Source organism: Sinohyriopsis cumingii, chromosome 12, assembly GCF_028554795.1.
Source record: "Sinohyriopsis cumingii isolate HCF-2022 chromosome 12, ASM2855479v2, whole genome shotgun sequence".
NCBI classification, from domain to species: domain Eukaryota; kingdom Metazoa; phylum Mollusca; class Bivalvia; order Unionida; family Unionidae; genus Sinohyriopsis; species Sinohyriopsis cumingii.
The window spans coordinates 64681562-64742509 of record NC_142972.1 but is presented as its reverse complement, the minus strand read 5'-3'; the positions used below and the strand labels follow the sequence as shown (position 1 = coordinate 64742509).

The following is a 60948-nucleotide window of genomic DNA, read 5'->3' as shown; positions in this document are numbered from 1 at the left end:
ATAAAACGTACGTGTGTTCCATTTTTTTTCTTTATTATAAAATATTTCACATGGTGCAAATGAGCCTGGCATTAAGCCCGAACCAGCCAACGCTTGGGAAATAGACTATTATGCATGTACATGTATGTACATACTGACATTTAGATGTCGAAACCAAGCTACAATGAACCGTCCTATGAAAGGCAAGCTCAGATGCGCTCACTTGTGACGTCATCGGTATGTTGTAACGTCAGCTATATATGCTTTATTGTAACGTTCTAAGACCTGTGCTCAATCACTGCAAGCAAAGAATTACTGGCTATTTCCTCTTACTCATTAGTTAAACCATCTCATTCAGCACTAAAACCATTGCAGAGAAAAGATCACAGAAAATGCAGTCTAAATCTGGGTTTATGCAGAAAGCGCTATGGTTTTCTCCAGGTGGCACTTCACCACCAAATTAACTGTTGTGGATGTCGGGGATATTATCCCACGCTAAGCAGGTAACTAAAGTGATGAAATGACTGGCAGTTTATTATCCGAAATCAATATTACCATCATTAGAACATTTTGCATACAATTCGAAAAATCGAGATTTTAACGGGCAGCATGGAAATGTTACTTTTAGTTCTCCCTCTCCCTCTCTCTCTCTCTCTCTCTCTCTCTCTCTCTCTCTCGTATGATCTTGCAAATTAAAATAACCAGTCACAGTAAAGTCTAAAAATCATAAAAAAATCTCCCATTCCATGATGGGTTAGGGAACTCGGATAACGGTTACAACTGACTGTAAGAGTTTTAGGTCAAAACTATGTAGATATACCAATTCTGGTTCTTTATCCTGAGAGAACTTGAAATAAATATGTGATTATGCTTTATAGTCCCTTTTCAAATAGAAACATCATTTGTAATCCGACTCTCGAACTAGTTTTGTTGCATTTTATCATTGCCAGTGTCATTATCTCGGTAAAATATCGCAAGCTTATATTTTGCAAACAAAATGTTCCATTCATTCGTGCAATAAATTTTAATTCCTTCTACGCGGTTGGCAGGTACACTTTTCAGAGGCGTTCGTATGTTTGCTGTTCTTATCGGCTGGACACGCCAATGAAAACCCAAGTTCACTGGTATCAATGCCTATGCTACTGTATCAACATCAAGCTCGATTAGTCACAACAATCGGCTGTGCAAATCTGACTTCTCTCGCTGAACATCGGCCTAGCGCACTCTGCGTTTAGGGTTTGGAATTTTAAGATCCAGTGGGAGGAACGACTTACAAATGAGTAAGTAAATGATGATCCTATACGTTTTCCTTACCAAATAACATCTTAAGGTATTGTATGCTAAGTGGGTGCGTTTTCTTTATTTATTTTTATTTGTACAAATTCAGTTTTAATACACTGATGTCGCGTGACATATTTCAAAATTGCATGTAATACTTTTTCATGTATAACTATGCTAAGATGTAAATATTTTTATCAGTCGTGTTTGTTTCAAAAACTTTTAAATTCTGAAGCTATGTTTTTTTTTTAAAATACCGTTATTCGGAGAAACTGTCAGCGTATAGATAGCACGGTATTAACGAGACAAGAAACAATTTTTTGTACTTAAGAAATTCTGAGTATATATTTTAAACCCTATTTTCTCCCCTTTTTTAGAAAGTAAGCTGATGTTGATAGTTTCTCTTTTTGGAGTTATAATTTGCATCCTAAATAATTGATTCCTTTAAAAATATTACACCAAAAAATATCACGAATCAAATAACTACATCATTTGTATTACGTTACAGTATATTATTAAAATAGTCCATCTCTTCAGAGTAAATATATTTTCATCTATCTAAATGGTATTTCACACTATCAATAAATTACCAATACTAGTACTAAGTAGTTTATAGAAAACAACAACAAAACAAAACGTAGTATATTGTGTGAGCACAATAGAATATGCTCTATTGACTCAACTCAGTGCTATTTTATGGTAATGAGCATACACAACATTCCTAAGTAATATATTCGTGACTGTTTATTTTGTATGATACAAATATTACTTAAATTCATACACTATCGATAAATCGGTGCTAGCTAATATCCTAAATCTGTAATGCAACAGTTGAAGAGAAATATGTGTAAAATGACGAAAAGAAATCATTACAAATGAATATAATGTATAATTTACGACACGGTACGTGCAAAGTGCGATATGAAACTTTAATGCATTTATCGTGTGCTACTAACGTGTTTTCTATATATGGCATAGCACAGAAAGGTATAACATTACAGGGCAATAGCGATGCTGTGTTTAGCCATATGCATGAACAAACAGCTGGCTCGAAATTACCTCCAATCAAATATAGGACTGTTATTAGCAGGAATTGTAATTTATTGTCTGACAGAAACAATTTCAAGTATGAAATTTGTAGGAGGCAACTGCCATCATCCTAAGCCTCCGGTGGTTTGTATGAGAGTATATCGAACAATACGTTATTTAGAAGAATGCCAACAGGAGAGGCATCGCAATTTTCCCTCTGTTATCTTTCCCTTGCCCATAGTAACTAATAAATATTAAAGATATAATCACTGCAAAATTAAAGCGTTTCTATGGCAAACAAACAATTTGCATATAGGAAGAACCACTGTTAACGACTTTGCCAAGATTATAAAAGACAGCACTGCAAAGTAACCATCAAATCCGAAAAATCAGAGACAACCATCCACCCTACATGTGAAATTACATAAAGCGACTTAAATGAATATCGTGTTATTAGGCATGTGGGTAGAAAGGACTGTAGACAGATACGTGTGTATGGGTTACTCACAGTCGTACACACATTCATACATACATACATACATACAGCACCGGCCTTAGCAACGCGGGACCGATTTGGATCATTTTGGAGGGGTCTCCTGGATTTACGCACGGAGCCCCCAGTGAGCATGGATTTGCAAACAAACTTTGAAACAAGTTTTATATGATATTGAACTTAAATCTTTTTTTCCATTTGCTTTAAGATTACTTTATCTCAATAGATATAATTTTTAAAAATTGCTAACGCGCAAGACCCCCGGTTAGTGTGGGCCAAATCGGTCCAGTAGGACTAAGGCCGACCCTACATACATACATGCAGCACCGGCCTTAGCAAACGCAGGACTGATTTGGATCATTTTGGAGGACCCTCCTGGATTTACACGCGGAGCCCCCTGTGAGCACGCACACACACACACACACACACACACACACACACACACATTAACATAAAAATCCCGGGCATGTCTTTACGGATCTGTATCAGATTGACATGCATACGGGGGTGGGGGCGATGACCACGTAGATATGTATCATAGTTTCAGCTATGTAAAGCCTTTGCTATATCTGACGAAACTGCCAAAGTGTTGTCCATACAGAAGACGTCGGTGACCGTTCAACATTTTGGTACTCCGAGATAAATTAAAGCTCAGTTACCCTTAATTAATGACATTTCGTATATGACTCTTATTAATGATAGATATGTCATAATGAAGTCATCGTGATTACGTAGCACCTCTAGCGTTGTTAATGTTGACCGCGAAACGGTAACTATATGTAAGGGTGGGTGTGGATTTATGGTATACTATAAACATTGTGTTATTGTGAACGACTAATAGAAAGATCAAGGTAATCAAATGATTCAGGTATGAATGACGTCTTCATCTGTTCATTATCAGCCAAATTCAAGAAAATACATGAATAATGGCTTTGTTGTTTTCGGTAGTTTTGGTTGGACAGTTGCATTTAGTTTAATGATTATTTGTTTGCTCACAATTTACAAACATCAACTATACTGCAAACAGTTTCCATGCCATTTCCATTTTCCATGCCAGCGATATCAAATCAAAATTAGTCTTAGAACCATACAAGCATCCTAGCGTCACCTAAACTGATCAGATCTCTGTTGTTTTATATTTTGGTTTTCATTTTTTTCTTCTTGCTATTTGAAAAAAAAAAGGATTTCTATTCACGATGTTGGCACTCTAATGAAGCATCATTAATTATTGATGAAATTATGATACTTTGTTATTTGCATAATTTACCATGTTCTAATGGTATGAAGCCAGAATTAACACTTCCGTATTTACACCAAAAGAGTGAAAATAGCTTGTCACTAGCACTTTTGGATTATATGTCATGGCTAAAATAGAAAGCAACGAAACTTTACATTCTGACAGTAATTTAACAGTTATGTTTAGGGATGTGGTTGATGGAAGTGAAATAAGGAGACTACAATCACTCCACTTATTTCATTCAAAATACCCTTCGATTTTATCTTTGTAAATCATTAATGAAGATGGACTTAGCTTCTCTCCCCCCCCCCCCCACCAATCCTTTGTTACCAACACCACCACCCATCCAAAGTCACATTCGGAACTTTTCAAGCGTTGAGATCTTTTGTTTTTAAATTGAGAATGTGCCATTATTGTTTTTAATTTTTGTAAGAGAAAAGCATCGCCTATTGCAAATTTGAAGCACAATATAGATATGTCTATAAGTGTCACTGGGAAAGACACTTAGATCCCATTTCATCGGCATGCTGTAGTCAATACTATGTTCAAAGTGCCGATAAAACCAACAAAGCACATCAACATACTTCTATTGTTCGGTCAATATATTGATCCAAAAGTTCGGAAACGTCAATGAAACAACCTAGTTTTGAATCAACTTTATCTCAGATACGCATGACGAGAATAACTGATGCATTGTCTCGCAAATTATTGATAAAGTAATATTTCGACGCTAGTTTGATATTATATTTCAATACTAATTTCATCAATATTTCATGCATCTTTTTATTGACATATATTGTAATTATTTTAGTAATGTCGATATCTATTTGCAAACGATATTTCAATTCTGATGAGAGAACGAGTTAAATCCTCATATTAGATTCTTTGAGATGGCTCGGGAGTATTGCATTTTCTAACATATTTATAAACCATTATCATATTAACTGCTTGGCTATTATTATTATAACTGTTGTTATTATTATTGTTATTATTTGTATTTATTATTATTATTATTGTTATTATTATTATTATTATTTAGTAGTAGTAGCAGTAGTAGTAGTAGTATCACCATTATAATCGCGATACCCTCCGTTAGTTCATCCGTCTGCCCGTTACTATATTTACTGAATTTGAGAACGTTTCATAGTTATATCTCCTTTGTGGTAACCATCTGCGAGTAGGGTGTCATCTTTGGATCCAACTACTAGGTTCAATGGGAAGAGGTCAACGGTGAAATTAAACAAAATGACACTTGTAACGACAATTTTGTGATGGCTGTCGTGGTGGCTTGGAAAATGATGTAAAAGTTTTGGAAAATTACGATGGCAAGTGATAACAGTTGGTGTGTATATTTTGAATTTCGTTTTTATTTTTTGTAAGACCAACAATCGACTTTCTTATCATTACAAGTATTCCTACAGCGGACGACAAATTGCGTGTTTGATCTTTGCTTAGTATTAGTTGCAGCCGAACACAGCCAATGGGCATGCGAGAGCTCTGAGTAAGCCGACAGCTCCCCTGTAGGATATTTGCATATAATTTTGGAAATATTTAATTTTCTCTAAAATAAAAATATAATCATCTCTGCACAGAGAAATATTCTCCACGTAACCATTTATTCTTTGGGCGTTGCAAAACATTTAGCTTTCGGATAGGTCCTTTTATATGTCGTTTCGAAAAGTATGCACACGTTAACAATAATGGGTATTGATTCACGATCATATAGCTCGTATAAGACGCTTTCACCTTTGCTTCATAACTGACTAAATGGTCATCAATAACATAGTCCTTGTCCATTTTTACAATGACTCTTCCGGTTTCTTTCCGCAGCGTTCCATGGAACCTCGAGCCAAGTCAACATCGTTTTCCTCACGCCTGGTTAACCAGAAATGACGTTCTTGAGATTTGATCCCAAATGACATTTGATGAGGATAACATTCATCAATAATATCGACATATAAATAGTTTGCTTATTGAAGGGAGACATTAGATACATTCTCAAGCGGGACAGTTTGCTATACAGCGATAAATAAAATATTTAAAGGAATCGGCCATGCTTGCAACTGGTAGGAGAAGACCCCGGCATCTGGAGAAAACACTCTTTGTAAACCACAAGGAGGATCTTCTGCTGCAAGAACGTCTTGAGGCGCTGAATCTCAAGTCCAAGTTTAGAATCATGCAGTTGGAAAAAGAGAGAATCACTCTTCGAAACGAATTTAATATGAAAAGAAAGCATAATAGGTCATTAACGTCAGCACAGTATTGGCCGATGACAGCAGAAGAAATTGATGAAGCGATTGATGACATTTCGGATCTTCCGAGACCATTTCAAAGGCGACTGTCATGTTTTCCAGCATCAACACGGATGCAGTCCATCACAGCTCTTTTACCTGAAAGGAAGACGTCAGCACCTGCTGTTTCTATATCCAGGAAGACGTCGGTTGCCACATCTCCTGAAGATGACCCACAGACAAAAGAAGGAAAGAAAATTGAGAGAAAAATTTCGTTTGTTGTTGATAACAATGATAAACGTGAAGCAAATGGCAAAACGTTATCAAGACAAACCTCACTTGTGGAGGAAAACGCTAATAACACAAAAAATCAGAAAACCCGCGAATCAAATGGGCAAGATGGTGGGCTAACCTCCCGCGAGGTTGTAGGATCGCACGGTGCTTATTTGCTAGATGAATATCGGAGGATGTCAAGGGTGGTGCCATCCATTCTACTCTCCCTGTCGCCGAAGGATGACAAGGAAGAGTTGCTAGAACATACAGAGCCCTCTAAAACAGATACTCTGCCAGTTCAGGATGATTCGGAACCGGATCTTTCCCGCGTTTCAAACCTGGTTAGATCAGTGAAAAGAATACGTCATCAAATAGCTATAAATAAACGCTCGGAGAACACGAGGCCTAAAACTTCTCTTCAACAAATGTTCAAAGACTTACTTAAAGAGGAGACATTTGATGAGCATACGGATGGGGCGTGCGTATTGATCAAACGAATGATGGACAGGAAAAGGAGACAGTCCGTTTCGTATCAGAATGAGTATCAGAACATGCAAAACCGCAGGATGATGAACGAACTTCAAACAAATGGTAGCCGACGACAAACTCTGTCTGGGTCAGCATCTGGACTGGCAACGAGACGCACATCCGTAGCGTCTTCTGTCCAAGCATTGCCAGGTTTAGCGAGACGTGGATGTGCGGCGGCAGGATTACGTCGCTCCTCGATATTTAGGAGAGGTGGAGATCAAGATTTAACAAGTCTTTCTTTTGGAGAGGACATTACAAACAGTGAACGTCTTGCTAGAGAGATGGAAAACTATGAACTGCTTCAGGAAAAGGTTAATACCTTTCTGGTACCTAAACCTATTCCAGCATTTGAATAATTATTAGCTGTAGCCATTTTCCAGTATTGCTTGTAGTCTCAGGAAATAATTCTGTAATATTTTCTTTAAAAAAAGAAATTATACTGTAAATTAATTGCACTGAGAACCTTAAATGGAAAAGATTTTCAGGAAACATATAGTGGTTCATGATATGTTATGGATGTTTGAACCAGCAAATTTCTCTAAAGAAAGAACCAAATACACCCATATGTGCTTATCATGAGGCACAATTATCGTTTCATAAAAATGTTTTAAAAGAACGCGGTATGTGAACCAACACCGGCAAATGGTTGTTTGTAATGTTTACTTACTGTATTCAAGCACTATGAAGATGACATTGTGTTGCATTTATGACATCAAATGGATAGAATTAAGATACAAAATATGTAGTACCTTTCAAATCCACCACATTAGGCAAACAGTTAAAAACACGTACGTGCAACCCACTTGTTTGATTTTATATTAAGACAAGAACTGTTTGTCTCTTTCTAGTTCTGCAAACAAGGATACAATTTTCTTGATTACGAACAATCGACTTTCCACTGGATAGACTTGCCGCATGCAGCTGTCATTGTTTTGCTTGTTTGTTTGTTTGTTTGACTGATTTTTGACAATGATATCACATAAACATACTTCTTTACGAACATATCCCCCACCCCCTCCTCAAAGTAGAAAAGTGCAAATATAGATGCAATGTTATATGTCATAACTCTGTTGGCCGATTTTTAAAATTTGTCTACTATATTTCATAAATAAATCTTTTTGTTTAGCAGCATCATTATTTTTTAAAGCTGAAACTCAGGATGTAGCCCGACAGATTGACAAATCATGAACAATATCCCCGACTGCTAGAAATACAATTTCCCCAGATGAATCTTCAAAAATGTGCATGCCAGCTGTGTAGTTGTTATTTTTCCAACTGTGTTTTATTTATTAAATTGTAATTTGGTAAATTTAATGGTACTAACACATCATTTGGGGGAATAATTTCCTCATTCATAAATCTCGTACAAGATGTTTGATTGTGTTTGTAGGGGATTAGATCCGACATTGTATAGATTGTTCACATGTTAACGACCTGGATGCATACAAATAATTAACAATTATCCGACCGCATTCAGTACCTTAAGCATCTGTTTCAAAATTTGAACACCCAACCTAACTAACTTCGCCTCTTAACATCGTCTCATTAGTCATGATGTTGAATTGGAGCAAAATCTATTACAGGATGGTTGTTATTAAGTAATGTTTAACAGACGGAAACAAGAATAAGACACGATAAAAGATGTTAAGTTTTATGCGGTTGATCCAGATCTCATGTTATCAACGTCGGAATATATTGTTTCATACAATTTGTTCTTGGTAGTAAGAGGTCTATCGGGGATGCATTAGTTAAATCAGAACACAAATGTATAATAAAAAAAGAGAAATAAGTAGCACTCCATATTGTCTACGAAAATTAGTCCTACTAGTAAATGACATTGAATCCAAGTTAGGTCCCAATAATAGCTGCCAAAAGGTCTGCCACTTCCCCGGAAAATACCAATGGTATCTATAAGAAGATCGCTCATAATGAGAATCAAACTGAACTTTGTGATATTATTTCAATCAGCGCAGATACATTTATCAATGCTAAACTTTCACCCACCAATTAGAAAACTAGAAATAATGTCAACTTCTATTAAGTGATTACTCAACTCACCAGGTCAATATAGTACCGTTCTGTGTTGAGTAATATGGTACGTGTCACTGATACGAAAATTCCGCGTTGAAAACGAGATCTTGAACACTTTTGTGATTATTTTTATAACCCCGTTTGTTTTAATACATAATTGTTATGATTTTATTTTTCAAAACGCAGTTTAAACCAAAGTGTACGACTAAAAAACAGAAAAATCATGAATTCAATTCAATAGATATTTATTACTGAAAGTTACTTAAAACTTAATTTTCTTCTGATTGATCAACAATATATGTGTACATTTTGCAATATTTACAAATAGTTCATTTACGTATTGTGACTGAAAAGGTAATAACACGACCATGTGATCATAATTGGATGTACAATGATATTAAAATATAATTTGGCAACAGTTACCAAGAAGAATAAATGACAGCATTCGTTGCGCTCAGTAGACATTTAAGAATCACCGGTGTAATTGCCATGCATCGAGCAAAATTTGGTCATCTTAACAAATAGTCTATAAACCTCAAGATGGTAAATAAGGTTCAAAACTGCAATGGAATGAAGCAATGAAATTTTCCCAAGCAGGAAAAATGTTCACAATACCCAATCATAAAACAAAAACATCTTTTATTCTATTTTCGACAAATTCCCTTTTTAATACATATTACTCGGAGCAGTCAACGATAGCTCTAATGTTTTACCCCTCCCCGCTCTTTTCCGAATAGTGGCACACAGAAGGACGGCAGTACGTCGATTTGATAAATCCCATACTGTTTCAGGAGGACGTATGTATTTTATCACAGCAGTTTCAAATATTGTCTGCTGGTGATATTGCATTGTCAGCTATTATTGAGGCTCCAGCATTGGATGCTCGTGTCGTTAAGGTAGACCTTGAAAAGTGTTAGAATGGCGAAATCAATGGCTTATCAATGGTAGTCCTAACAAAAACAAATTCAGTGATCGCATCACGAAAATCTCATTATGTATGCCATATTCCACATATAACGCACACTAGTCATTACTCATGTATATTCTAACAAACATTTTGGGTTAAATATTGATAACATTCTCTCTTGTCACACATTTCAAGAAATAATTGCAACAGTGGCGGACATGATCGATGTACTAAGAAGTTTTAAATTGATACTCGACAGAAAATCATTAGATGCTCTATAGTTCTCTTTCGTCTGATCACTTTTGGAACATAATTGGGACAATTTTAAACCATTTGGAAAAAAATTAGTTCAAAATACACAAGCTTGATTTCTTAGGATAGTATGCGGCGCCAGAGAGTCTACGTGATATATACATATCTTGGAAGAACCTAATTGGGAGAATCTATACGATAGGTGGCATCAACGAAAGAAAACAAAAGAAGAGGCATACAATATATATATATATATATATATATATATATATATATATATATATATATATATATATATATATATATATATATATACTTCAGATAATAATTAGGCAGTTTTTGTTACAAACGACGTAAAATAGACGGAAGTTTGAGCAAATTGAGCAAAAAGATGAAAATATTTGATGATAATGATCTCAGATAAATGAACAAGGACATAAAACGGAACGTGAAATTGGAGCAAATAAAAGACGGCGAATAAAAATGAGAAAAAGGTGTTTTGGGGACAATGTCTATATCCAACTGTCTTTTACTTTTGGTGTCGACCGTCATTACAAACTGCAGCTACAAAACAAAGTGACGCAAAAGAGGAACAACAAAGTAACTTCAAACTAAATGTACAACCCAGCAAACAACTAGTACATCTCTTAAATATTGTAGATTTTATATATATTGACTGTTGAAATACTAGCAGAGTAAATAGCATTTACCACCCGTCATTAGACGAAGTTCTAACAGATTCACGCGGCGAGCAGCTGCAAAGACAAACGAGACTGAAAATTAAATTTAATTCAAACTTGCCCTTGGCTTTATTTTCTTTCAAAATCGGAACTTATCGGACGCTTAGTAAAATAATTATAACTGTTAATTTTTAGCACTTATTCGTACGCATGCCACGAAAGTACATGATAGTTTAAATAATGTTCCGTACAACAAGCCGTAGGTTTCGCATTGAAACTAGTAGTGATAACACTGGATATATCTGAAAGAAAATGTGAATTATGTGCCTCAGAAGATGTAGGTGATTACTTTTACTATATCGTTCAATGTCAATAATGGTAGTACATGGGCAAACAAGTCCACACCGTAATTAGTTTCAAATGCATGGCATTATACTTCACTCCGAAACTCATTTGAACAAAGGAAGAACTCACACTTCAAGCAAAGAAGTCCCTACATGCATTGATTATTGTAAAAATTAATTTAGACTTTTGTTTTAAAGAAGCTTGAAGTTATTTGATACTCTTATCACTTCCATATGAACTTATGCAGCTGAAATGGGGGGGGGGGGAGTACGAAGTCATTTACAGATGACAAGATACATAATAGGTTAATAGGTTTTGTTCTACATTTCTGAAACTTCAGAGATAAACATACTCATCTTAACACTGGGGAAAACAGGAAGAATACTTTTGTATTTTACTCATCATTGTGAACTTTATAAGCAATTGATTAGATTTATTAGAATGGATGATAATCGATATCTTATGCTTTGACGATAAAAATGGACGTGTCAGGTAAAGTCAAATAGGTTATGAATATAGATTTGGATATATTTGGCATGCACATGATTTAGGGGGTGAATAATGTCTTCTTACTCAGCTTAAAGACAACGCCATAAAGACAGTTTAATTCTATAGTAAATTTCCTGATAACTTTTTATTTACCTTAAATGACGATTGATTTGCATACCCATCGATTAAATGCATTAGACACACTCGGATGATCAGCCGATAATTTAGCTGTAGAGAAAGATCGACATAATGGCATGCCTCCTAAACAATGTCAATCTACCGTTTGTACTCGCTTATAAACCTTGTTAAACTGTAAGCAACAAAGATCTGGATGTGCCGTAGCATAATAGGCCTGCACGTAGGGGTCTATGTTATTTGTTCTACTGATTACTCCTAACAAACTGCACAGACCCAGATCCGCCGTCGCATTATGCGACGGCAGTTCTGGGTCTGTGCAGTTTGCAGTTGGACTCGACTTATAAGGGACTATAGACGGTAGAGCCAAATAGGAGATGAATATCATTTGGTTTTACGGTGAAATTGTATACAAATCTTATAATCAAATTCACACCAGGGAGTTTAACAATAAACATCCATGCGAGGAAGTCTGTTATTCCTTTATGAAGTCTAAGAATCCAGTTATAATAACAACATGTCTTTTCACATGCATTACATTGGAGAGCAAAAAAAAAAGGATGTTTTGTTATCTTATTCACATAATTAAATGAGCAATATTTGTCACGATATATTTCTTCCACCCATATGTACTGCTATAGCTATCTGATGCATCCTATTTCATTTTACTATTTATGGCATCAAGGTTGCTTGGATTTTATTTTTTTAAATAACGTTTTCATTTCACTTTATATTAATTTGATAACAATATAGCGCTCTACTTTACTGCGGTACTCTTTTGTTCCTGTATGAATATGGGATTATGACATACAGTACTAATACGAAATTGCCATTGTCATTCAGTGTTAGTATTTTGCTGAAATAGAAACACAATATAAAAGTTATGACTCTCTCAAAAGTGTTGATACATACAAATATACTGAGTTCCTAAATAACACAAATGCTTACTTACTGAATTGATTGGATAAATATATAAAACCGATATTTAAATCATCATAATTTCCGATGTAAACTGAAAAGTTACTACTAATTTTTATGATAAATTTTACCATGTCTATCCAAAAATATTTTCAGAATATATTTCGTTTTATCACTTTCTTTTTACCACTTCTACCTCTATTGTGGGAACTGAGCAAGAAACAGATTTATATTCAGATCTGACAAAAATGTATGTATGTATGTATGTATGTATGTATGTATGTATGTATGTATGTATGTATGTATGTATGTCTCTGTGTGTGTGTGTGTGTGTGTGTGTGTGCGTGCGTGCGTGCGTGCATGCATGCATGCTTGTATGTATGCATACATGCATGCTTGTATGTATGCATACATACATTTCTTCTAGGTGCCCCGGGGTTGCCGACTGGACTAAAGAGCTCGACTTTATCAATCACTGCCATCCCACCTCTGTTCATGTGGGTTCGAGTCTCTGGCTTGGCCAATTGTGGGTATGTGAGAAAGCTTGTCAGTAGTTCCACTGAGTCGGTGGTTCTTACCGGTGTTTTTCCGGGTTCTTCCTCCGCCCGTTATTCAGGCCGCTATTTATAGCCTATCGTGTGCTGACAAAATGGCGTTAAACCAACAGCTAGATATTTATTTTAACTAATGCCATTACTGATATTGCAATACACTATTTAATTCTGTGTCGAATGTTTTCGGGATAAAAATGGTGTGTTAAATAAAATACATCTAGCTTTGATCATTATTTCTGTGATTGTTATGTTTCTGTTACCTGTCAGTAACAAGTTTCATTTCCATCTGCAGGTTAACGATGAAAGAATTTGTTCTCTGTAGTTTTCTTTGCGTATAATATTGCTAATGTACAAAAACAAGTGCAATTATGTCATAAGTTGTGTAGATAATGCATATTGATTTGTGGAACCTGTAAAGTAAAGTCGTTTAAGTACATTCTATTATTACCAAATTGTCAACCTTTTTTTAGACTGAAGCATAAATTTATACGAATCTGTATTTTATCCTGCGTCAAATCAATTTGGACGTAAATTTCTTTTAAATTAATACTCAGGTCGTTTCATGATATGTCTGTTTAAATTCTAACTATTCATCCTATTTAATTATTATTATTTTCGTATGCCGTATCAAATGGTGTAGTAATTTGTTTCACATGCTGTGTTACCAGTGTATCAAGTATCGATGTGTTCGTATTGATTTATTTAAGTAAACATATTTCATTTTTGTGCATGCACCATTACGTCACTATTGTACAAGCTCATGTTGATATGGCACGCAAACGAGATCACGTTATGATTTTGACTAGTATACGAGCTTTTTTAAAACATCAGTTTCTGTGAATTTCGATAAAGTTCGCAAGTCGTGATTTTAACTCACATATAATATGCTACCGTATCTTCGTACCATGACGAAGCATGCAAGGCGAGATCGTGCTATAATTGTAATGTATGTATTACATCATTATGTGCACCTTGACGTAGAACGTAAGTCGAAATGATGGTCTATTAATGTTTTAAGCTTAGATTTAGCCACCTAACACCCGAAAAAAAATGTTAGAACCACCGACATTTTCGATCTATATTACTCTCCTTTACATCTAGTGAACATGGTCTTACTTCATAACCCAAGCACGTTATATAAATAATATATATATATATATATATATATATATATATATATATATATATATATATATATATATATATATATATATATATATATATATATATATATATATTGGTAACAAGTGGATGATGATTTATCATTATTGGACAAGTAGGATTTCAAATAGCACGGTAGCTTGCGTTTCACCAAGGTAGTATAGAGAGAAATATAATTTCAGTTTTTGAAAATGGATCACTATGTTTGTTTATTTACTCATGGGCGTTTGCTATAGTCTACGCCCATCAATTTAATCACTACGATCAATTGCATCAAAAAACATAACAAGTTTCGTCATCATACTAACATAGAGTAAAGGTCTATCTAGAGTTAAACTTTGTAATGAGCCGAGTCAAATGTTCATGAAGCATGTTGCTTTTGTCTGAATATTTCAATAATCAAATTTAATACTAATCAAGGTGGCCATGTAGTTGCTAGTTTTGTATTCAGTAGTTACATATCAGTTCTTTTATTTGAGGTATACTGACAAAGATCTTACCGACCCGCGAAACTCGCGTGCAATATGGGTCTTCTTGTATAATGGTCTTTTCTGGCAGGTCTGTGAGTAAACCTTTTCTGACTACACTCGTTCAGAATAGCGTTTCAATCACGAGCAACAATTCATGTGATTGACGATAAATATTTCTCAGACACAAAGGAGAGAGAGAGAGAGAGAGAGAGAGAGAGAGAGAGAGAGAGAGGAGTGAAAGAAGAATAGTCGCATTTAAATTTAATTGCTCTTAAGTAGGAGCTGAATTGTGCATAAAATTCATAAATGATCAATCCAAACAGCAAACGCAGAGCGTAGCGATGTGACTGAAAAATTGTTAAAGCTGCGGTAAAAGTCCAAATAACACACACACTCACTATAAACTGCCACGTTGCAGACATCGTAGCGATATGACTGAAACATTGTTAAAGCTACGTTAAAAATCCAAATCACAACAACACACTGGTTCAGTGATATAGAAAGTGTGTGTGATTTTGATTTTTAACGTAGCATTAACAATTTTTACGATGTCTACAGTGTGGAAGTTTATAGTGATGTCTAGCACTGGGGCATCATGCCGCAGACATGTAGCATGATGTCCCACCCATTCACATTATCCTGACACCAGGCCGACCAGTCCTAGCACTAACCTCTTAATGCTGAGCGCCAAGCGAGGCAGCTGTTAGTACCATTTTTATAAGTCTTTGGTATGACTCGGCCGAGGATCGAACCCACGACCTCCCGCACCCGAGGCAGACGCTCTAACCACTAGGCTACCGAAGCGGTCTAGAAAATGTGATGTTAAAATAAAAAACGAGGTCATGGAATTAGGGCACAATGCTTTCATTAAATGTTGTACGCTACAACGTTCTGTGATATTTCTCAAGCTCTTGACTCCTTTTTATTTTCTTTCATATCAACCTCATGGAAAAAACTGACCTAGGTGTAACATCATATTATCAGATTTAGTGTAGTTTTACATTACAGAAACGCAAGTAGGTTATTTAGTGCCAAGACAACTGGAGTGAAGTTCTTTACCCAATGACACACCATGCAATTAGCACAGACTGATCTACCGGTAACATTCGAGCCCTGACTGTTTCAGTCATGACTTAAGCACACTAACCACTGTGCTGCCAAAGCATCAAGACACAAGACAAAAATGTTTAAGCATAGAAAGAATGTGTCACTAGTATTAATAGTTCCACCTTATGTATCATTGCCTGTAGTGTGGCATGTGTGACTGCAATGTTTCATGTTACACAGCACACATTTGCTTGGGGAGGATAAACCGGTAGGTTCCCATAAAATGGATTAAAATACAGAAAATAAAAGTAAATTTAATAATTTTAATGTGTGTGTGTGTGTGTGTGATTTGGATTTTTAAAGTAGCTTTAGCAAATTTCAGTCATATCGCTAATGTGTCTGCAGTGTGGCAGTTTATAGTGATGTCCAGTACTAGGGCTTCATGCTGCAGACATGTAGCATTATGTCCCACCCAGTCACATTATCCTGACACCTCTTAATGCTGAGCACCTAGTGAGGCAGCTGTTAGTACCATTTTAGTAAATCTTTGGTACGACTTGGCCGGGAATTGAACCTGAAACCTACTGCATCCACCAGGCCACTGGAATGGACGTCAATTTTAATACCTTAGAAATTAAAGATTAAATTTATCTCAGGTTCTAAAGCTAATCTGTACATACATTAAAGGTCAAAAATTTTACAAACATTTTCCAATTATTAAACATTTTCCAATGCAAATATATCAAACAGTGGGACATGAGATCCTATCTTTTCGTTAAAATTTACTTAAAAATGAGGTCCGTCTTTTTCTCAAACAATATCATGTATTGCATTCATTCATGGTATATAAAAAAATGTGTGCCCAACAAAGACCAACAAGAATGCTTTTTAACCATATGCTAAAATGATAATTTAGCAACATACCCTTATTAGTGTGATCCTATTATTTTTTTATAAATGTTTTCTTGAAAAGAATTTATTAAAATGGACTGATATATATCATTACTCTTTCCAATTAATTCTACACTTTTGATGGAGATAAGTCTACTGTCAGAAAGGTGCATAACTCTTCTGAAAACATTATGTTTTAAAAAAAAAAAGTAGAAAAGCCAAGTCTGAGTAAGTCAGGGAAATTTTCAGCAAGGGGTAACAAAAGATCTTGTACTGCTATTGTTAAAATGGAAAATATGCATCTGAAAAGTTTAGAAGTGCAGTCTGATGAAAAGAACATTACTTTGAACAAACATTTTCATAAATAATGCTTCAGCCTTAATGTTCTCCACTTCAGTTTCAGTAATTGCAATCCCTAACACCATATAGGGTAATGCCATCTTGCTTCAGCCTTAATGTTCTCCAGTTCAGTTTCAGTGATTGCAATCCCTAGCACCATATAGGGTAATGACATCTTGCTTCAGCCTTAATGTTATCCAGTTCAGTTTCAGTGATTGCAATCCCTAACACCATATAAGGTAATGCCATCTTGCTTCAGTCTTAATGTTCTCCAGTTCAGTTTCAGTGATTGCAATCCCTAACACCATATAGGGTAATGCCATCTTGCTTCAGCCTTAATGTTCTCCAGTTCAGTTTCAGTGATTGCAATGGCGCTCACCAGATAATATGTACTTTTGAGAGAGTGACGTATGTAAGGTGAAGTAGTTCACATTTAAAACATGCACAGTGGAGAGAATGTTTGCATACCTCTATGCTACATTAATGTAAGGTGGATGATATTTCTTTTGGATATTGTACTTTTGGAAATTTTACATGATTTAAGCACACTGCTAACTAAAATGACTGCTCCCTTGTGTTAAAAAATCAGTCTGAATTAGTCTAAAGTACACTATACATAGCAGCTATTAAAATAGGGAAAATGAATTTTGCCAGACTAGACAATACCAGCTTCTGAAAGTGCAATAAATGAATTACCAAATATATCAAATGTAAAAAAAGTTATCGGCTCTTTTTTATACAATTTACCTCTGAAGTTCAGGAAGTGAAAATGACCAAGCAGAGCTAGCACTTTTTTGAAAGGTGCACATTTGAAGTAAGGCCAAGCTGTATACTCTATAACCCATAGTACACCTATCAATCATACACCAAAATAAAAGGAATTAAAGGTTCTTTGCATTATACCTAAGATATACAAGGTCTTTTTTAAATAGCCAGTATAACCAGTGAGGAAAGCCGGGGACATTCTTTTTCTTTAAAATCCTAACCCTATGCAAAATGTGAAACTGTATAGCGCCACCTTAAAGAAAATAAAAAAATGTTTGCAATTATTTTTTTTTATTTTCATGTAATTATGTATGATGTTCTGAATAAAATGGTACATTCATATTGATGTTAAGCATGAAAATAAGCTAATTAAGATCATTTTTCTCTTGCTTACATAATTTCCATGAGGTATGTTTGTGTAAGTAGTGACCTTAATTATGGGGGAAATCAGATGACTTAGAATATAGGAATAGAGTCAACTTAAATTTAAAACTGTTGCAATAAGTGACAGAAATATATGGTGAAAATGTTTCTTTTCATTTATTTGCAATGAAATAAAAAAATAAATGAAGAGAAAGTGAATTCGCTTCTTCCATATTAAACAATAGGCAAATATTTTACACTTTGACCTTTGACCTTTATGAAGCTGATGAGTTACCTCCCTTTTCTAATTGTAAAATTCATTCTTGATATCTCAGAAATAATTCTGGCTAGTTTCATGTTCCTGTCATTCAGCATAACATTGGTTGCTATGTTTACAAAATGTAATGTGCATTCTTAAAATAGCTCACTTTTATCATGGGGGTGGGGGTAGGCTGGACTTGTTAGAGACTCTGACACTTATAAATACTGTTCTGTGTGGAAAAAGGCAGGAGAATTATTCATAAGGATTGTTTTGATGCTTGCGACTTAAATGTTTCAGCCATATAAACATAATTAAATCATACAAAAATAATACCTACATCTTCTTTATGGTGGCGCTCACCAGATAATATGTACTTTTGAGAGAGTGACGTATGTAAGGTGAAGTAGTTCACATTTAAAACATGCACAGTGGAGAGAATGTTTGCATACCTCTATGCTACATTAATGTAATGTGGATGATATTTCTTTTGGATATTGTACTTTTGGAAATTTTACATGATTTAAGCACAATGCTGACTAAAAGACTGCTCCATTGTGTTAAAAAATCAGTCTGAATTAGTCTAAAGTACACTATACATAGCAGCTATTAAAATAGGGAAAATGAATTTTGCCAGACTAGACAATACCAGCTTCTGAAAGTGCAATAAATGAATTACCAAATATATAAAATGTAAAAAAAGTTAACGGCTCTTTTTTATACAATTTACCTCTGAAGTTCAGGAAGTGAAAATGACCAAGTAGAGCTAGCACTTTTTTGAAAGGTGCACATTTGAAGTAAGGCCAAGCTGTATACTCTATAACCCATAGTACACCAATCAATCATACACCAAAATAAAGGGAATTAAAGGTTCTTTGCATTATACCTAAGATATACAAGGTCTTTTTTAAATAGCCAGTATAACCAGTGAGGAAAGCCGGGGACATTCTTTTTCTTTAAAATCCTAACCCTATGCAAAATGTGAAACTGTATAGCGCCACCTTAAAGAAAATAAAAAAATGTTTGCAATTATTTTTTTTTTTCTTTCATGTAATTATGTATGATGTTCTGAATAAAATGGTACATTCATATTGATGTTAAGCATGAAAATAAGCTAATTAAGATCATTTTTCTCTTGCTTACATAATTTCCATGAGGTATGTTTGTGTGAGTAGTGACCTTAATTATGGGGAAATTAGAAGACTTAGAATATAGGAATAGAGTCAACTTAAATTTAAAACTGTTGCAATAAGTGACAGAAATATATGGTGAAAATGTTTCTTTTCATTTATTTGCAATGAAATAAAAAAATAAATGAAGAGAAAGTGAATTCACTTCTTCCATATTAAACAATAGGCAAATATTTTACACTTTGACCTTTGACCTTTATGAAGCTGATGAGTTACCTCCCTTTTCTAATTGTAAAATTCATTCTTGATATCTCAGAAATAATTCTGGCTAGTTTCATGTTCCTGTCATTCAGCATAACATTGGTTGCTATGTTTACAAAATGTAATGTGCATTCTTAAAATAGCTCACTTTTATCATGGGGGTGGGGGTAGGCTGGACTTGTTAGAGACTCTGACACTTATAAATACTGTTCTGTGTGGAAAAAGGCAGGAGAATTATTCATAAGGATTGTTTTGATGCTTGCGACTTAAATGTTTCAGCCATATAAACATAATTAAATCATACAAAAATAATACCTACATCTTCTTTATGGTGGCGCTCACCAGATAATATGTACTTTTGAGAGAGTGACGTATGTAAGGTGAAGTAGTTCACATTTAAAACATGCACAGTGGAGAGAATGTTTGCATACCTCTATGCTACATTAATGTAATGTGGATGATATTTCTTTTGGATATTGTACTTTTGGAAATTTTACATGATTTAAGCACAATGCTGACTAAAAGACTGCTCCATTGTGTTAAAAAATCAGTCTGAATTAGTCTAAAGTACACTATACATAGCAGCTATTAAAATAGGGAAAATGAATTTTGCCAGACTAGACAATACCAGCTTCTGAAAGTGCAATAAATGAATTACCAAATATATAAAATGTAAAAAAAGTTAACGGCTCTTTTTTATACAATTTACCTCTGAAGTTCAGGAAGTGAAAATGACCAAGTAGAGCTAGCACTTTTTTGAAAGGTGCACATTTGAAGTAAGGCCAAGCTGTATACTCTATAACCCATAGTACACCAATCAATCATACACCAAAATAAAGGGAATTAAAGGTTCTTTGCATTATACCTAAGATATACAAGGTCTTTTTTAAATAGCCAGTATAACCAGTGAGGAAAGCCGGGGACATTCTTTTTCTTTAAAATCCTAACCCTATGCAAAATGTGAAACTGTATAGCGCCACCTTAAAGAAAATAAAAAAATGTTTGCAATTATTTTTTTTTTTCTTTCATGTAATTATGTATGATGTTCTGAATAAAATGGTACATTCATATTGATGTTAAGCATGAAAATAAGCTAATTAAGATCATTTTTCTCTTGCTTACATAATTTCCATGAGGTATGTTTGTGTGAGTAGTGACCTTAATTATGGGGAAATTAGAAGACTTAGAATATAGGAATAGAGTCAACTTAAATTTAAAACTGTTGCAATAAGTGACAGAAATATATGGTGAAAATGTTTCTTTTCATTTATTTGCAATGAAATAAAAAAATAAATGAAGAGAAAGTGAATTCACTTCTTCCATATTAAACAATAGGCAAATATTTTACACTTTGACCTTTGACCTTTATGAAGCTGATGAGTTACCTCCCTTTTCTAATTGTAAAATTCATTGTTGATATCTCAGAAATAATTCTGGCTAGTTTCATGTTCCTGTCATTCAGCATAACATTGGTTGCTATGTTTACAAAATGTAATGTGCATTCTTAAAATAGCTCACTTTTATCATGGGGGGGGGTAGGCTGGACTTGTTAGAGACTCTGACACTTATAAATACTGTTCTGTGTGGAAAAAGGCAGGAGAATTATTCATAAGGATTGTTTTGATGCTTGCGACTTAAATGTTTCAGCCATATAAATATAATTAAATCATACAAAAATAATACCTACATCTTCTTTATGGTGGCGCTCACCAGATAATATGTACTTTTGAGAGAGTGACGTATGTAAGGTGAAGTAGTTCACATTTAAAACATGCACAGTGGAGAGAATGTTTGCATACCTCTATGCTACATTAATGTAATGTGGATGATATTTCTTTTGGATATTGTACTTTTGGAAATTTTACATGATTTAAGCACACTGCTAACTAAAATGACTGCTCCCTTGTGTTAAAAAATCAGTCTGAATTAGTCTAAAGTACACTATACATAGCAGCTATTAAAATAGGGAAAATGAATTTTGCCAGACTAGACAATACCAGCTTCTGAAAGTGCAATAAATGAATTACCAAATATATAAAATGTAAAAAAAGTTATCGGCTCTTTTTTTATACAATTTACCTCTGAAGTTCAGGAAGTGAAAATGACCAAGTAGAGCTAGCACTTTTTTGAAAGGTGCACATTTGAAGTAAGGCCAAGCTGTATACTCTATAACCCATAGTACACCCATCAATCATACACCAAAATAAAGGGAATTAAAGGTTCTTTGCATTATACCTAAGATATACAAGGTCTTTTTTAAATAGCCAGTATAACCAGTGAGGAAAGCCGGGGACATTCTTTTTCTTTAAAATCGTAACCCTATGCAAAATGCGAAACTGTATAGCGCCACCAACACCATAAAGGGTAATGCCATCTTGCTTCAGCCTTAATGTTCTCCAGTTCAGTTTCAGTGATTGCAATCCCTAACACCATATAGGGTAATGCCATCTTGCTTCAGCCTTAATGTTCTCCAGTTCAGTTTCAGTGATTGCAATCCCTAACACCATATTGGGTAATGCCATCTTGCTTCAGCCTTAATGTTCTCCAGTTCAGTTTCAGTGATTGCAATCCCTAACACCATATAGGGTAATGCCATCTTGCTTCAGCCTTAATGTTCTCCAGTTCAGTTTCAGTGATTGCAATCCCTAACACCATATAGGGTAATGCCATCTTGCTTCAGCCTTAATGTTCTCCAGTTCAGTTTCAGTGATTGTAATCCCTAACACCATATAAGGTAATGCCATCTTGCTTGATCTACCACCAACTCAACGTAACATTTTTAAAAATAAACTTACAAGGCATTAGCAATCATTTCACCTGCCATGAGAAACTACAAGTATCTAAATATTGCTTCTTATACTTTTGTTGTTTTGGACCTTTTAAGTGTCCCATTCAAGTTTCTTTTTCCTGGACAACATTTCCAGACTAAGCAAAAGTTTGATCATGCAGATGCTTTACAGGAACACAGGTGGATTAAACCACATGAGGTTCACCTGATTAAATTAGCCTGGTTATCGGACTAACTCCACTGTATCTTAAACCCAAGTCTAGACCAAAGCTGGTAAAGACAACTGCATTTTCATATATTTGCTACTGTTCATCATGTCTGTGGTTTAAAGGTTGTTACAGTAAGCCTGATGATAAGGTCATGAGAGTTGGCAGACTGTCATTGGTCAACATCATCTGATGATAAGGTCATGAGGGATGGCAGACTGTGATTGGTCAACATCATCTGATGATAAGGTCATCAGGGTCAGCAGACTGTGATTGGTCAACATCATCTGATGATACAGTCATGAGGGTTGACAGACTGTGATTGGTCAACATCATCTGATGATAAGGTCATGAGGGATGGCAGACTGTGATTGGTCAACATCATCTGATGATAAGGTCATGAGGGTTGGCAGACTGTGATTGGTCAACATGCACATCATCTGATGATACAGTCATGAGGGTTGGCAGACTGTGATTGGTCAACATCATCTGATGATAAGGTCATGAGGGTTGGCAGACTGTGATTGGTCAACATGCACATCATCTGATGATAAGGTCATGAGGGTTGGCAGACTGTGATTGGTCAACATGCACATCATCTGATGATACAGTCATGAGGGATGGCAGACTGTGATTGGTCAACATCATCTGATGATAAGGTCATGAGGGTTGGCAGACTGTGATTGGTCAACATGCACATCATCTGATGATACAGTCATGAGGGTTGGCAGACTGTGATTGGTCAACATCATCTGATGATAAGGTCATGAGGGATGGCAGACTGATTGGTCAACATCATCTGATGATAAGGTCATGAGGGATGGCAGACTGTGATTGGTCAACATCATCTGATGATAAGGTCATGAGGGATGGCAGACTGTGATTGGTCAACATCATCTGATGATAAGGTCATGAGGGTTGGCAGACTGTGATTGGTCAACATGCACATCATCTGATGATACAGTCATGAGGGTTGGCAGACTGTGATTGGTCAACATCATCTGATGATAAGGTCATGAGGGATGGCAGACTGATTGGTCAACATCATCTGATGATAAGGTCATGAGGGATGGCAGACTGTGATTGGTCAACATCATCTGATGATAAGGTCATGAGGGATGGCAGACTGTGATTGGTCAACATCATCTGATGATACAGTCATGAGGGTTGACAGACTGTGATTGGTCAACATCATCTGATGATAAGGTCATGAGGGTTGGCAGACTGTCATTGGTCAACATCATCTGATGATAAGGTCATGAGGGTCAGCAGACTGTGATTGGTCAACATCATCTGATGATAAGGTCATGAGGGTTGGCAGACTGTGATTGGTCAACATCATCTGATGATAAGGTCATGAGGGTTTGCAGACTGTCATTGGTCAACATCATCATCTGATGATACAGTCATGAGGGTTGGCAGACTGTGATTGGTCAACATCATCTGATGATAAGGTCATGAGGGTTGGCAGACTGTGATTGGTCAACATCATCTGATGATAAGGTCATGAGGGTTGGCAGACTGTCATTGGTCAACATCATCATCTGATGATACAGTCATGAGGGTTGGCAGACTGTGATTGGTCAACATCATCTGATGATAAGGTCATGAGGGTTGGCAGACTGTGATTGGTCAACATCATCTGATGATAAGGTCATGAGGGTTGGCAGACTGTCATTGGTCAACATCATCATCTGATAAGGTCATGAGGGTTGGCAGACTGTGATTGGTCAACATCATCTGATGATAAGGTCATGAGGGATGGCAGACTGTGATTGGTCAACATCATCTGATGATACAGTCATGAGGGTTGACAGACTGTGATTGGTCAACATCATCTGATGATAAGCCAAATATGTATCAAGTTTCATAACAATACCATGTAAACTGCATTCCCAAATTCCAGCTGTAAATCACTGTGATAAAAAATCCAGGTTGTAGAAAGAGTTGCCAGTATGCACATCCTTAAATAATTACAATGATATGTACCAATTTGTACAACTAGCAATAAAAAGAAAAAAAACTGCAAGTCAAGTTCATGAGTATCTGTCCTACACTGCATGCTGCTGTAGAACAAAATGGACAATAACTCCAAGGAACTGCTAGAGCAAAGCAATTTGTCAAAATGCGCAGGACCTTTGGATGATGGATATGACATGCACCAAGTTTCATGGTGATCCATTGAAAACTGCAAGACAAATTGCATACAAATTTCTGTCATACACCACATCCAAGTAATAGAAGATCAAAAACATATATATAAAAAAACCAAAACAAGAAATCACAGAAGCACTGAGATTTGTCTTTATGCATGATGACCATAATACTGAAAAAGTTTCACGGCAATTCATCAAAACCTGGGGGCCAGCTGCATTAACATGATTCTGTCATACATTTGAAAAGGGCAATAAAAATGAAAGAATAACGTGATTTGCTGACATGTGCATCTTTAGACGATGACCATTATATTTATAAAGTTTCATGGTAATCCTCTGAAAACAAACTATTTGCACTCATAGGATTCCAAAAATTCTACACCACGCCACAAGTCAAAATGGGCAATAACTCTAACACAAACTGCAAGAATCAATTGATTTGCTGTTGTGAACATGTTCAGATGATGACAATATTTCACAGGTTTCACTGTAATCACTGAAATCTATGTGTCTAGTTTCATTATTAAGATTCTGTCACACAATTCATCAATTTGCAGGACAAAGAGGGCAATAACTCCAGAAAAAAAAATTCAGAATCAAAGTGATTTTTTTTATATGCGCATCTACAAATGATGACCATAACATTTACAAAGTCTGACGGTGAGCCAGCCACAAACAGTGACTAGTTGCATTCACAAGAGTTTGTGAAAAATTGCTTTCAGCTTGTGGTGGAAAAAAGCCAATAACGCTTTATAAAAATTACAGGCTCAAACTGATTTGTCCATCAAAAGCTCACAAAATAAATAGAAACTGCAGAAGCAAAGTGATTGGTCAAGATGCACGTCTTCAAATAATGACCATACTATTTACCAAGTTACACGGCAATCCATCAAAAATTGTGGAACTAGCTGTTTTCAAAGGATTGCATGACAGATAGAGAAGGACAAATGGATGGACATAGGGATTCCTACCATGAATATACCTCTGCCCTCAGTCAGGCTGTCATCATATCATATTAACTGTTTTCTGAATATTATAATATTACAAACTGCATTCTTTATTCAGCTTTATTTTAAAAAATGCAACAAAAAAGTCACAGAGAGCTAAATTGTTATCCAACTTCTAATGTATCCATGTGTCTAGCTGTCTGTGTTTCTACAACCACTTTCTTGGGAGCAATATAGGATCCCATTCCTGCAGCCCTCTCTGCTTCTTCCTGTGTGTATGGTTCTATCTGAAGAGCTTTTATCCTGTAAGGTAAATAAGAAAGGAAAAAAGGTTAAATGGTTATCAGGAAAACTGTCATAAGTCTTAGTTAAAACAATATAATAATTTTTCAAAGAGGAAAATTGTATCTTCAATCAGGTTTTATGACTGAGAGTGTACAGATCCTCTGTGATGCAATCACGCCAGCATTTAAAATAAAATAGCATGAAATGTATAGTCTCCATTGTTACATCCACCTTCAACATTTCTTATGTTTGCATTTAGTGTTTTTGTGAGAGTGGAGAAAAGTGGACGATGTCAAGATCATAATTACTACATTGAATGTAAGATTGGCACCATATTCATTTATGAGCATCAAGACACGATCGTAAGTCTTTTGGTGAACACCCTATGTCAATTTGACCATCCATTCAAAAGGACTGGAGATAAAACTCGTTTGAAGATGGATGCCATAATGGATGGCAGATCAGCATCATTTCCATGTACAGTATGTATGTAGACATGCATTATGGTTAATGTCATATCAGCACACTTATATCTATAAAGGACTGCACTAAGGTTAATTGATGGCAAATGTAAAGATTCATCCGATTCTTTTATCACATGAAAAAGTGTAAATTTCTGTATTAGTTCACCATCTACAGTCTTGCATACAAAGCAAGGCTGAAGAATGGATAAATTCTTGCTCGTACCTTCTCTTGTGAGGTTTACTTCTAAAATGATCCTTGAGAGCAGTGTCACTAATGCAATGCTTCCTGAAACCAAAAAGACAAAATGGTAAGTTTGATGAATCAAGATGATTTTATTATGGTGCTTGCGAGATATTTCCACACCCTTTTACGATGCCCTAGTTAATACACATTAAAAGTAAAGCACTTAAAAATTAAACACAAAATTCAGAGTATTTGCTTAAACAGGTTCATCTTCATCTGAATGATTTTAATACCGCATAAACAAGACTCAAAATAAATGCAGGTATATGTACACAATGTGAATTCAAATTTACCCTGGGTACAATTTAACAAGCCTAGCAAAACATTATCCATTCCCTAAGAAAGTTCATGGAACTAATAAGATAAACCACTGAGTACATATGTGGTGTTCAAAACAATAAACTTTCAAGCCGTTGCCACTGAAAGTGTGAGAAAACCTAAAACACAAAGCTTTGTAGTTTCATAAAAGTTCAATCACACTTTAGCACATTTTATGGAGGTTTTGTTTTCTACAACTGGTACAGTATCACCTGTAGAAAACAAAAAATTTGAATAATGTATGGCAATCTGCACAAGGGTAGATTCAGATCTGCAAGCATTTGAAAGTGCAAGCAGATCGGAGTCTTGTATTCATTTTAATTTTGATTTCAATGAACAAATGACTGTGATCAACCAGTGAACATGTACAATACTCACGCACAATGAAGACAGTAAAACTGAGCAGCCCCTGGTTTATCATGATCAATTTCTGCATTCAGTAGTTTTTCTGCATTTTCTTCCTTCATATCTTCATGTATCTGATCAAGATCTTTTGTCTTTCGTTTTGTACGGTACTTTTCCTTTAGAGGTTTGTCCCCCTTATGCTTGCGCTTCCTAGCAAGTCGCCCCATTGTTTTTGTTTTGCGAAGTCAAAGCTTTACTGGAAAAAAAAGAAAAAAAAGGAAAATTAAATTATTCAAATCTGTTTTATAGACCACCTGCTTATAAAGATCATTTCTAGATGTCCCCAAAAATGGTTGACTGTTTTAAAAAAAAACAATTTTTTTCAAAAACGATTTCAGCAGAAATTTTTGCTGCTTTAGTATCATACAATACATACACACATAATTTCTCATTTTCAAGCTATGGGATGCATAAGCATTCATGTCTCCAAGTAGATTTCCTATGCTACCACTCCTTTCTATCATGAATACTATAATGGCTTTGACAATCTTCCCATCTCCTTCACAATACAAATTTAAATCCTTGGAGAAACTGGGAATTTTTGGGGGTTATTGGAAATTATCAGGAGTGCTGTAAATTGCTTTAATTAGGAATCCTGTATGGTTTTGAAATATGTATCAGGATTCAGCCATTTTAATTCCAGACAGGCGCATAATTTTACTCTATGAGCAACCGCCCAAAAGTCCCAGAGAGAAGCAGGACAAATTTATCATGATCGAACTGAACCATATGTCATGCAAAAGTCAACAATATCAGGTCTTTTCACACTACAATTCATAGTCCAGAAGAGTTAATGGAGCTGGTGCTGATCTTACATCCCAATACGACTGTTCACTACAGAAGTACATGTAATGACAATGGAGACTTGGACTTCCTATTAAAAACTTTAGCTACATGAAGACAAATTTTTCCCATTTGGAGAGATAGTTTCACTGTATATTATGACACAGTATAACAGTGCTCAGTACTATGTGTGGGCCTCTTGTCTTTCCCTTAAAGGTTGAGTTAATAATCTTAGCACAGATGTTTCTGCTGAAGTTAGCAATCACAACATTATTACAGTGTATGGCAAAAATCAGGTACTTAGGAAAACTTAAAGTAGGATAAAAGTCTCAACAAGTGCTGTGATGCTTTTATTTGTATCAATGGCCAAGCAGTCACATATTCAAATGGTTGACAAGCAGTTACAAATTCAACTGGCTGACAAGCAGTTACAAATTTAGACCATATTCATCACTGAAATCATGTCTGGCTTCAAAGGGATCTGACCGATGAAGAAGCATACTCCAATGCAAAAACAGACCAAAGACCAGAAATGAAAATGAATTACACCAGAAGCACATAGTTCCATATTTGACTTGTCAACAAACATTAGTTACTGAGCAGTCAAAAAAAAGGAAAGACATATAAAGATTAAAAAGATGAATTGGAAAAAATTAAGAAAGAATAAATTTCCAAAATGTGTCACACTTGTGGATTTGCTAATTTCTAAAATCACAAGACCGTTCCGACGGCCTAGTGGTTAGAGCATCCGCCTCGGATGTGGGAGGTCATGTGTTCGAACCCCGGCCGAGTCATACCAAAGACTTCCAAAAATGGTACTAACAGCTGCCTCGCTTGGCTGGCCTGGTGTCAAGATAATATGACTGGGTGGGACATCATGCTTCATGTCTGCAGCATGATGCCCCAGTACTAGGCATCACTATTAACTGCTACATTGCAGACATCGTAGCGATATGACTGATTTTTTTTTTTAAAGCTACGTTAAAATATCCAAATCACATCACATCCAAAATCCTAGAGTAATTGTAACAAATTGCCATAAGTCAAAATTGCAGGCAAATCTAATGTATAACAGTATACTTAGCAAACATGCTCAAGGAGTGGACAAAGTAAGAGTCCTGGTTCAAGGAGTGGACAAAGTAAGAGTCCTGGTTCCAAAATTAAATAATAATTGTTTTAGGCTCATATTATTTCATAAGAGAGAAACCAGACTATGAGAACCTAGACATTTTTATGAATCATTAGCTGAAACCAGAAGTTTTTGTGTAGTATCCTGTTTTTGTCAATCCATGCTTGTATGAAACACTGGCAGATGTTATTTTTTTTTACGATAGTGGATTAAAAAGTGGAATCAAATTTATGGTCAAGGCACAAGAGAATAAATCATTTCAATATGTGATAGAATATGGAACACTTTAGGGCTGAGAGCAGGGCCCCGAGTGGCTGAGAGGTCTAAAGTGCTCATCATTATGGATCACTGCCATCTCATCTCTGTCTGTATGGGTCCAAGTCTTGGGCTTGGCCAATGTGGGTATGTGAGAAAGTCTGCATGTAGCTTCTCATGGGTCGGTGGTTCTTTCCAGAGATTTCCAGTGCTCTTCCTCCACCTTTTATACTGGCCGCCGTGTATAGCCTATTTTGTGCTGAAAAATGGTGTTAAACCCTACAACAAGAACAACAGGACTGAAAGCAATCAAGACATGAAAGAAATGTGGAGATGCCTGTCCAAAAGAAGGGGCCCCAGGTGGCACAGTGGTCTAAGGTGCTCACCTTTACAGATCACAAACATCTCACCTCTGTCCACGTGGGTTCGAGTCTCAGGCTCAGATAGCATGGATATGTGAGAAAGTTTGCCAGTAAGTTCCATGGGTCAATGGTTCTTCCCAGGATTTTCTGAGTTCTTCCTACACCTGATATGCTGATTACCATGTATAGCCTATCATATGCAGAACATAAAACAACAACAACTGTTTAAAAGAAAAAGATTCTCACAAACACCCATAATACTATATTCTGGAAGGAAGAAAATGTAATCTAACAAACATTTATTGGGTTTTACTGCAGCCAAGACTGTCAGACTGGTCAAAGTTTTGTAGAGTTGGCATCAGGTGTTTTCCGGAAGGAAATGGTTATGTTATATTGATTTTAACATGAGAATAATCTTAAACAAGCACAGAATGTTTCTGATCATAACAAAAGCTGGACACTTGGTAAAATATGATTTCTTAATGTGTCCCAAGTGATGCTTATCAAAGTGAGGTGTCAAAATACAAGCGTAATGATTCTTTTGATGAAAACGATAAGGTATTGATGGTAAATTAAAATACATCTTAATCCCCAATCTATTGTGACTTCATCTAATCTAATACTAGAGTGATGGTCATTTTGTAGATGTTGAATTAATAAAAGAGAAGTGCCAAAAATACACAGGTTATCCTACCAGCTGTGTGTGTGTGTGTGATTTGGATTTTTAATGTAGCTTTAACAAAATTGTTAAAGCTACATTAAAAAATACAAATCACACACACATACATATATAATATGCACATAGGAGAGTTTTACTAAACGAAGATTGGAAAGCAATACAAACGGATGACAAAGAAATAAAATGTACAATATTATATCTACATTAATTAACATGCTCAATTGCTCATATATTATAGATGAATATATGAAAACAGTACATAGTGAGGGAAGTGCAAATGAAAACAACGATTCTTTTTGCATATATGTAGCGAATTACTACGTGTTACTAAGGGTCTCTCAATGCTTTGTCCGAAAACAGTATGGCGGCAGCCGGGCACAATGATGTTATGGTCTATTTTTAGCACAAGGTAGATTTAAGTACAAGTGCCATTATGCCTGCTGTAGTTGTTCCAGTAGGTGTAATGGTCTAACCTACAATAGCATTTTCAATCCAGAAAGCCAAAATGACCTGGACTTAAACAACTTTGAGCTGAATCGACCCCATAAAATTGCAGACTGAAATGACATGGTCTGAAATTAAGCGGGGTAGAATTGAACCTGGTTCACTGAGTGGGTTGCTGAGAACAACCTCAATAATTTACATTTCTGAAGCATCTGGAGGGTGGAGAGGACAACATAAAAAATCTAATCTGTGTTGCCACCCAAAATATTTACGGGTTTATCGTTGTCTTCAGTATTAGCAAATTTGAAATTTAAAGCAATCTTTAATTCTCTTTGGCTTTTGACATGGCAGAAGCTCTGGTGCAATATATCTGGACAATGATTAGAATAACATGGGCCAGTATAGATGCTTATGATTTACCAATAAACACGTACTATAATATTACATGTGCATAAGATAAATTGTAAGGAACAATAAGAGCCTAGAGTGGCCATGGACGGAACTCAAGAACACCGGACACTTCTTTGCACACACGCAAAAATGATCACATTAAAAGCTGGACAGACCAGCTGAAAACCAGATTGTCCAATGAATGGCTACCCTATATAAGCCCCTGCTTCGGCACTGTACATGTTTGTTTGAATGCTGGCTGATTCGGCCCAAATGACGGGCTTATTCGGCCCAGATGACAGGCTGATTCGGACCATGTGAACTATTATTTAAAAAACGTGAAACACACACATTATTTAGTTTAGTAGTTATTACTGTTTTTGCAGACATACTAAGAGAATATAAAAAGTTGATATTCGGCTTTTAAATTTACGTAAGACAGTTGTTAGCAAATTTCTAACCGAAATCAGAACAAACCCCATATTAACTGTAGCATTTAGATTTTTTCAACCAAAATAAAGAATATATAAATATAAATGTAAATAAAATTTTAATGCTCAATGCATTCAACTTTAAGGTTCACTACTTATTCAAAATTCGACACTTTACAGATACATTATGAATTAAGAAAAACATTAACATACGTTGCTTAAAACAAATATTATTAAAATATAATTCGTCTTACGAGGTCCACGAAAGTAGAAGAATATAAACATATGATATTGACGTGTGATATTTTATCGAACTAAATCAAAAATTGTACAGCACATCACTTTCTCCTTTAAGATTAAGTTTTATGTAGTACTATTATCATACAGCAAAATAGCATAAATAAATTCTACATAAATCTAGCAAAGGCATAAACCTACCCAGGCCTGTATGTGTGGACACAAATAATGTAAACTCTGATCAATATGTATGAATAAATGTTGCCGCATGGATTTTTGTCCCCAACAATTTGCATACAATTTAATGATTGATTCCTTAAATGCATATCTGAACTGCTCAACGTACCTGGGAAATGAGATATATCGTGTCTTAAACAAATGTAAGTGTCACATTTAAATCTCAGACGAAACTTACTGATATTTCACATGGTCCGAATCAGCCCGTAATTTGGACCGAATAAGCCTGGTCCGAATCAGCCTGTTACCGTTTATGGTCTTATTCACCCGATTTCAACATAGCTATGATATCGCTATCCTCAACACGAAGATGGGGCACAGGGGCTCCTATCACTATTTATAATTTAACTATCAGTCATACATATAGTATAACCTATAAAATAATAATATATGTTTGACTATAATAAATGTTAAACTATATAAGCAGCGATACAAGCCCCTTCTAATTACAACTATCTATCAATCAGTTCATTGATGTACATAAAAATGTTTTATGGGGTCTCCCAGAGCCAATATTTTGTCGTAAAAATAAAACGTAAGTCTAAATTCAGTTTTTACCAAACTTTCTTTTCTTATTTTCAGATTGCTCAATCCAGACACGTGAATGTACCGTGAAGAGCTTTTGTAGGGGAGGTAACTCTTACAATTGTGGACTAAAAAGTGTAAAACGTGCCGGTGTAGACCCAGAGGGTCAGAATTCAACGAGGGTCAAAATTTAACACTACACCGGTACCAAACATCCCCGTACCCAAAACACACTATCTCAGATAAATCTTATAATTAATCATGAAATAAACATTTTATTTGTTAGGATTACTGTTAAATACGTAGTTTTTAAGAAAATATATATCTTTCTATTGATTTTTCTTCGTATTTTTGCATGGAATAATGTGTTTTCTGGTGACATAATCCAAACGATAAAAATTTATATTGTTGACACAGATCACGATATTTTATGTTTTCTTTATTTCAATAAACATGTTAAACTATAAACAGTACATGGTTAGTGGTTAGATTAATTGTCATTGTTTTGAATAAAAAATATATAATGTGTTGAAATTCTTTCTTTCTTTCTTTCTTTCTTTCTTTGCTTTCTTTATTTGATTCCCTTACGATACGGCCAAGGTTGCACACTTGGGCCCAACTACATTGAACAAATTGTCCAATGATCTTAGACACAAGGACACTGATCTCATCCAAGAGTGCTCTTAAAATTCATATATTTCGACTACAAGAACAGACCTAAAGACTTAATAATATTTATTTCCTTATTATTATCAGCATGCTTTTGTTTTGTACTTTCATTTTGTTTGTTTTTGTAATCTTGTCGTTGTATATGTTTTAAGCTTGGTGCTCAGCATTAAAAGGTTAGTGTTAGGACTGGCCGGCCTGGTGTCAGGATAATGTGACTGGGTGGGACATCATGCTACGTGTCTGCGGCATGATGCCACAGCGCTAGACATCACTATAAACTGCCACACTGCAAACATCGTAGCGATCTGACTGAAAAATTGTTAAAGCTACGTTAAAAATCCTAATCACACACACACACACACTCACACACACGTTTTAGTGTGTTATGTAATATTGTAAAGGGCTTAAAGCTTCTAAAGATTAGAAGGTGTACCAAGTCCATATTATTACTATTAATGTTAGTAGTAGTAGTAGTAGTAGTAGTAGTGTACTTTCTTGATAGTCTAGTTACAAGCTAATTGGTTAGTCAATTGATGTTCCCTTTTGCAGTCATGTTTTAGCAACATCCATCACAGTTGAGGAATTTCAGATTATAGTTGGTCCTCGTTTTCTTTACCGGGTACATTGAAGAGTTACTAACAGATCAAAACCCAAACGAAGCAATTTTTCAAAGAACAAAGTTATAGGTTGTCAGTATTCTAATATCGGCATTGAAACTATTTTTAAAGTTGTGTAAGTAGTAAATGGGGATACCGTAGGGACTAGGGGACTTATTATTAAAAACATGGGTTTTGTACCGTAGGGACTATAGGAAAAAATCCGTTGTACTATAGGGACAACATAATGTTATTTTCCCATAGTCCCTAGAGTACAAATAACTTTACAAAAAATCATGGGCATTATAGGGATAAGGAAATTGAACATGGGGGGAAAATAACATTAGTTTCCCATTGTGGCTCTACAGTCCCAAGGGAATGGAACATGGATGGGTTTGTATAGGGACAATGGAAATGTAACATAGGAATACAGGACCAGTACTTGGGGGACAATGGGACTGTAACATGGTGGGTTTGTCAAGGGACAATGGGACTTTAACATGGGTGGGACTATAGAGAGACAAAAGGTATTAGGACTGTCTAGGGACAATGGTAAAAATCACGCTAGAAACAAAACAAACTCTTGCTTTACTATTCACAAACCCCTAACCAGGGTGTATTGCCTATGTTAAATTTCCCCTTGTCGACAGGGACTGTCTAGCGACAATGGGAATTTAGCATGGGAATTTGAACAGGGATGGGTCTGTATAGCGACGAGGGAAAATGAACATGGGAATATATCTTGGGTTTGTATAGCGTCAAGGGAAAATGAACATGGGAGATGGAAATAACACAGACAAGAGACAAACACTGAGTTGACAAGCCAAATCTAACCCCAAGCTCTATTATCCACACAGAAGGGGAAGGTTAAATAACCACACACTCTACTGTCCACACAAACGTACGTGAGGGCATACAAAATTCAATCATATACTATCAACACAAACGTACGTGAAGGCATACAAAACCCAATCATATACTTTTCACACACGCTACGCTGACAAGCTAAAAACATAACCACAATCTATGGGCAGGGTTATACAGTACAATGTCACTCGCGTCATTCTTCAACATTGTTACAATTTTTTTCCGAACGTGTGTTTTGGTTTTAGATTTCAGAGTTAACCATAGGCAGGGTTATACAGCGCAATGTCACTCACGTCATTCTTGAAAAAGCCTTGTGTTTGTTTCCTTTCTTGAAAAAACGGTAGATCTAAGGTTAGAATTTTTCCGTGACACATTGCAGTGCCAAAATAAAGAGAAAGCTACGATACCTGAATTGTACAAGCTCGTCCACTCCAGATTTTATTTCACCCACCGATTTACTGATTTACAATTTGTAAGGATGTAAGTGTTTCAAAAAAAAAAATTACATGACAAACGGAACATTTCACAGAAATAGGGTGACTACTGGTCACAATTTTGGAGAGGTATCTTCACACGGGAACAGATACCTTTAAGATTTCAAACAACACTACTATGACGGAGAGAGAGAGAGAGAGAGAGAGAGTTATTCCTACTGTAGAACATATCAAGACACTTACGTTTGTTTTTACAGTCTATTTTCGTGAAGAAAGATTCAAAGAAACACTCATTCCACTCAGATAATCACAGCCATAGAAAAATTTCACCATTATTAAATATCACCAGAGTGAACTGCAGATTTAGGCAACTAAAATTCCCTCCTTTTTTGATAACGTGGATGTAAAGTTCTCACAGAATAGTTCATCCAAAATATGCTGTGATGTATTTGACTATAAAACTGATACAATTTCTGCGGGATCGCCCAGGGTACGATTGTTCTTGCGTTAGTTTTACTTTTTTTTTTTTTTTTTTAATCGACTAGCAGTGAGACACGACTTGTCTCGACACTGTGTGAAGAGATACTGAAGTCAATTCGTAGTGAACGCGGTCAGAAAATAAGTCTAGCCAATGAAATCGTTTATGATGAGCGATGCATTGTTTTGTTCGAAGTTAGTGTGGCAAAATAATGCCTACGCTCTTGCATTGTTACCACTGCAGTGCAGACAGAGTGAATATGAACTTGAATCGATATGTTGTGTATTGTACCATTTCTTCTAGCTGTATCAACTACTGAAAGGTCACAGTACTGGTTCACTTTTCTGAAATTGTCAATTTCTTTTTTACCTCACTTAAACATTTTGACATACACACTCACATAGGTGAAGTCAGAAGTGTACTGAGTGGCATGGTTTTTTTTTTAAAATTGTGAATCTGGGGTTTTTATGAAGCAAATAAACTAAAGTATAGTGAACCTCAAGGATGGTGACCCAAGCTGTCTGTCTATTGATGCGTGCATTTACTCATAAGAAATAGGACTTCTAAAATAACAAAGATATACGGCAAGCATGATTAGAATGAACACATCGGCAGCTAACTGTAGGAACAAAGGGGGAGTTTTCCTTCACGTCCGTGTAACTTAAAGTTTCAATCCTCTTTCAAGACAAACTTGTATCCTTTTGTAGGGCTTGAAATAAAAAACTGAACAAACGTAAGCACTTTGCTCTAGATATTTCCTTTTGCAGCAACAGATCGAGTCGGAACGCTAAATTAGTGACATGGGAGGGATAGAGAGAAGTCAAAGAGCATGAATCATGATACCCGTAGCAAAACAAACGACAAAGGCATTTTTTTTTAAAAACACATTTTTATTCAAATCACTTAACACTAACAATTCACAATTTTTTTTCAACAATAATCATTCAATTTAACAATAAACATTTTTTTCAACAATAATCATTCAATTCAATAACAAACATTTTTTCACACTCTTTTAGGTAGACAACATGGTGAATGAAATTGAGATTTCCACTGTTGCAAGTCATTGAGTCATGGATGGACACTACGTTTCCTAGCTGAAGACAAAAAAATAAGCATACTAGTCACAAAATCAACGATTTACTTTCTCATCGTTTCTAGAAAAATCACGATCAAAATAAGTCACTAAATGTTCTATTGCTGATAATAAGTGATCAATTTCGATCTCGACTTTCTCTTTGAATTTGTCAAAGAGGGCTTTGATGTAATGGATTTCTTGAGTCGTTAATGGAGGACAGAAATGTTCACGCAAGTCTTTATACCACCAACGTAACACGTCTTTTTTAAACAGACTCCAAGCTTCGTCCAGATATTCGTTGAATTTTTCTTCTTGACTGATGTTTTGACATCCATAGAAATCATGCTTCATCCATATCGTAATTGTGTCTGGCAGGTATGTAGCACAGTAGGAGACCAATTGCTGTTCTTGTTCTGGACATCTCGACTTGATCACGATGTCCTTTTCGTCTTTGTCTTGGGATTCTCCTTCCACGGTCTCCTCACATTCCATCTTCAAAGCTTCTCCACTAGGTAAAGAGGGAGAACAGTCTTCCATGCTTCTAATAGTCTAGTATGACTTCTCTCAAACTGTTGATTTCTAGGGCATTGTCAAATTCGGCATACAGGAGGACGTTCACTGTGTGATCTGGAGGTGGATTTGCAAACTGAAGTTCCACACGAATCTGGCCGGATTTTATAGGGTGGAAATGTCCCTCGTCGCTGCCTTGGTCTGGAGTGAAATCAAAAGCCCACAAAGCATAGCCTCCTGCATAATCCTCGTACGTAATACCGTGACTGGTGTTGGTTCCTAAGTGACCAGTGGCTTCGTACAGGGACAAGTACGATCTCAAATAATTCCTGTCACCAAACTTAGGTTCGAAGGGTCTGGTACACAAGGTCTTGCCATTGCGACTGACTTCGATTTTGGCTACGTTGTAATGTTGAAACTGGAAAGGGTTTTCGTTGTGAAGTCCATTGAAGGCTGAATTCTTGACGATACCAACGATCAAACGTTTGGGTAATTGTCCTTGGAAGAGATGATCTTCGATCATGGATCGCTGTCCAGCAGGAATAGTGAACGTTTTCACTTCCACTCTTCGTATCGGATACTTGGCGGTGGTTCTGCTCAAAGTGTGACTGATGTCGTTTCCAACTTTGGGTAACACTTCCACACGACGCACGTAGAGCCTGGCTTTTTGGATGATAGTTTTGTATTCGTTGGCATGGGCCATCAAATGGAAAGCGGCACTGCTACGATTCAGTCTCAGGCGGACATCCACTCCGTTTAGCAAATACTTTTCTTGTAACCACATGTCCAAATGCAAACGATCCATCAGTTCTAAACTTCGCCCTTGCAGAATTTTCTTACGACGGTCATTAAACCCCACATTGTGAGGATCGTCATCTGCTGTCAGGACTGTGTTGTTAAACGTGTTCTCACCCGCTGTGTCAGGTTTCCATACCACGCAAGCATCCAGATGAGTATTCTTGACTTCTTTTCCGTACGTCAAGAGATTTTCCAGGTAGGCTCGATAAGGGTAAGTATCCATGCTGCTGCTGACCAGTTTGTTATTCAAGTACAAGTCCACTTCGCTGAACAAGGAATGCATGAAAAATTGTTGACAGGAGCTACTCTAGCATCGGCTCCTGGATTGGTGTTGTCCGTTTTGATCACTTTGACTTTCAAGTACAGGTAACTGCTATTCAGATTGATGTAATCTTCGGGTTGACCTTTGATATCAAACTCAGTGGGAGCTGATTCCGTCAAAAAGGAGACGGGATGAAATTCGACCCACTGGGATTCTTACATTGTCATCATGGTAGGGGGCATGGCAAAGAGATCTAGTTCCGACTTGGAACAGGCACAAGACTCTCGGTGTATCATTTTTCTGTGTCTCAATAATTTTTAGTAATCAAAAACGTCTAAGTCTCGAACGGTTCTTCTTTTCTTTGTCTTTCTAGCTTTAGAAGTGTGAAGACTGGTGAAGGGGTGTTTTCTTCGTCGCCTTTTTCTGCCGTGTCCTTGCTGTGGAGTCAGAGAAGCGGGAATGCCTGAATCGGTAGCGTTCAGGGCATTTATAGGTGTTTCTCGTCGACCCAAAATGTCTTTGCCCGTTTGCAGCAAGACATTTTTGCCTGCCCTCAAGAAGGCTTCTTTAGGGTTTTGTTTGTCGATGATGACATTTTGAAGAAATTCTTTGCCTTGCGTCAGTGCGGCATCTTTCAAGGCGTGCAATCCTCGTGTCACCATCGGTTTCAAGACGGGAGCCACCGAACGAAAGGCCGATTTTAACATATCTCCTAAACCGTGTACTCGCTGTCGAGCAACCCCTCGGTACACTGGATACATGACTTACGAGTCGTGAGAGAACCGTTTTCGAAAGTGAAGTTTCACGGTGACTTTTCCTTTGGTGAATGGAATATTTTGTCCCAGATCTCCTTTTATAGCAATGTTGACAGTGTCCAAATACGACTTACTGACGGGCAAATAATGAGGATATACAAATTCGCGGTGAACGTGATAAGTGTTTCCACCTTCCTCGTCAGCGATCGTGGCAGAATCCACTTTGAAAGGAATGACACGCAGTAACGGTGCGGAGGTGTGTCCCACCACATTGTACTCCACCACATCGGAGTACACAAAGATCAAATTCAGTCATTGGTTCATTTCTACCGGGGAACGAAATAACTTGCTAAAAGAATCGTTGTCGGAAATGACTGCTAGCTCACCTTTTTGCTCAAATTTCTTTCTCATCTCCATGTCCCCGCCCAACATGCCAAACAATTCAGGACAAAATAAAATAGATATCGTTTTACCTCCCTCAAATTTCACCAGGAAGCGACGAGCTACTTTGTGGTACTCCAGGGTGACACTTTTTCTGACACTCTCCAAAGCTTTAAGAAACACGCCATTAAACCTGGAGGCTATGGTTCTGACCAAATGATGACCACTAAAATAATAGCCTGGGATAACGAACAAGTGGTAGGTCAACTTTTGAGTTTTGTCATCATAGGTTTTATTGTCATATTTGACATGGGTATTCAGGTACTTTTGCATTTGCTCGTCATGAACGTCCACCGTAAAAAAAATTTTGATTGGGAAGGACATTGAGGACTTGGGTCGGGTGAATGATTTCTACTAAAGCCACTTCCCAGTGGACTTCGTGATCTAATTGGATGGCCTGAGGTAATTTGGCCGTGTAACAGCACAAAGTGTTGTTGGGAAACAACTCCATAGAACTGTCACTGGGTAAGGTTAAGTAAAATTGGTTAGGATGACTCATAATTCCAGAGTTCTGTGACTGTCCGAGGGGTTACTGGAAGTCAGAGGAGTGTCTCCGCCCAAAATGGGGTTATTGTTGTTGTTGGAGTGGTGACTGGCACTAGCACTGGACACAAAGTTCCCATTGTTCCCGTTCGAGGAGAATTTCAGGAAGGGATTGGGAAGCAGGTAACCGATGCAACTGCTCAATAAAATGGTCCACAATTGTTTGTCTCCTTGTTGCAAACTCAGATTGGCAATGGCTGCACCGATGACACAATACACCACGAAGATCTGGCAGAAAAAGACGATTTGCGTTTTAGGCACACGTTCTCCACACCACACCCACAAGGGTTGTTTTTGTAAATCTTGGAGAGAAGAACTGGGTGAAGGAGTGGTCGACGTAGCTGCGTCTGTGTGAAAGGGCATGATGGTCACTTCTTTTTATAGTCGATGACTTGCGAAGCGTCGATCCAAGAATCAAAACTGGGTGGATATCCTTTCCAATGTACTTTGACTTCTTTGACACGTCGTTTGCCCACTTTACGGGTTCTGCGTTCGAGAATGCTTTCGATGTCGTACACGTCGTCTTCTTTTTTGGTGACACGTTGTAACTAGGGTAAGTAAAACGTTCCTTTGAGTACTTCTCCGTTCATGTCTTCCAATTTATAGACGGCAGGATGACGGCCATGCACTCGTCCAGTGACACGAAACAATTCGGTCGTCCAGTTAGGTAACTAACCTTTGTCGAAAGTGCGTTTGGTTTTGCCAATGCGTACCCAATCTCCTACGGCCAACACTCCACTTTTCTTGGGGACAGCCCTCGTCGGGGACGTACCAAACAGGCGCTCAAACACCAACACTTCGTTCTCGGGAGTCACTTCTTGCGGGGCACGTCCGATGCTTCGATGGTAAGATTGGTTGTACGCTTGCACCAGGTGCGGTAAGATGTCGATGTACTTCAGAGTGTGGTGATGCGTAAAATATTTCTACATGCGTTCTTTCAAAGTGCGTTGAAAACGTTCCACGATGCTAGCTTTGGTTTCGGGATTCTCGGTGGTACAAAAATGAATGTCACGTTTCTTTAATTCTTTTTGGAAAGCTTGGTTCAGAAATTCGGTACCTTTGTTCGTTTGCCATCGAAGAGGGTGATGACCACTTTGTTTCAACACTCGTTGCAGGGCTCGCACTAACTCGCTGCTCGATCTGGAAGTCAAGGGTACGACCCAGGCAAATTTGGAAAAGACGTCGATGACACAAAACAAATATTTGTAGCCACGATTGTAGTTGGCCAAATGAGAGACATCGGCTAAATCGGCTTGCCATTGATGATCGATGCCTTCCACTCGGGTGCGACTTCTGGAAAACTTGCGTCGAATGGGTTTGTGTAAAGTGTAGGTAGCTTGTTCTTGTAACCATCGTTGCACTTGAGGTAAACGGAGACTTTTCAGACGCATTTTGGCAGCACGATACAATTTTTGAACTCCTGCGTAACCTGCAGGATGCGAGGGATCGTACTAAATGCTGGCTAACACCTTCTCCATTTTTCTTTGGTGTGTTAATAAGTCACCCACTCTTCGGTGATGCTACTTTGGGTGGGACGATAGGGTGTTTTAGAAACGGATTTACGTGTCCGATGGGCTACGGGAGTAGAAGTCGAAGGTAGTGGTGCTGGAGGTGGCAATGGAATGGCTTTGGTCTTCTTTTCTTTTTTCACTTCTGGCTTCCCTTCTTTCTTTTTCACTTCTGTCGAAGGAGGAGTGGACATCATCTCTTTAACCCAAGCTTTCATTTCTTCTCGTTGGGGTGTGGGGGACGGGGTCAACAAGGATGCTGCAATCTTACTAGAAATGGGTGCTGCTGACGGTGTTTGAAACACTTCTCGCATCTCTTCTTCCTCGGGTCTTCGTGGGGTAGCATCTCTGGTGACCCCTGGGGATGGTAGTAGTGGTGGTGGTGGTGGTAGTGATGATGGTGCTGGACTTTTCATCAAGGTCTTAAAATCTTTCAGAGTGGATAGAGCTGTTTCGTCTAAAGCTTTTTTGGTGAAAGAGTTGCAGTCGTTGCAAGAGTTGACCGTACTTTTGCGATTTTTCTGTTTCGGACAAATCGTGGCGATCCATTAACGACTGCAATTCGTGTTGTAACTGGGACATCTCGGTCAAATGGGGATTGGGAGGTAAATGCGGGGTGCGTTGTTCTTGCCAACGATGGTATTCCATCCATCGTTTGTAAGGCACTAAAGCTAGTTTTCGTCCTTCCATTTGATGTCAAGGATCAATTCTGAGATCTTGGGACTTCAGAGGTCCTTTTTATCTTGCTCCCACCAGTCCTCCCAACATGGTTCCCAAGATTCCTTTCAGCAATGGGCCTAACAAGAGGGGTAAAATTCCTCCACGTTGCACCAACATCTTCTTCTTTTGTCTAATTGGAATTTTCTTTTGAACCATTTGGCAAAGAACGTGACGATGTTTGCCTAAGCATTGTTTCTGGTGTTTGGACAAAGGGATCGTGCCTTTCAAGACGTTCAAACAACATTCGCACACGGTATCGATGACCTCTTTGGAGGCTGATTGAATGAGTTTTTTTCGTAGGAGTGGAGAAGCTTTGGACAGGACAGACAACATGTCCCCATGTTTGACTAAACGAGGAGGTAGTCCTTTCCTTTTCTTTCCTTGGGGTTTAGAAGAGGGATGTTTTCTGGGGGGTGACATCTTTGGTTCTTCAGGAGCACAAAAACACTGATACCCGGGCTTTGTCTCAGGTCAATTTTATACTGGAACGCGTCTCCACTGATTGTCTTTGCTTCGTATCAACTTGAGGACAGGCATCACACGTCGTGGAGGGGTTCGCAACGGACTAAATCGAGTAATTTCTGGCTTGAACAAATCCAGTAAACTCTGTAACATGCCCGATCTCTCTTGGACTTTGATTTTGGGAACAGGTACTTTGTGAGCAGCGGCCACTGGCACTAAGGAAGAGGAGGAGGGTGTCACCCCTGGAGGAGAAGTTCTTGGAAACACGGACTTCCGTGGTGTCATCAACGGAGAAGTGGATGAACCTGAGGCTACCGGAGACGCGGTCACCGCCATGGCAGGTCGTGGTTTGCGAATGTATGGTTGCGTCCTAGCTGAAGTGCCTCTCTTGCGTGTTTTCTGTGGGCTTTTCTTTTTCTGGGGTGGTGACCTGGTCTTGACACCGTGGCTCTTTTTCTTCTTGGGGCTTCGTTTGGCTTTTTTCTTGGGGAGAACTTTGGGATCATTAGGATCCCATCTTAAGAGGGAGCGAATGATGACCCCACCTAGAGTACCGCTCCCTCCAGGTTTCAAAATGATTTGCTTTTTGGTTGGAGTGTCGATGCGGGGATCGACCAGTTGGGTCAAAGCGAATTTGTTTCTATCAAAAAAGCGTTTGGTTTGATGAGGAATCTGAATGATCCCTTGTAGTAATTGACGTGCTGTCACAGTGAACCATCGTAAGACTTCTTTGAGGCTGGCTTCTAAGACACGAGCACGTATTTGTGGATTTTTTTCTCGACTGATGCCATGCAAGGCACGAATCAATTTGACGGGAAGATGAGACTGAAGGGACATCATGTTGACGCTGTGTGAGACTGACAAAAAGTGTCTAAGGCTTTTATAGATTTTTTTTGAGTGAAGTTAAGTCGAGGACGGGGACGTGTAGAGAACAGGCCCTCCGTCTTGACACCAGTGGTGAAACAAATGGGTACGAAATCGCAAGTCATCGGGGGTAGTGGGTTTCAAATCGACGAGTAAATAGGCATGTGGAGTTTGAGTGCCATCGTCGTACGTCTGAGTGAGCCAAGGCGTTCCTAACTGTTTGGCTAAGACTTGCACTTGCGATTTATCTCGAGTGCTTTTAAACAAGACTACGTAATGAGCATTGAGACTGATGGTACGATGGGCTTTACTTTGTTGAAACAAATTTTGAGTGATGTAAACGACACTGGCATTACGGTGATGCCCTTTGCGCGTAAACCACAGTTTAATTTCTTCTTCGTCTTCTCCTAACATGTCGTCGAAAATGACCATATGGGTTTGACGGGAGTCAGAGACGATTCCGTCGTCTTCTTTAGGAATGCCTTCCACAGACACGATGGAATAACCTTGACTTTCTCGCAAGAGGCTGTACGCCGATTGCCACTCTTTGTAACACCACACGATGCGTTGAGGTGGTCGATCGATCAAATGATGTTTATGTTCGATCAAACGTTTGACGAATTCGGTTTTGCCTGAACCGCTAGGTCCAGCAATGAGCATGTTAAACGGATGGCGAAGATACAAAGCCTCCCAACTGGCACGATCTAAGTGTTCGTCGATGACTTTGAAAGTGGAGGAAGAGGGAGCAGAGACAGCAGAGGTAGCCATAGTGTCAGGAATGTCACTTGTGACACAAAAACAGACAAGACAAGAGTTTATATACTTTTTCAGGACACGTTTATTGAGGTTTCAAAAATAAACATGAAAGATTAAAATACATCAAAGTCAAATAGTTATGTACAACGATAAAAGGCACATGGAAACGATCAAAGTGAAATAGAAACAAGTCTCTGTAAAACATGTGTTTGGTCACTAAGATGTCTTAGGGACAGAGTGTAATGTTCTGACAATCTTTACATGAGGTATTGTCACACAAGTGTCCTCCCGAAAGGGTCTTTTGGGAATGTAAACGACAGTCCTGTCCTGAAGGGAATGGTTGTCCTCGGTAACGGGTTCTTCTGACACTTGACCATTTATTATTGGCCTTGCATATGATTCCTTTTGATATACTGTCCGATATCGATGTGACCGTACGGCAAAGTAAAGTGGTTGGGAAGACGCACTCGCTTCTGGTACACGATTTGATAGACTTTTTCCAAGGGTCGACTAAGGATGTGGTGAGTGGGTAAACGTACAATCTTGTTCGGTTGATGGGTGGTCACTTTAAATTTTTCATCCTCTCCAGACTGCAAGGCTTCCTTCAATACGCCAAAGTTCACCACTCGACTGGCACGATAATTCAGAGTCAATCCTTTCACTTTACACTTCGTGTACACTTCTCCTTTTTTGTCACGGTATTCGTAGCCGTAAGTTTTAGGACCGCCACTCGCGAAACTTAGAATCTTGTCATCAGGATGTTCGTTTGTCCAGGCTCCTAATCGGTCTCCTTCGATGTTAGGGTGTTGCTGACCCGGGCGATGGATGTAGATGCAACTGTCCTTGTCAAAGTACAGGACGCGATCCCCTAACAGTTCTAAAGCTTCGTACAATTTTAAGCGAGCATGGGCTGTCACGTAAGCCGCAATGATGACATTTCCTAATGGATCGTCTTGTACAAAGTTCAGATCTTCTTCGTAATTGACCAAGATCAAATCCTTACGAACGACGTCCACGTCTTTGATGAATTTCGTTTTGTCGTGAATCATCTGGAAGTAGCGGGAAGGTTCGGTCAAATATTCCGTCTTGGGTAAACACGGTCGTTGTGCCATTTTGCCCCACAAGCAATTTAACATCACTTTGGCAAACGATCGCCTGCCTTCATTTTTCTCGATGTGGTCTAAAGGGATGCCTTCTTGTTCCCAGTATTTCTCTTTGAATTTTATTTGGTCTTCGGGAGTGTGACACCAGGAAGGATAGCCGCTGGCTTCTTGCTTCAGTTTCAAAAAGGCATCCACGTAGGCTGCGAAAATGCCTTTCTGAGTGGAGTAACCCTTGTCGTATTGTTGTGTCTTGGGAAAGTGGCAAATTTCGTACACTTCTAACAGTTGGTATCCCATGTCCAGAGCTTTGAACAATTCTACGCTGACCCAGGTTCCCGTCAAGGCTCGTTCTTCCTGGGTGTGATGACAAGGTTGGTCTTGGTTGCACGTTTCGGCACATGTACGACACAAAGGAAACATCAGTTTGTCTTGGCAATGGTGAGGTAAGACGGGATGTTACAAGTCGGTGGGAGGCAAAACTTTGCACTTGATCAAGCCTTCGTATTGTCGAATGTTGGCCAGGTCGATGTGTTCCGTCAACAATTGCGGGTGCCCTGCAGGAAAGTGACAATATTTGTACACGTAGGGATACAGCGAACACACGTCCAAGTATTTGATTTCTTCTCCTTTCTCTTCGTCGACTTGGTACGGCAAACAGGTGACATTGGTCCTTCCTCCGTACAAACTATCCCTCGGGTTCACGGGGTCCATCAGCTTGTAACTTTCCACGACACGTTTAAACTCGGGATCGGTTTTCAAACGGCGATCGTATTCGTGTTCCCACATTTCCACCACTTGGTATCCTTGCTGTTCTAACTTTAGGCGTCGCTGACAAGTGTCCTGGTACAAGTCTTCCATGGTTCGTTGTAAAAACTGATTTTTAGTGCCACGGTCAGGGTAACAGACGGGACATCCGTGAAATAAGCAACCGTTAAACTCGTACACGATCTTGAGGTTTTCTAAGTCCCAGCCATCCACGGAACAATTTCCGATGGTCTTTTCGCCTCCTCCGTTGCGGGCATGTTGAATCCATTTGTCTTCTTTATCGCACAAGTAATGTAACCACCGTAGGGCTTTGACCGAGTATTGACGTTTGACATAGTTGGTCGTTTGAGGACGGATGACAGCAACGGTGTTTTCAGGCATGAATCGTTGCCGGTATACTAAGGAACACGCTTTGGCAATGGTGCAAGCTTCTTTCAAAGGATCGACCCCTCCGTGTTCCATGAACAGTTCTCGAAATTTTCCACAGCAACGCCGTAAAATGTCCACGTCGGAACGACAATACTTTAACATTTCTTCCTGAAAGTCAAAAGGGTCGGAGGCGTGAGCCTGGTACCAAGCGTAGAAAGCTTCTCGTTGTTCGGTGTGCATGTTGTCGGGGTCGTAATAGTGAGCCTTAGGCAAATGGGGTAGAACGGCGTGTTGATTGGCTTCCGTATTGAAAAAGTGTGGAAAGTACCCTTTAGCCATTTCTGTCATTCCAAACGTTTTAGGCATTCGACTCAAAGGCATGACCAAATAGCTCATCGAATCTTTAAACTGTACTTGTCCCACTTGCATGAAAATGATTTTGGCTCCGTTCAAAGTGACTTTAGGACGTTCGGTGCCATGTTCTGTATAGTATCTGAGAAGAAACTGTCCATCGTATCCGGAGAAATTGTGAGCCATCGTGACGATGACAATTACCATAACTTTCGATGTCCTCTTGGCTCCACGTTTCGTCGATGGGGTCTAAGACCCATTGGGCAAAATCTTCTAGCGTCTTGGGTCCTCGAAAGATTTTTTCACGCCCTCCAGGAAGCTTACTGCAGTGAGGGCAATGACTCACGATAGGTTCTTGAATGCAGTTTTCGCACGCTCGATGAGCCACGCAGAAATTAGGAATGTGAGTGCCGGTCTCTTGCATGCATTCGAAATCGACAAAGATGAAATTGCCTTTGTTTCTGTCATCTTCCTCTTGTTGGGGTTAGTATTTTTGCATGTAGCATTGATGTTCCAAGTCCACGATGTGATGACAATGTGACATTTTTTCTTTCCTGAACATACGTGTGCCTTGGTACTATTGGTACGTATGCCTTGTCCACACGTAGGGCACAATCTCAGGAGTTGACAAGCACATTTCTTCTGTGAACCTTGCGTCTTCAGATGTTGTTGGTAACAGGCAGGGCTGACAAACGTGCACTGACAAGCTGGACAATGCACTGGTTTTTGCCCTTCGCTCAGACAGGGTGGAGAGGCCAAACATCCTGAGCATTTCAATCCACAATGCTTGTGTTGCTCTCGATTGTTATAGCCATAGTCACATTTCTCACAATAATAACCGTATCCTAGGAATGCAGTGATGGTGGTAATGGTATCGAAATGTTCTTCGTGATGATAAAGGTGAATGTATTTTCCATCTTTAAAATCTTGGCCTCGAAACAACAGAGGCCCACGCATTTCTTGAGGGTGCACTTTCAAGGTGTAGCGTGGAGCTAGGACATCTTGCAAGTTTTGCATTTCAGGAATGCCACAGGGTGTGTCTTTGGACAGGCCGGCTTGTTGTAACAGGAGTTCTGCTTCGTTTCGTTGTTTGGCTCGGTTCGATTTTCGAATGTTCTCCCAGGCTCTTTTCCATTCTGCCCTGTCGTTCTTGTCGGCATACGCTCGTCCCACCACGATAGCCCTGGCTAAACACATCTGGTCTTGAGGGTTGTGAATTTGGACGAGGCTACGCTTAATACTACGAAGGCCGTTCACCATAAAGACCTTTTTGCGACCGCTCCCTTGAGGAGGAGAGGTATGGGTCATTTTCACTGTGGCTTTTCCATCGGTGATGTCAACCTGGTCGTTGGACTGTTGCACCTTGTGAAGTGGCAAATTTTATGTCGATCTAACAAGAATACATTAGCTGAGACCAGACAACCATTAATTAGATTTATGAAGACAAGCGCGTATCATATCGCCATACTACCGTGTACGGTAATGTCCTCTAGAGGGAGAATTCTGTTCCTAATTAAACATTTGTTTATACAGCAGCCAGGCGGACAATTTAGGACAAGGAAAACTTCATTTTCATGGTAATGTTGTCACAATTGAGAGAACGCAGAAACTCTGTTACTCAAACTACCAGGGTCAAGTTGACCCTGATTTTGGCGCCTCTGGAAAAAGGGCGGCAGAGATAGTTGATTCTGATTGGTACGTTAAATGAGAGGGCGTGTTCCAACACAAAATTTCATAGATTTTAGTATCGCCCGCATCGAATTTTAATCAGTCTAAGCTTTTCCTACTAGAGGAGACCCAAAGGTTACGACTCCGGGAATTTGCAAGAAATTCTCGTAAAAAGGAAACTGTTGTCCAAAAAGGGGACGATTGTCGAAAGGAACCGACGAACTAATTTACCGATTAGAGGGAGAAAACGTTGACAGCAAAGGTAGTGTGACAATTCCATGTAATTTGTTGATGCCATATATAATGCTTTGCTGAAGTTATTTATTTGTATCTGCATGAATCTTTTCTCTACATTCGTGTAATAATTTGCTTTATGAAGTATAACTGTGTTGAGTTTATTCATAGGAAGTTGTACATTAATCTTCTTTAGCTAAGTTTGACGAATTGTTTGAATTTGTCGTCTTGTTGCATAAGAATTATGTTCTAAGAATTTAATGCATTACATTAGTTAATATGATTTCAAGAATCCGTGTGAATTCGCCGAATTTAGAAGATTTCACGTATGATTAAGAATAAGTGTGTATTGACGGAAATGATCTAGTAATTGATTGACGTGATGTATCCTATTTATTCGCTGTGTATGTGGTAATGTGTAAGGTCAAGGCGTAACGAATTAGCCATTTGACTAACTAGGGTCATTATAGGACATGTGGAGTCGCTTGATAGCCTTAGCGTCTGTTTAGCACTGATAGTGAAATCTGATAACGAGGGAGAATAACGAAGAATTAACCGTTTCATAAATAACGGGACATTTAGGTTGTCTCTATTTATATTTATTTAAAAGGGAGAAAATAGCTCCAGAGACGTATGGAACGAATGAGCAATGTTATTCTGAGACCTATACGGAGAAGCATAGAGAAGAGTGCAGTGAGACGTATAATCCTGTGACGCAACCCTGCGACGTATTAATTTCTGAAGAAGTATTTTCTGAAGAAGTATTTTGAGAGTGTCCTGAGACGGGTGGTAGAAAGTATCATCCCGAGATCCAAAGAAGCAAAAACAGACTGAGGACGAGCAGGTTATGAAATCATACAAGACGTTGACTTCGATTGTTCACTCGATCCTATGATGAACTAAATCTATCAGTAACAGATCGACTATCTTATTTTCATCTATTTGCTTTTTCTTTGTATTTCTGTGAAAGTTAAATTTCTAAAAGCAGAGTACATTCCTGATGTAATGAATTTTCACAGTGTTTGTATGTAATTGATTAAATTGTTTGTTTACATGTACGGGGGCTCGTGTTGGTTTGTTCTATATACCTGCTCAGATCTCTATCTATTCCACCTGTAAGTTTCACCACTTATATTTATATTTACTCGAACCGGGCAATAACATCGAGGGCGGTCAACCCCTAGATAACGAAAACCAAATACGGAGGGACATTCACTCCCCCCGTGTAACACACCTGTTGTATCTTGTCCATGACTTTGGAAGGGGTTAGTTCTGCGGGTCTGATAAACTCGATCCAAACAGGGGATTTCAAGCCGTCGTGATATATGGATAGTCCCAAGCGATCGTCTTCTTTGGGTTGACATTGTCGCTTGAGTGTGGTGAACAAAGAATCCCACACCTCGGTGATGAACCCTTCTGCTTTCTCCAAGGGTACGTCGGACTTGAAATCTTTAAACTTCACCGTGTATTTGTAAGTCGTGGTTCTAAATTTTCTAGAGGGGCGCTTTTCCGTCTCTCGAATGTGATAGTACTTTTCAGGGTTGACTCGTGAACTTGGGTTAGGTGCAGACTCACTGGGGTTCGATTCTGGTTCACTCATATCATCTTCAAAATCACTGGCATGAATTTGTGCCAAGACTTCAGCGATGGTACGAGGCGATGGATCACGTTTCTGCCTCTTGCTTTCTTCTTCTTCTTTCTTCTCGAAATGATTCAATCGTTTCATCTTGATAGCAAAACGTCAAATGACTAAAGTTTAAACACCATGGGCTACTTTATATCCATGGCAGACCAAGCGCCTATATAAAGGGGGTGTGTCTTACGGTCCACTATTCATTTCACTCTCACTGGATCAGAATAGACCTGGCATAAAACGTAAGTGTCTCTTTGTTGTAGAATAAGAACATAGGGCTAACTAAAACCCTAGAAAAGTAACAGTATTCCATTTACCAATGTGTGAAAGTCGAGATTACTTTTTTGCTAGAAGATTTAAGGCTTTCTATTGTTGTAACAGTATTTATGCTGTATAGTCTGTTGCTGCAAAATGGAAATATCTAGAGCAAAATGCTTACGTTTGTTCAGTTTTTTATTTCAAGCCCTACAAAGGGATACAAGTTTGTCTTGAAAGAGGATTGAAACTCTAAGTTACACGGACGTGAAGGAAAACACCCTCTTTGTTCCTATAGTTAGCTGCCGATGTGTTCATTCTAATCATGCTTGCCGTATATCTTTGTTATTTTAGAAGTCCCATTTCTTCTGAAGTAAATGCACGCATCAATAGACAGCTTGGGTCACCATCCTTGAGGTTCACTATACTTTAGTTTATTTACTTCATAAAAACCCCAGATTCACAATTTAAAAAAAAAAACCCATGCCACTCAGTACACTTCTGACTCCACCTATGTGAGTGTGTATGTCAAAATGTTTAAGTGAGGTAAAAAAGAAATTGACAATTTCAGAAAAGTGAACCCGTACTGTGACCTTTCAGTAGTTGATACGGCTAGAAGAAATGGTACAATACACAACAGATCGATTCAAGTCCATATTCAGTCTGTCTGCACTGCAATGGTAACAATGCAAGAGCGTAGGCATTATTTTGCCACACTAACTTCGAACAAAACAATGCATCGCTCATCATAAACGATTTCATTGGCTAGACTTATTTTCTGACCGCGTTCACTACGAATTGACTTCAGTATCTCTTCACACAGTGTCGAGATAAGTCGTGTCTCACTGCTAGTCGATTAATAAAATAATTAAAATAGTAAAACTAACGCAAGAACAATCGTACCCTGGGCGATCCCGCAGAAATTGTATCAGTTTTATAGTCAAATACATCACAGCATATTTTGGATGAACTATTCTGTGAGAACTTTACATCCACGTTATCAAAAAAGGAGGGAATTTTAGTTGCCTAAATCTGCAGTTCACTCTGGTGATATTTAATAATGGTGAAATTTTTCTATGGCTGTGATTATCTGAGTGGAATGAGTGTTTCTTTGAATCTTTCTTCACGAAAATAGACTGTAAAAACAAACGTAAGTGTCTTGATATGATCTACAGTAGGAATAACTCTCTCTCTCTCTCTCCGTCATAGTAGTGTTGTTTGAAATCTTAAAGGTATCTGTTCCCGTGTGAAGATATCTCTCCAAAATTGTGACCAGTAGTCACCCTATTTCTGTGAAATGTTCCGTTTGTCATGTAATTTTTTTTTTTTTTTTGAAACACTTACATCCTTACAAATTGTAAATCAGTAAATCGGTGGGTGAAATAAAATCTGGAGTGGACGAGCTTGTACAATTCAGGTATCGTAGCTTTCTCTTTATTTTGGCACTGCAATGTGTCACGGAAAAATTCTAACTTTAGATCTACCGTTTTTTTCAAGAAAGGAAACAAACACAAGGCTTTTTCAAGAATGACGTGAGTGACATTGCGCTGTATAACCCTGCCTATGGTTAACTCTGAAATCTAAAACCAAAACACACGTTCGGAAAAAAAATTGTAACAATGTTGAAGAATGACGCGAGTGACATTGCACTGTATAACCCTGCCCATAGATTGTGGTTATGTTTTTAGCTTGTCAGCGTAGCGTGTGTGAAAAGTATATGATTGGGTTTTGTATGCCTTCACGTACGTTTGTGTTGATAGTATATGATTTAATTTTGTATGCCCTCACGTACGTTTGTGTGGATAGTAGAGTGTGTGGTTATTTAACCTTCCCCTTCTGTGTGGATAATAGAGCTTGGGGTTATATTTGGCTTGTCAACTCAGTGTTTGTCTCTTGTCTGTGTTATTTCCATCTCCCATGTTCATTTTCCCTTGACGCTATACAAACCCAAGATATATTCCCATGTTCATTTTCCCTTGTCGCTATACAGACCCATCCCTGTTCAAATTCCCATGTTAAATTCCCATTGTCGCTAGACAGTCCCTGTCGACAAGGGGAAATTTAACATAGGCAATACACCCTGGTTAGGGGTTTGTGAATAGTAAAGCAAGAGTTTGTTTTGTTTCTAGCGTGATTTTTACCATTGTCCCTAGACAGTCCTAATACCTTTTGTCTCTCTATAGTCCCACCCATGTTAAAGTCCCATTGTCCCTTGACAAACCCACCATGTTACAGTCCCATTGTCCCCCAAGTACCGGTCCTGTATTCCTATGTTACATTTTCATTGTCCCTACACAAACCCATCCATGTTCCATTCCCTTGGGACTGTAGAACCACAATGGGAAACTAATGTTATTTTCCCCCCATGTTCAATTTCCTTGTCCCTATAATACCTATGATTTTTTGTAAACTTATTTGTACTCTAGGGACTATGGGAAAATAGCATTATGTTGTCCCTATAGTACAACGGACTTTTTCCTATAGTCCCTACGGTACAAAACCCATGTTTTTAATGATAAGTCCGGTAGTCCCTACGGTATCCCCATTTACTACTTGTGTATCTCTTTGTGGGTAACAGCGTCCATCAGTTTTCATATACCTGATGTGAAAGTGAAACAAATACACAAAGGAACGGAAAAGGAATTGAAGAGTACAGTAAGAAAGAATGAATAACAGAATGAAAAAGTCGAACAGATGCTCCAGACACATTGGTCCAGAACACCCTGGAGTTATTATTGTGTGTGTGTGTGTGTGCGCACGCACGCTCGTGTGTATGTGTGTATGTGCATGTGTGTGTGTGTGTTCGATAAATCAAGCCCCATATTTGTGTTGATACTGAGCATTATAAACAGAAAATCAATATCATCATGGGAGAGGGGCTGATTTATCGGTCTGTGTAGTAATCCCTATGTATGTATGTATATATGTATGCATGTATGTATGTATGTATGTATGTATGTAAGTATGTGTGTGTGTGTGTGCGTGCGTGTGTGTGTGTGTGTGTAATTTATTATCATCAGGTACGATTCATTTTCAGTCGCGTGTTTTCAAACAGTCTTCGAGTGTTAATGGTGTTTCAAACACAATGCTGTTTCTTTGAGTAATATACCAGAAATTAAGACTAGAAGACCTAGAGAAGGTATTAATCCTTGAGCTCACACAAAAACTAAACGAATCTCTTGTTTAAAATCTAAAACTATATCAGATCTCTTGCTGCAGATGAAATTCACCGATTAATATCGAAACCGTGCCTTTTATTAAAGATAGATAATTCTTACGTTTTCTTGTTCTGATTGATAAGTTTCTTTTGAGTCGTTTCCCTTGTACGGTTGTGGCCCGAACACACGAGAGAGAGAGAGAGAGAGAAAGAGAGAGAGAGAGAGAGAACATAATTCTATAGCATGCTTACGGCATTTTGGGCGGGTGTTAAATCTGAGATTTTTCTTTCTAAAAGAATGCGGTTAATACATAGAATTTCACTACGTATTTTTATTTTTATTTTTTTTTATACAGATTTTGCCCTTTTTTCTTTCAATGCTTATTTTGGGGATACCTAAACTTACTCGACACTGTATAAGGACAGGATTGCGCTAATGTGCCGTTAACCTCTATGCGTACATACATGTCAATAATTAACATTTATGTACTAGATTTCTGAGATGAATCTTAAATACATTTAGGCTTCGAGCCATATCAAGATCGCTTCCTACACCACCACCACCACCACCATCAACAAACCGTTATCACCACCACCACCATCAATACCAACTACTAATACTACTGTTGCTGCTGTCACAACTCCAACCCCTTCTACTCCCATTAGGCCTACTTTAATCACAATAATTGCAAATGTCCATACATGCTAACTTAGGAACTTTGTGTGGCTATGGACAAAATCTGAGTATCGTGAAAGGTAAAAACATATTGTAGTTAATAAGATATTTTGTTATTTAAAACAAAATGAAGCCACGCAATGTTTATCCACATATTTCCCAGGCAGCACATGCAATCCGCCCAAAATGTATCGCCATTTCACTGCACGGTAATACCAATTAGCGGCACAATAATGGGGTTGACAGCACCTGTTTTGAGTTTGTAGTTAGAAAACAGAGACATGAAAACCCGGAGATAAACTATTAAGATAAAGCTATTGTTTTTCAGTGCATGATATTTATTACATGTGCTGTGTGAACAAAAGTGGAATAACGTTTCTTTCTGCTACAGGAATAAGAACAAGGGTGAAGGTTGCATGAGGCAACTTAATAAAAAAGAAAAATCAATGTTCAAGTTGCAATATATAAAAAAGGCACCAAATCCCATAAATTCTAGACAGACAAATTACTTCTCGGGAACTTTGGCAAAAAAGTCTGATAATGTGTTTTAGTAATTACTCTTCTGAGAAAACCCTGTTAGAAATTCGATTAATCAAAAGAACAAGCTTTAGTAAGAGAAAATACACTTTTCCTGTTTATAATATTTGTCTTACTTGTGGTTTGTTCGATTTTTCATTTCACACGAAATTAATAATCATTGTAAACATCATCATCATCATCATCATCATCATCTTTGGTTAACATACCTGGAGATCATATGCTCTTTATCATCATCGTCGTCGTCGTCTTTGTCATCGTCGCTACTACAACCAACAACAACAAAGCTGTCACTACGATGAAGCTTTCTTCTAATCGTTTATCTATTACTAAATAAGAAAATCACTATAAACCTACATTACCTATAATACGAATTTTTTTAAAAAAATCGACTGCAGGCTTAAACAACATTTTTATTTATAAATATTGCCTGGGATTATGCAATATTTACACGGCATATCACTTGATTATGGGTTCTTCAAACAGGTATCATGAGGACTAAAGTTATAGGGTCATACAATGTCCTATTTATTGACTTTTATTTTTCTAAATTTTATTTCTTTTCTTAGATCGGACATCGGACATTGTATGTCCGATTAAAGTTATAAGGTCATACAGATAGATGTTCGATGTATTGCCTTTTATTTTTCTAAATTTTATTTCTTTTCTAAAATATTTTTGTTGTTGACGTAAGATAGGACATGGGACATTGCATGTCTGATTAAAGTTATAAGGTTATAAGACATACACTGTCCGATGTATTGACTTTTATTTTTCTAAATTTTATTTCTTTTCTATAAAAATTTTGTTGTTGACGTAAGATGCACTATGACAAGCTCCATAATTTCAAACCTTTATCACAGTGACCCACACTGATAGCGAGATACTGATCATCCTGTTGAGGCTGATACACGTTAGAGGTCATACAAGGACACACACATCTAAAAAAAATCGGCTGCCTGCTGACTCTGATATACTGAGTCGAGTGTAGTTTTGGGCGTACCTTGGTACTCGCAATGAGCAATTAGAGAGATAAGACTGAAGTGATGGCTTCTAATTGGGACCTTGTTTGGGGTTAGCTTATAGTTTGTAATCCGTTGATAAAAATCTGCACAGTGCTTTCGAAAGGATGTAGATGATGGATATGCACAACTGACACTTTTCTTCACAAGTTTGCTTTAGTGTGTACTGGTGTCTAATTAATTGTTTATTTATTCTGTTTCATTTTATGCTCTAACTGTGGTTGATTAAAGGGATCATCTCCCACATCTAGTGCGGCCTTTACTATTGAGTTGTTGCAGTAGTTTTCCTACAATAAATAAAAATGACCAAATGTTACTCTTGTACTTAGAGATCACTAAAAAAATAGAAAGAAGGAATTTCAAGCACCAGCGTAACAGAGACTTTCTCTTAAAATTTAGGAATGATCGAAAATATGTTAAACTGTGCATGTAAAATAGCATTGTTTGCACATTTAACTGACGTCAAACAAAATTAAGTCAAAAAGCGCAGAGTATGTTTGTGAACAACGAATATAAAGCAATGAACTATATTTCTAAGAACACTGTAAACATAACCGTCACGAAAAGACTTAGAGATTCATTTAAGAGAATTGTAAATGAGCATGAATTATGTGGTGGCAACACTCAAGATTCGCTTGTATTTTTAAATTGCATTGAACTATACATAAAAACTGTCATCATTAGAAAAATTTACAGTTTGGTTCCGTGAAAGTTCAACTGGAGTTATGAAACGCCCTATTCAAAAAGTAGAAAAGGTTGAGTACATAATTATTTTGTTAGCGCAGAACATACTCTATTGACATCATGAAGAGAGATCAAATGAGTTATGCCTTTGAACGTTTATTTGAAATTTTTGCATACCAAATTTGGACCTGAAATAAGCGAAAGTAAAAGAATTTGTATTTCTGACATGCTTAAAAATTGAATACTGCACGTCTATATGCATACATCTCTCAGCTGAAACGTTTATATCGATTTCTGGAATGGGTGAATATTTAAAAACTTGCAACAACGTATAAAACCAAGGTAACACATGTTTCTTTTATGCCATTGCATTAATTTAAATACTGCACCATAAGATCTCAATGGGTCATTAAAATACAGTCTACTTAAATATAATATTTGCACAGTTAGAAAAAATAATTTGATATATCAGTAAATGTATATGAATTTACTGAGTCAAATTGTATTTGTTCAGGACTGATGCCGATATAAAGAAAGTTTGAAAAATAATTTATACAACATGTGTGATCAAAGTGAATGTGAAACCCGAAATTTAAAAGAATTGCTTATTTAATCATAAAGACTTTACCAAGACAGGAATTCGCTTAGATCGTATAATCACGGGATGTATAACATCAAAATGAATAAAGTAATGTTTTCTATGCATGATGACAAGTAGTGCTTTGCTAACGACAAAACGCTTTACCTTACAGTCATATCAGAATACCAGAGGCAATACATTTATACTTGAATTCTGAAGGCAATGCAGTCATATCAGGATAACAAAGGCAATACAGTCATATCAGGATTCCAAAGGCAATACAATTATATTAGGATACCGAAGGCAATACAATCATATTAGGATACCGAAGACAATACAATCATATTAGGATACCGAAGACAATACAGCCATATCAGAATACCAAAGGCAATACATTCATACTTGAATTCTGAAGGCAATACAATCATATTAGGATACTGAAGGCAATACAATCATATTAGGATAAAGAAGACAATACAGTCATATCAGGATACCGAAGCAATACAGTCATATCAGAATAACAAAGGCAATACATTCATACTTGAATTCTGAAGGCAATACAATCATATTAGGATACTGAAGGCAATACAATCATATTAGGATAAAGAAGACAATACAATCATATCAGGATACCGAAGGCAACGTGAACCTATGGTACAAGCACTGTATGGTTAAAACTAAACTGGAACTATAATCTTATTAAAAGTGGGGTGTTGCATGGTAAATTGTGTTACTAATGCTTTTGTTTTGCTCGACATCTTATTTATTTATCTAGTGATGCAGTTAGTAGTTAGTAGTATATATGCCATATTGTTCGAAAATATTAACATTACATATTCGATTTTATATTTGTGACTACAGTGTTAATAATTTTGTTAGGAGAAAGTCAGTTGTAAACTAACTGAAAATAAAATAATTATTTTAAACGTATTCTGCAGCAATGCTTAAGGAATGATCTTTTGTCATTTCAAACAGCTTCTTTTTCCAAAAGCATTCTGTATGACACTGTAAGAACAGATGTAAGTGTTGCATGGTAAACACATTTAACAATGTTTTTGGAGCAGTCTTATTTCTGATTTCCTTACAACGCTAGCCAATGAACCTACATACTGTTATCCTTCAGATAGGTTACGTACTTCTAATACTGGGGTATACGATTCTGTCAATGTTTAATCTTGTGGTAGTTTGGTTCATTTATCATCTCTAACTTGATCTTCTTTAACCCTTGTATGTTGAATGTTATGCGAAATACGTTTTGACCAAGTCCTCCAGATACCTAATGCAACTATGTTACCTATCAGATACTAGATTGTGTTGTTTGAGCTTGTTGCATTACATTCCTATTGTATGATTTCGCGTTTTCAGTATCTTGCAACTTCGTTGACTCTTGTTTTTTCTTTAAGCGTTGCTTTTTGCTTTTTTAAAGTCATGTTGACGTTTTCCCAGTTTTGTTTCTTTTTTTCAAGTTCAATTTTACGTTTATCATGTGACGTTATCTTTCCAAGTCGTTTGCTAGGCTTTTCATTTCGTCTGTTTTATTCACTTTCTATTTGTTCGACCAGGAGAGTGTAAAAGTGTACTAAATATGATTTCGAGATGTTGCAAAACTTAGCTATAATGTGACTTGTTATTAATGTAACTTACCAGTTGTGAAACACAATTTGAACTCTAATTGGGTAAACAAAACAGATGGACTTGAAAACACTTTTAAAGTATCAAGAAGAAATAGACGCCGCTGAGGTTAACAGTAATTATTGCAACCAGGTCAGAAAGAGTATTCGACGTTGGCTTGATGGTATGACGAAACCAAGAGCACAATAACGAATGCTCGAAAATAGTAGCACTACTACGATAACAACGAATACAAAGAGTAGTGCTCTAAAACGGTAGAACGAGAAAAATTAATGCAAGGAAGCTTGTTCTAAAATGATATAACGAAAACAAGCAGGAGAAGAAAATATATAATGGAAAATAGAGAGCACCATAGCTATTGTTTTAGACAAAGACACAACAATAACCCAATCGCAGGTTATCCATATTGGCTAGGATTATACTTGTACAGCTATTGAAGTAAAAGATCATAAGATAGAACACTGAAACTACTTTGTGTACCATGTGTTGACTTACACGGAAGGTGGCTAAGCGTGAACAAACCGAACAAAAAGAGATATTTCCATTTAAAAAACTATCCACGTGATATCCAGATAAAACGGGTTGAAAAAAAATCGAATGACATCGAAGAAAGAGATGGAAGTTTAATCATTTAAGACTGTTAACATCATCATTAAGCATGCCATGAACACTGATGTCTAATCCATTTTTCTATGTTAAACTTTTGTATGTTTTTGAATATGGGCTCATACAACTCCATAATACCTTACGCTTTTATTTATCCTTAAAACAGCTTAATGTATCATAACTGTTTCTAACCTTTATAACGTATATCCGACCAGTAGATTCATTCTGCATTAACATTTGCGTTATAAATTTTTTAATTTGCTTGACTTTAGCTTCCACAAGGTCTAATTTCTTTATCAATTACGTTTAACCTCGCATTCATCCGTTTCATGTTTTCCATTTCCAATGAAACTTCCATTGATTACTATTGCCCAGTCATGATCTAGAAGTATTACAAATTGTTACATATACAATTAATTTGCTTCCTGCCAATGATGTTAATATCTGATTTCAAAGCATGACCTTCAAATAAATTAGTATTCCATTAAAATAAAGTTTTCCCATCTGGAAATACAATATGAATTGTATAGTCATCTGAGAGACTCAGGTACATGTTTGTCTGTCAAACGCACTGAAAACAAAATACCACGACCAGCCTTTGCTAT

At 37.5% G+C, this 60948-nt stretch overlaps 2 protein-coding genes across 3 annotated transcripts; one reads left to right on the top strand and one right to left on the bottom strand.

Annotated features, from left to right (window-relative positions):
• The first annotated feature begins 1097 nt into the window (after positions 1-1097).
• LOC149786601 (uncharacterized) lies at positions 1098-8173 on the top strand. Its single transcript, XM_089977100.1, has 2 exons — positions 1098-1259; positions 5847-8173. Exon 2 carries the CDS (start codon positions 6070-6072, stop codon positions 7402-7404), a length of 1335 nt encoding a protein of 444 aa, XP_089833226.1. The 5' UTR covers positions 1098-1259; positions 5847-6069; the 3' UTR covers positions 7405-8173.
• Positions 8174-26248: 18075 nt separating this feature from the next.
• Positions 26249-36424, bottom strand: LOC149786600 (zinc finger protein 593-like). Of its 2 annotated transcripts, none has more exons than XM_089978228.1 (4): positions 36140-36424; positions 27832-28054; positions 27115-27177; positions 26249-26445 (listed from the first exon to the last, which is right to left on the bottom strand). In XM_089978228.1, the coding sequence occupies exons 2-4, from the start codon at positions 28023-28025 to the stop codon at positions 26307-26309; spliced, it is 396 nt and encodes a 131-aa protein (XP_089834354.1). In that variant the 5' UTR covers positions 28026-28054; positions 36140-36424; the 3' UTR covers positions 26249-26306. The 2 variants fall into 2 exon arrangements, with proteins under 2 accessions (XP_089834354.1, XP_089834353.1); XM_089978227.1 differs by lacking the exon at positions 36140-36424 and adding an exon at positions 33364-33448.
• Positions 36425-60948: the final 24524 nt, after the last annotated feature.

Bases quoted from the DNA above. Each gene is read 5' to 3' on its own strand.
- LOC149786601 (XM_089977100.1), top strand. From the start codon at position 6,070: ATGCTTGCAACTGGTAGGAGAAGACCCCGGCATCTGGAGAAAACACTC.
- LOC149786600 (XM_089978228.1), bottom strand. From the start codon at position 28,025: ATGGGGCGACTTGCTAGGAAGCGCAAGCATAAGGGGGACAAACCTCTA. The intron at 27,178-27,831 runs GTGAGTATTGTA...TTTTGGTTTCAG, and splicing joins TTTTACTGTCTTCATTGTGC to GAAGCATTGCATTAGTGACA. The intron at 26,446-27,114 runs GTACGAGCAAGA...TTTACCTTACAG, and splicing joins AGTAAACCTCACAAGAGAAG to GATAAAAGCTCTTCAGATAG.